The sequence below is a fragment of the Schistocerca nitens genome, chromosome 7 (genome assembly GCF_023898315.1).
Source record: "Schistocerca nitens isolate TAMUIC-IGC-003100 chromosome 7, iqSchNite1.1, whole genome shotgun sequence".
NCBI classification, from domain to species: domain Eukaryota; kingdom Metazoa; phylum Arthropoda; class Insecta; order Orthoptera; family Acrididae; genus Schistocerca; species Schistocerca nitens.
Window position 1 is genome coordinate 79,197,747 of NC_064620.1, and position 72,089 is coordinate 79,269,835.

Sequence of the window (72,089 nt, forward strand, 5' to 3'; positions counted from 1 at the left end):
AATAAATGCATATTCACTCTTCCTCCTCAACTTTCCGAATTGGAAAAAGAATTTGCTAAACCGCAGAAGAGTTTTTATCACTAACTTAGGTCTCGAACTAATAAGATCTCAAGTAGATAAACGGGCACAAAATTTGTATGGACTTCAGAAGCCAGTAATAATGGCAATGGAAAGCATCACACAACGGAAGCTCAGCTGCTCTGTAGAACCATCATCCTCAACAGCAGAACCAGGAACACGTGGACGGTGCCACCTATGCTGCCAAGAAGCTGCATCTAAAAAGATCAAGTACAACAAGCTGGGAAAGTCAACTGTTACCTGCTCTCAGTGCCACAAACACGTCTGTGGGAAACACTGCAGGAAGACAGTGTTGTGTGAAAAATGCGTTGCAGAATGAGACAGTAAATTTTGTTTGCTTCATGTAGTGTATCGAATTAAAAACGTCGTTTTTATAAGAAAACACTATTTTGAAACATTATTCCAAAAAATATATAAACTGAATCTCGTGATTTGTTCATTTTATTCCTATTATAATAACATCTTTTATTATCCAGTATACAAAAACAATGTCTAAGCATTTTGAATTGTTATTAGAGGTATCAGAAGTAAATAAACTTGATTTATGATAAAATAAATTGTGGTATTCTTTATGGGCCTTTGAGGCCCCCCCGTTGGTATTACATGTAACACAAAATACGTTGGTAATGCTAGGGTTAAGCTATACGCCTAGCAAAAATTCTAGTGGCTCAGCGCGAGAATTAGTTCTCTGTCTGTTTGGTCGCATAGGGCTCGGGGTTACCCTCCTACGAAAATGTCAGATCGTTCCCATTTTGAGGATTAAGTATATCACACGGACTACCTGGCAGAGGTTGTCTGAAATTTTGATCGCTTAGGATCGTGTACAGAAATGTCAACCATGAAACTCAGCACCGTGTGGTCACGTTTGGATTTCCCGTGTCAGTAGGCGGCTTGCGTACGGCGGACGTGCGTGTTGGCAGGGCAAACGACACACGCATTAGCAGCTAATGCGGCGCGCTGCGACAGATGAGATAATGCACGCCGCACCGTAGCCCTCAGCTTTCCGCCCGTTCGTACACACAGACAGACACACACACGCACACACACACACACACACACACACACACACACACACACACACACACACACACACACCTAGACACGCGTGTGTGTACGGCTGCAACACGAGATGGAAAAAAAAAAACCGTTAGTCGAGCCGCTTACTTTGATCAGGTGTAATTAAAATTACTAATGCATGAACTGCGAAATAACGCAAAAAAGGCGACGCGAGATATCATAGCGAGGTGCAAAAATACGAGCAACTGCTACTGCCTCCACAAAGGGAATGGCGCAGTTGGTCCCCCATCACAGGCCGGCCGCGATTATCTTCGCACGGCCGTCATCGTTTATTTCGTGGAAATGCACAGCGGGGCAGGCCGGTGCTTAATTCATTGGAGCCCCGTGGCCATACGTCCGGCTCTCACTCTGCACTGCAAGTCTCTCCTGATTCCTGTGGGCGAGGCAAAACTGTCAGCTGTCGGCTGATGGCTGTCAATTTAAAACCAATGGTACCCACACTGAACACTTGAGTGTTGCTACATACGTTCAAAATCTCGACAGTGGTGAGGTGCGGGGGATCGCCACAGGCTATCACAGAAGTTTCACAATGACCAGATGGGCCATAGTCTACAGCAGTAAATTGCTCAGCAAACCAATTATGCAAAAGAAAGGAGAAAAATAAAAGAATCTGTTGATCTACCTACTATCAACCACCAGTGTGGTGTGGGGGACAACGTTTCGTATGCGTACCTCTGCTCACGGCAGGCCGTATAGCTCAGTAACTGCTTGGACCATCACAGGCGACCACTCGACGCGAAGAAAAACACCTTGGACCGTCATCCGGCGCTGATTGCAGTCCGGCCCGCGAAAGTTACTCGCAGAGTAACTCCAAACTATTTGTAGACTGGTATTCCCTATCTCAGTACTGTATTTTGTTTCTCTATTCCTTCTCGTGTCAACGGCCTTGCCGCGGTGGTAACACGGGTTCCCGTCAGATCTCCGAAGTTAAGCACTGTCAGGCTGGGCTAGTAGTTGGATGGGTGTCATACCGTCTGCTGAGCGCTGTTGGCAAACGGGGTGTACTAAGACCTCGTGAAGCAAACTGAGGAGCTACTTGATTGAGAAGTAGCGGCTCCGGTCTCATAAACTGACATACGGCCGGGAGAGCGGTGTTCTGACCACAGCGCTCCTCCATTTCCGCATCCAGTGACTCCTGTGGGATGAGGATGACACGGTGGCCGGTCTGTATCGTTGGGCCTTCGTGGCCTGTTCGGGTGGAGTTAGTTATTCTCTCTCGTACTAACATTAGTGAGTAATTACTGCCCTTTGCAGACGTATTAGAACACCGCAGTTGTTAAAAATGAAGGTCGTTTATGACGAATTAGTTGCAACCAGTTGATTCTATACGCGTTTATTTTTCCATGATGAAATTTCAAGATGCCCTCTTCAAATTTTATATTTACATGTCGAAGCCGTTGTTTGTTTACTAATGACGTTGCAGAATTTGTCAAAGGAACGCTCTAGGACAGCTGTTGTACAACGTAGTAACTTAAGATACAATGTTCACTTCGCATAAGTAAACGTAAACATCTGAAGATGGGGTGAATACACACTCATTTATTTGCGTGGCATACCGGACAGTGGGTAGTACTACTCACATCGACCGATGACCTCAGCAGTTTGGTCCCATAAGACCTTCCACTCACATCGGTCAGTTACGCCATTTACACTAACGTCGCGGCCGCTAGGAGCGCTACTGTCGCGTCAGATGACGAGGCGGTGCGCGAGCTTAAGCAGGCATGTGAAATACGTCCGCATGTCACAAACGGTTGCCCATGACTAGCACACACTATCAGATCCAAAATATCCGACAGTCCCCTTGTACCGAGGAACTGACCTCTAGTCATTATGAGAGGCAGACCAGGAACTACAGAAGTGGGCTGGGAGTATTGTATTGTCAGTGTAGAAGCAGTAACAGCAGAAAGGGTCCCTCAGGACACCTCAGTGGCTTTCACCGTGGACTAGGCACTGGATGTCACGTAAGTAACAGATCCATCAGGGACGTTTCAGCCCTCTAATGCTATCGACTTTCGATTATGTTCCTGTGGAGTAGAAATGCGAAGGGATAAACACAGGTCTGCCTCATGTCAGAGAGTGCAAGAGAGATGGAACAAATGTTAGATGATCTAAATACAAAATTAGAAGAATATGGAATGAAGATTAACAAGAATAAAACGAAAAGCTTGGTAATTGGGGGAAAGAGGAGAAAATGCAGTATGAAAATAGGGGAAGAGGAAATTGAGCAAGTGAATAACTTCAATTGCTTGGGAAGTGTAATAGTGGATGATATGTATTGCTCAACAGAAATTAGGAAAAGAATTGCAATGGCAAAAGAAAGATTCAAGAGGAAACAGAAATTACTTTGTGGACCACCAAAAAAAGATCTGAGGAAAATACTTGCCAAATGTTACATCTGGAGCGTTGCACTGTATGGTGCGGAGACCTGGACATTGAAGAAGAAATATGACAGAAATTTCGAGGCACTAGAGATGTGGATAAGGAGAAGAATGGAAAAAGTAAAATGGGAAGACCGAGTAAGGAATGAATAAGTATGAAGAAGAGTTGGAGAAGAAAGAAACATTCTGAAAGTCATCAGAAAAAGAAAACGGGACTGGATTGGACATTGTTTGAGGAGGGACTGTTTGTTGAAGAAAGGAATAGAAGAAATGGTGGAGGGAAAAAGTGGAAGAGGAAAAGGAAGATATCAAATGATGGACAATACGAAAGGAGACAAATATTCAGAAATGAAAAGACTGCCTATGGACAGACAAAAGTGGAAGATGCTTAACCCATAACAAGACCTGTCTAAGGCAGACTGCCATACTAACACTGTCTCTTGGAGACAGAGAGGGTCCGTCCACCATTGCGGAGGGTAGTTATGAAGAGAAAGGAATCACTCGTGATTTCTAAAGTGCTGCCAGCAGTGCTGCTCTCACAGTGACTGGATGTGGGTACTTAAACAGAATGGCGTACAATGGTCGAGCACCTCCTCATAAGCTTCCCGTTTTTGTAATCAGTGGTAAGCAACGCTTGATGTGTTGTAAACGATGACGTATTTGTGGGAAGACTGTTCGACGCAGAAAAAAAAGCAGCCAACAGACCGATGTGTTTACACATTAAGGTACCACATATAAAGATATCTGCATTTACCCGTTACACAGTGTACTAGAGTTGCCCAGAAAGTAATGCACCGCATTTTTTTTTCCTTAATCGGAAAGAATACTACTAATTCGAAACGTTACGTATGTATTAAGTCTCCTGAGTGAGCGCGCCAAGTTTCCGTCACTTCCGACAGATGGCGCAGCTGCAGGACAGTTTCAAAATGGCGTCTGTAGTTGATGTACGTCATTGAATTTCTCACTGCATAGAAAGGAACTGTGGGGCATATTCACAAACGGTTGCGCAAAGCCCATGGTAATCTGCTGTCGACAGAAGTACAGTTAGTCGCTTGGCACGAATGGTGAGGTCACCAGAAGGCGGTCCGGCGGAGCTCCACGATCTGCAGCGGTCGGGTAGACCATCCACGGCTGTCACACCTGACACACCTAATCTAGCCCCCTCGGACTTCTGCGTGTCTGCGCCACTAAAGGGTGCCATTCGTGGAAAATATTTTGAGGACTATGAGGAAGCGATTCACACAGTGAAGCACTGACTCCGGCAGCAGGGCAAGGATTAGTACAGACGGGCACACACACCGTTGTTTCGCGCTGGAGGAAGGTCGTAGAACGGGATGGAGATTACGTAGAAAAGTAGGGTGTGTAGATAAAACTTCGTTCTTTCGTTTATGTAATTCTCATTGTGTTCTATAAATAATTGTTGAAGAAAAAACTGCGGGTATTACTTTTTGGGCAACCCTCGTATATTGTGAAAAGTAATGATAAAACTCCCTTGGGGTACGACGAAATCTACTCTTACGTCTGAATATTTCTCTGCCTTGGGAATGAGAACCTATGTTCCATTTCCTAGAAATTCTTCACTCCATGCACACTGTTGATCTGACAGTCGATACGCTCGTATTTTCTTCATTATACAGCACTTCGGTACAGGATCCAATCCTTTCTAGAAGTCAAGAAACACGACATCTACCTCTACGGCTGTATCTCCTGCTTTATGGGTACGTGGACGAACAGAGCGAGCCGGTTTGACACGATCGTTGTTTTCGGAGCCCATGAATTTCGTACAGGGAGATGTTTGTCGCCAGAAAAGTTGTAATTTTTTTTTGTAATCAATCTACTGACTGGTTTAATGCGGCCCGCCCCGAATTCCTTTCTTGTGCTAACCTCTTCATCTCAGAGTAGCACTTGCATTCTACGTCCTCAATTATTTGCTTCACGTATTCCGATCTCTGTCTTCCTCTACAGTTTTTGCCCTCTACAGCTCCCTCTAGTACCATGTAAGTAATTCCCTCATATCTTAGCAGATGTCTTATCATCCTGTCCCTTCTCCTTATCAGTGTTTCCCACATATTCCTTTCCTCTCCGATTCTGCGTAGAACCTCCTCATTCCTTACCTTATCAGTCCATCTAATTTTCAACATTCGTCTATAGCACCACATCTCCAATGCTTCGATTCTCTTCTGTTCCGGTTTTCCCACAGTCCATGTTTCACTACCATACAATGCTGTAGTCCAGACGTACATCCTCAGATATTTCTTCCTCAAATTACGGCCGGTATTTGATATTAGTAGACTTCTCTTGGCCAGAAATGCCTTTTTTGCCATAGCGAGTCTGCTTTTGATGTCCTCCTTGCTCCGTCCGTCATTGGTTATTTTACTGCCTAGGTAACAGAATTCCTTAACTTCATTAACTTCGTGACCATCAATCCTGATGTTAAGTTTCTCGCTGTTCTCATTTCTACTACTTCTCATTACCTTCGTCTTTCTCCGATTTACTCTCAAACCATACTGTGTAATCATTAGACTGTTCATTCCGTTCAGCAGATCATTTAATTCTTCTTCACTTTCACTCAGGATAGCAATGTCATCAGTGAATCGTAACATTGATATCGTTTCACCTTTTATTTTAATTCTGAACCTTTCTTTTATTTCCATCATTGCTTCCTGGATGTACAGATTGAAGAGGAGGGGCGAAAGGCTACAGCCTTGTCTTATACCCTTCTTAATACGAGCACTTCGTTCTTGATCGTCCACTCTTATTATTACCTCTTGGTTGTTGTACATACTGTATATGACCCGTCTCTCCCTATAGCTTACTCGAACTTTTTTCAGAATCTCGTACAGCTCGCACCATTTTATATTGTCGAACGCTTTTTCCAGGTCGACAATCCTATGACAGTGTCTTGATTTTCCTTTAGCCTTGCTTCCATTATTAGCCGTAACGTCAGAATTGCCTCTCTCGTCCCTTTACTTTTCCTAAAGCCAAACTGATCGTCACCTAGCGCATTCTCAGTTTTCTTTTCCATTCTTCTATATATTATTCTTGTAAGCAGCTTCGATGCATGAGCTGTTAAGCTGATTCTGCGATAATTCTCGCACTTGTCAGCTCTTGCCGTCTTCGGAATTGTGTGGATGATGCTTTTCCGAAAGTCAGATGGTATGTCGCCAGACTCATATATTCTACACACCAACGTGAATAGTCGTTTTGTTGCCACTTCCCCCAATGATTTTAGAAATTCTGATGGAATGTTATTTATCCCTTCTACCTTATTTGACCGAAAGTCCTCCAAAGCTCTTTTAAATTCCGATTCTACTACTGGATCCCCTATCTCTTCTAAATCGACTCTTGTTTCTTCTTCTATCACATCAGACAAATCTTCACCGTCATAGAGGCTTTCAATGTATTCTTTCCACCTATCTGCTCTCTCCTCTGCATTTAACAGTGGAATTCGCGCTGCGCTCTTAATGTTACCACCGTTGCTTTTAATGTCACCAAAGGTTGTTTTGACTTTCCTGTATGCTGAGTCTGTCCTTCCGACAATCATATCTTTTTCGTTGTCTTCACATTTTTCCTGCAGCCATTTCGTCTTAGCTTCCCTGCACTTCCTGTTTATTTCATTCCTCAGCGACTTGTATTTCTGTATTCCTGATTTTCCCGGAACATGTTTGTACTTCCTCCTTCCATCAATCAACTGAAGTATTCCTTCTGTTACCCATGGTTTCTACGCAGCTACCTTCTTTGTACCTATGTTTTCCTTCCCAACTTCAGTGATGGCCCTTTTTAGAGAAGTCCATTCCTCTTCAACTGTACTCCCTACTGTGCTATTCCTTATTGTTGTATCTATAGCGTTAGAGAACTTCAACGTATCTCGTCATTCCTTAGTACTTCCGTATCCCATTTGCGTATTGATTCTTCCTGACTAATGTCTTGAACTTCGGCCTACTCTTCATTACTACTATATTGTGATCTGAGTCTAAATCTGCTCCTGGGTACGCCTTACAATCCAGTATCTGATTTCGGAATCTCTGTCTGACCATGAAGTAATCTAATTGAAATCTTCCCGTATCTCCCGGCCTTTTCCGAGTATACCTCCTCCTCTTGTGATTCTTGAACAGGGTATTCGCTATTACTAGCTGAAACTTGTTACAGAACTCAATTAGTCTTTCTCCTCTTTCATTCCTTGTCCCAAGCCCACATTCTCCAGTAAACTTTTCTTCTACTCCTTCCCCTACAACTGCATTCCAGTCGCCCATGACTATTAGATTTTCGTCCCCCTTTACAAACTGCATTACCCTTTCAATATCCTCATACACTTTCTCTAACTGTTCATCTTCAGCCTGCGACGTCGGCATGTAAACCTGAACTATCGTTGTCGGTGTTGGTCTGCTGTCGATTCTGATTAGAACAACCCGGTCACTGAACTGTTCACAGTAACACACCCTCTGCCCTACCTTCCTGTTCATAACGAATCCTACACCTGTCATACCATTTTCTGCTGCTGTTGATATTACCCGATACTCATCTGGCCAGAAATCCTTGTCTTCCTTCCACTTCACTTCACTGACCCCTACTATATCTAGATTGAGCCTTTGCATTTCCCTTTTCAGATTTTCTAGTTTCCCTACCACGTTCAAGCTTCTGACATTCCACGCCCCGACTCGTAGAACGTTATCCTTTCGTTGATTATTCAATCTTTTTCTCGTGGTAACCTCCCCCTTGGCAGTCCCCTCCCGGACATCCGAATCGGGGACTATTCCGGAATCTTTTGCCAATGGAGAGATCATCATGATACTTCTTCAATTATAGGCCACATGTCCTGTGGATACACGTTACGTGTCTTTAATGCAGTGGTTTCCATTGCCATCTGCATCCTCATGTCGTTGATCATCGCTGATTCTTCCGCCTTTAGTGGCAATTTCCTACCCCTAGGACAAGAGAGTGCCCTGAACCTCTATCCGCTCCTCCGCCCTCTTTGACAAGGCTCAAATGGTTCAAATGGCTCTGAGCACTATGGGACTCAACTGCTGAGGTCATAAGTCCCCTAACCTAAGGACATCGCACAAATCCATGCCCGAGGCAGGATTCGAACCCGCGACCGTAGCAGTCGCGCGGTTCCGGAATCTTTGACAAGGCCGTTGGCAGAATGAGACTGACTTCTTAAGCCGGAAGTCTTCGGCCGCCAATGCTGATTATGTATCAAAATTTAGGCAGTGACGGGCATCGAACCCGGGACCGATTATGAATCAAAGACGCTACCCCTAGACCACGGTTCCTTGAGCATAACAGATGTTGCAAAATTCCACTATAGACCGACGTGAGGCATGTAATCCTGTAATTCTGTGCGTCTGCTGGACGACCCTTCTTAAAATTTGAAACGACCCGTGGTTTTTTCCAACATTTGGTACGTTTCACTCCTCTAGAAACCTGCGGTAGAATGCTGATAGAAAAGGGGCGGGGGAGGCTGATTTGGAAAAATGTGAGGAAGCTTAAACCTTGGAGGCCATATGTAGATTTGGATCCTTTGCCCTAAGGTATGAAAGACTACTATCTTAACCGCCACAATACCTCGCGCAAAAATGCATCAGTCAACAGAGAGACGCGCGGAGTGGCAGCGTGGTTTGAGCCGTCGTGTCAAGGATTTCGCTGCCCCTCCCGCCGGAAGTTCGAGACATCCCTAGAGCATGGGTGTATGTTTAGTTACTTTCAGTAGTGTGTAAGTCTAGGGACCGACGACTTCAGCAGTTTCGTCTCTTAGGAATTCACACTTTTGAACATTTCCAACAGGGAAATGTAATACTGGATGCCAAATGCCTACAGATGTATTCCGGCTTATCTTTCATAAGCAATGGTTTACTGAAAAATGTGAGCGGGAAAAGAGAGAAGGGCTCAATGATGTCCATAACTTTTGAAATATCTGCTTTCAAGCGTTGCTTTTATTCTGGAGCAGTTACGTGTTATGACTCTTGTGTGACAGAAATTTCCTGCGACGATCCCCTTAGCAGACGTTTCATCTGACTTTATGGACACTTGTGGAACTACGGTTGATGGAAATTGTCGTAGTAGTCGTAAAACCATGGTGCAACCTAAAAGCGGACGTCCATCGTTCTAAAGCTGCAGAGTTAACAGCTGTTCCATCGAGAGCAACTGGAGTTTTATGGGTGGACTGTCGCAGTACGGAGCGGCCGCAAGTCGGTATCCAATGCAGACTCGGAATTTACCCGACATCCCATCTGTACATTTGTTCCACTAAGTGAAATTTTGCTATTTGCGTCTGTGGGTAGCACCGAAAGACTAATATTAACGAAGCAGTGTCTTCTAGCAGCTGTCTGCTGAAAAATGTTATTAAAATAAAACTTCATTCCTTGCGGATTTTACAACAGCAACTGCAGTCAGTTATTATTCATTTCTGAAAAAACAAAAACATAGAAAAAATCATATTTCCTATGATGGTCATCTAATGACTGTTCACTTGCCCTTTTGATTGAAAAGAATTGGTGCAGTCTTGTGTCTTACATCGTGAGAAACGCAAATATTCAAGCAGTTAATAAATGTGCTCAAAATGTATTGAACGGGAAACATACAAATGAACTTTCCCATAGGATACAATTCATACGTCACATTCTGCTCTTGGTAAACAACGTAGCAGCTGCATCGATGTGGAGAGCGTTGTAATGCCGTTTAGATTGTAACTGACATGCTCCATAAGCTTTGAATAGTAATGGTTTCATCGTCTCCAGATACCCGAGATGCCGCCAGCCAGATATGCGACGAATTCGTCCGACGTGTTGAGTAGATGCAGCTGTTACGACTCATCTGTACTCATTTTGCTAACGAACAATTCTGGGTTGTTGCTGAAACTAAAATAATAAGATATACACATTAGACGTAATACTAAAGGTATACGAGGGTTGTCCAGAAAGTAAGGTCCGATCGGTCGCGAAATGGACACTACAGTGAAGGCCTCATAAAGCTTTGCACAGATGTGTTGGGTAGTGCCTCTAGTATGACCGTAGATCGCAATAAGACGCTCTTTTCAGTTGTGAGCGCACTGTGAGCGAGTAAAGGTGCCTAGAACAACGATGTCTCCCACCAAGTAGGAGGGCGTGCTGAGAGGCTTCGCCTTAAAAATTGCAGCCCACCTAACACAACTGCCACGCACTTCCTTTTTCATGGCAATCCTTAGCCGCACTGTGCAGGGGCAGTGAAGATGCTCCTGCACCCTTTTCGATAGGAAGTATTCGATCACCCACAACACAGCCCTAATCGGCTCGTCCTGAGTATCTTCACTGTTCACATGGAACGCTGGATACGAAAACAACACTTGGGCGCAGGCTACGCGCTACAGACCAGCGTAGAGAATTATCGGAAAGCACAGGTGGCTGCCTTCTATGACAATGGTGTTGGAAATAGGGTATAACGCTCCGATAAATGTCTAAGCCGGAGCGGAGACTCTGTAGATAAGTATCTGTAGAGTGTAACTAACTCTTGCAAATAAAATGTTTCTGATTCTCACTGTGGTGTCCATTTAGCGACCGATCGTGACCGATTGGAACTTACTTTCTGGAAGGTCCTAGTATGAGTCAAGTTTGTTTTCCTATATAGTACTTCCGATCTGTATAATAAATCTTGTCATAAGATTTGTCACAAGCCGTTAAGGTAAGGAAATACATAGACGGAAGATGATCCTGAACTGAGGGCCGGATAAACGAATATTACATTTACCAGCCTCTTTCATTGTGTAAGGGACAACATGAGTGACAGAGAGTGCATTAAAATTATTTGCGCCGTTGTAATGCATGGATTTGCGCCGCCGATCGCCATTACGAACATTTGCTATGGGGCTAACTCATTTCTGTAAGGTGTAATTCCTGTTCATGAACAGAAATCTTTCAGTTCACTTCCAATCATTAATTTCTTACCTCAAATTGTTCAGTTTCCGATTATGCAGTTTTTTTTTATAATTTTGTTCCTAAGTCATACCATACGCTATATCAACATTCGTAGAGAGAGGTGAGGATATCAATTACACACTGGTAAACCTCTTCCGAAAACGCACAACTGGTACAACTAGCAAGAGTTGCTACATCTGCAACAGTTGTCGGAAAGACAAACGTATACTAGTTTTTTTTTCATTCTAAGATTTTTTAAGGGTCTAAGTCAGGGACGCAGCCTCTCTCCTCCGCTATTACATCTACATATCGGAAAATTAATGAAGCAGATAACATAAGGGTTGAAGAATAGGATTAAATTTCAGGATGAAAGGATATGAGTGATAAGGTTCGTTGAGGAGACATGTGAAGACCGTTGAAAATTAGGTGGACCAGTAAGGTAAGGAATGAGATGGTTCTCTACAGACTCTGCGAAGGAAGGAGCACAATGAACACACTGACAAGAAGAAGGGACAGGACACGTGTTAAGACATGAGGGAATAACTACCATGGTACTAGAAGGAGCTGTAGAGGGTAAAAACTGTATGGGAAGACAGAGGTGGAGTACATCCAACAAATAACACAGGACCTTGAGTGAAAGTGCTACTCTCACAGTGACGAGTTTTTCACAGGAGAGGAATGGTGGCGGGTCGCTTCAACCTAGTGAGAAGACTAATGACAGTTTACAGTTTGTGTGTCTCTGTGGATAAAGGCCAAATTACAAATTCAAACTACCGGGATCGATTCATATGTAGTCGTATGACTTTCTTCCAGTCAGTTTTCAATTCACCTGTGTCAATTATTGCCGGCCGGAGTGGCCGAGCGGTTAAAGGCGCTACAGTCTGGAACCGCACGACCGCTACGGTCGCAGGTTCAAATCCTGCCTCAGGCATGGATGTGTGTGATGTCCTTAGGTTAGTTAGGTTTAAGTAGTTCTAAGTTCTAGGGGACTTATGACCACAGCAGTTGAGTCCCATAGTGCTCAGAGCCATTTGAACCATTTTAGTCAATTATTTGGTAATGGAAAGAGTGTCAACTGGCGCCTTTTTTTGGGATCAACTTTGAACTCTTTGTCCTGTTCTAACTGGATGGGTAAGTAATTTCAGAGGCCAGGAGAGGGTAGGACGTACCACTTCCATTATGATCATGGCTGATAAAGCATCGTCATCTTCTAATTATTCCTTAGATTGGTAACTGTTTCGTCCTAAGCTGTTACATAGGTGATCTGCTAACAAATAACGAGGATGGTCTGCATGTATTTAGAAACTTCCAGAAGAAACGTTTTTTTACTGTCACTTCTCGATTCGTGCCCCTCTGGCAACAACTAGTACTGTGAGAAAAGACGAATCTGCCCATGGCTGGGAGTCCCCGTTAAACTGTCGGTCGCGTTATCAGTGGCTGAGTTAAGTCAGTGCAAAGCTCGAAAACAGCAGACGGCATATAGTAGTGCCTGAGGTGACCGAAACCAACATTCGACTTGAAGATACAGCTGTGGTAGAGGAGAGATGCCTAAGTTACCGCATTTGAGGTGTTGTATATTATATCCTAAACAGTAAACTACAAAATTACTTAAACAATTTCATCCTCAGTTATAGGATGTATTTCCGAGTAGCAAAACATAGAAAAAGTTATATTTTAAATTTTTCACGAAATTAATATTTATTGTCATAATAAACAAGGTATACTAGAAGAGTTTGTCAAAAGCTAAAAAATTTAATAATTAGCAATGTGGTTTCACTTTGGAATCAATAGAAAATACAGTTTTTAACCATCTTTCATTTCATGTGATATATTTGAAAGCGCATAGAGAGCTGCATAAAACCAGTCTTCGGACTGAAGACCACAACAACAGTAATAACATATTTGAAAGAAATGTCGCATTTTTCCTAGACAGTCATACGTATCGAAACTCCCATGAACTCGCGAAGCCTAAAAAAATAATTGTTCTGGGTAGCCTGTATCTAGATGCTTTGAAGACACGACTACGCACACGAAATTAAAGACAAAACAGATATACTTTTTTGTGACTTTGAAGGTCAGTTCTCTATTGAAAGTTGGGAAACACAAAGAGTTGACGATGATGGTGGAGAAACATGACATAACCATCTTTGCCATTTAAGAAACCATATACCTAGATGAGGACACAATGGACATTGAAGGTTACAGGATCTATAAAGGCAAAAGGGCAGTCAAAATAGGTAAGAACATGCCTGTACTTGGCACAGCTTTTGTTGTTCGTGGGAAGGTTGTCAGTTCAATGTTGGACTTCTTCAGCCCTTCTGAGAGACTTTCTATCCTTAAACTCAGCTGTGGCAACAAAGGATACACACTGATCAATACGCATGCACCAGTCAATGAAGACAACAGACGCAATATCGAGAAAGTTGAAGAGTTTTAGGGCCTTCTTGAAGAACAGTTATAGAAAATACCATCTAAGAACATAAAGATCCTACTAGGTGAGTAGGGGAGTAGAACCGAAATTCAGATAAACAATTGGAAAGTATCCTGCTTACAAGATGACTTAGAGCAACCGTATAAGACTTGTCGAAAGGTGTCGTTCCTTCATTCTTCATATAATGTCAACATTTTATAAACACAAGCCAAGTAAACAGAAGACTTGTCGATCACCAGGCAATGTGAGTGGAGAGAGACGGATTGATCATGTAGCAATCTCTAGGAGAACAATTAAGGAAATAATGAATTTTAAGGTACAAGAGGCGCGCAGTTTGACTCGGATCATTACCTCTCCAAGATCAAAATGAATATCATCACCTTCAATGAGGCCTTGAAAACCGGAAATAAAATTCATAAATATGATATTGCGAAGCTCAAAATCAATCACAGCATATTGGAACAATACCACCTGCAACTGACATTTGAATCCCATAAATGGACGGACATCGCCTCCAAGATCGAACAAGCAGGTAATACTGCAATCCTGACAGCTAACAAGAGAAAGCATAGGTGGTGGAATGACGTTTGTGATGAGGTGGTGGCCCAAAGAACAAATGCATGGAAAAAGCGGAAATCGACCAGGAGACCTGAAGATTTTGATGTATTTCGTGAAGTTCGAAAATATGCAGCGAGAAGTCTACGAAGGGCTAAGCGATAGTATGAGAAACGGCAGTTAGAACAGATCGATCAGGATTTCTGGAAAGACAATGCCAGAGATTTTTATCAGACTTTGAATCCAATCTGAAAGCATACCAAGTCCCTAGTCTTTGTTTTAGAGACGAAAATAGAAATCTCGGCCTGGCCAACAAAGAAAACTGCACGATTATCTCTCGTTAATTTGAAAACCTACTTAATTGGGATTCGAAAGAAAGAGTCCCTGTATATGCCCCGATCCACAAACTACCCTACTCATCTCCACCCAGTAAAGAGGAGATCAAAGAGGATAATAAGGCAGCTGGAGAGGATCTAATAGTGGTGAATCTGGCAAATAATGAAACTCTAGATGTTCTAGTCATACTTTTTGAGATCTGGAGAACTGGGATGATATCAACTGAATGGCAGTCAGTTTTAATCCATCCTCTACACAAAAAAGGCGATAAAAGAATGTCAATAACTGTAGGGGCACCTCATTAGTATCTGTTCCATATAAGATTCTCTCCAAAGCGATGCAGAACAGAATTGGTCATCTTAACCAACTGATTGGGGAATACAAAACTGGTTTCAGAAAGGGCCTTTCTTGCGCGGAACAGATCTTTAACCTGAAGAACATCATCAGGTACAAAAAAAACTGGAGGAAATAACTATGTGGTCGTGTTTGTTGATTTACAGAAGGCATATGACTCCATCTACCGACAGACATTAATAAATATTTAGGGGTGGATGGTACATCAAGAAAGTTCATCAAACAAACTCTCATTAACACAGTGTCAAAAATGAAAACCCTGTAAAGGGTTCAGAACGGGCGTAAGACAAGGAGATGGACTTTCCCCACTCCTTTTGAACACAGTCTTGGAAAAGGTCATTCGAGAGTGGAGAAAGTTGTTAGTCCAAGAAGAAACAAATGAAGAGCGTTTCAGACTTGGTCCAAAGAACAAAGGGGTGTACATTGACTGCTTGTCCTTTGCGGATGACTTGGCCATTTTTGCAAACAACATAGTCAGCAGTCAACAACAACAATGGGCTGTCAGAAATTGCTGAAAAAGTTGAGCTCCAGGTCTATATTCAAAAGACAAAATACATGACGAACGTCTGTGATGGATCTGAATGGATGATCAACAATCTGGAAAAAAATCGGACGACTTTAGAATTTCAGGTATGTCGGTGAAGTCATCCAGGAGAATGGATTAGAAGAAGAAGCAATTAATGTCAGGATGAGAAACTAATACCAAGCATACCAACATCAAAGAATACCTATAACAAGGTCTATGGGTGTAGGGGCCACGTTCAGACATTATAATACAGTTATAAAACCTGAGGGCTTATATGCGTCCGAAACTTTGACCGTGAACAGACAAGCTAACGTAGAGCGGCTGGAAATGCGAGAGCGTAGGATGTTAAGAAAAATCCTAGGTAATAGATGGGTTGATGAACAATGGCGAATGAGAGCAAATGAGGACTTGCACAGCAAGGCAGAACCTGTCACAGCATCTATTAAGAAGAGACGATTGTTATTTTGCGGTCATCTCATGAGGATGGACGGTGATCGACTAACAAAAAGAATATGGAGTTTCATCCGATCTAAGAAAACAAGGCCAAGATGGTTCGAAGAATGTTAAAAAGATCTTAGGCGGATTGGTGTCTCAGACAGAGAAATTCCCGAAAGGGATAAATTTCGAAGACTAGTGAACAATTACCAATGTTTTAAAATAGCATCAACGTTCAAAAGACGGAGAGAACCATTATCTGAAGAGCATAGGCAGGCACTTCTTGGTGGGCTCAGAAGATACTGATAGGAAGTCAAAGCTGGAGCAACAATAAGATCTGGACACTAGGGTGAAGTTGGTTGTTACCACGCAGTCCATAGAGGCTCAACTCGATAACAAAAGAAGTTGTTCTAAGTAAGATCCAACAACGGGCCTAAAATTTTATATATTTATATCAAACGTACATACTGCCCCACTTGTTTCATTTCGAGACCACTCATAAAAGCAGTCAATGATCTCCTCAGCAACCTTTTTGTATCCGACTTGTTTAAACCGAACATCCTTTCTTCTAACACAAGTATATGCCCTCCATATTTGTTTTCAGGTTCGTTGGAAAACACTTTACTACGCTAAAAACTTCTATACTCCATTTGCATTTTGTTTTTATCTTCAGCTTGCATCTAAAAAATGGCTCTGAGCACTATGGGACTCAACTTATGAGGCCATTATTCCCCTAGAACTTAGGACTAGTTAAACCTAACTAACCTATGGACATCACACACATCCATGCCCGAGGCAGGATTCGAACCTGCGACCGTAGCGGTCTCGTGGTTCCAGACTGCAGCGCCTAGAACCGCACGGCCACTTCGGCCGGCAGCTTGCCTCTAAAATATTTGTTCATACACATTCAGTTAAACCATAATCCAATTTTAGATGTAATGTTACAGCTAAATAGTAGTTATTTTTTACTCCACTTTCTGTAACATTCGAATACAAAATAATTATGTAATTAGTAACTCACGGTCACGAACGTGTTAGAAAATTCACTACGTCATTTCTAAACATTATGTTACAATAATAATGCTAAAAGAACTTTTAAAACTCGTTACACGAACATGTTTCTTAAATTGGAATCGTAAAGTGTCGGAAACTTAAAGTGACACATTATAGGCAATGTCGCCATTTTCTCTTTGTCCGTTTCCTACAAACGAGCCGCAACTAATACACATTCATAAATGTCAACTAAAGTTACTTCATGCATGTTCCTCCACACTTAAAGCATTATTTGGCCATTTATGTTACACTCCTGGAAATTGAAATAAGAACACCGTGAATTCATTGTCCCAGGAAGGGGAAACTTTATTGACACATTCCTGGGGTCAGATACATCACATGATCACACTGACAGAACCACAGGCACATAGACACAGGCAACAGAGCATGCACAATGTCGGCACTAGTACAGTGTATATCCACCTTTCGCAGCAATGCAGGCTGCTATTCTCCCATGGAGACGATCGTAGAGATGCTGGATGTAGTCCTGTGGAACGGCTTGCCATGCCATTTCCACCTGCGCCTCAGTTGGACCAGCGTTCGTGCTGGACGTGCAGACCGCGTGAGACGACGCTTCATCCAGTCCCAAACATGCTCAATGGGGGACAGATCCGGAGATCTTGCTGGCCAGGGTAGTTGACTTACACCTTCTAGAGCACGTTGGGTGGCACGGGATACATGCGGACGTGCATTGTCCTGTTGGAACAGCAAGTTCACTTGCCGGTCTAGGAATGGTATAACGATGGGTTCGATGACGGTTTGGATGTACCGTGCACTATTCAGTGTCCCCTCGACGATCACCAGTGGTGTACGGCCAGTGTAGGAGATCGCTCCCCACACCATGATGCCGGGTGTTGGCCCTGTGTGCCTCGGTCGTATGCAGTCCTGATTGTGGCGCTCACCTGCACGGCGCCAAACACGCATACGACCATCATTGGCACCAAGGCAGAAGCGACTCTCATCGCTGAAGACGACACGTCTCCATTCGTCCCTCCATTCACGCCTGTCGCAACACCACTGGACGCGGGCTGCACGATGTTGGGGCGTGAGCGGAAGACGGCCTAACGGTGTGCGGGACCGTAGCCCAGCTTCATGGAGACGGTTGCGAATGGTCCTCGCCGATACCCCAGGAGCAACAGTGTCCCTAATTTGCTGGGAAGTGGCGGTGCGGTCCCCTACGGCACTGCGTAGGATCCTACGGTCTTGGCGTGCATCCGTGCGTCGCTGCGGTCCGGTCCCAGGTCGACGGGCACGTGCACCTTCCGCCGACCACTGGCGACAACATCGATGTGCTGTGGAGACCTCATGGCCCACGTGTTGAGCAATTCGGCGGTACGTCCACCCGGCCTCCCGCATGCCCACTATACGCCCTCGCTCAAAATCCGTCAACTGCACATACGGTTCACGTCCACGCTGTCGCGGCATGCTACCAGTGTTAAAGACTGCGATGGAGCTCCGTATACCACGGCAAACTGGCTGACACTGACGGCGGCGGTGCACAAATGCTGCGCAGCTAGCGCCATTCGACGGCCAACACCGCGGTTCCTGGTGTGTCCGCTGTGCCGTGCGTGTGATCATTGCTTGTACAGCCCTCTCGCAGTGTCCGGAGCAAGTATGGTGTCAATGTGTTCTTTTTTCCATTTCCAGGAGTGTATATCAGTAAATCTCGTCGTCACGAGATGAGAAAATAGATGAATTCTACAACAAAAAAGGCTTTGTTTTCAGCCTATCACTTCCTCAAAAGATAGAACACACAGCTGACAAAAAATGGTTGAAATGAGCAGTATGGGACTTAACATCTGAGGTCATCAGTGCCCTAGAACTTAGAACTACTTAAACCTAACTAACTTAAGGACATCACACACATCCATGCCCGAGGTAGGATTCGAACCTGCGACCATAGCGGTCGCGCGGTTCCAGACTGAAGCGCCTAGAAACGCTCGGCCACACCGCATAGCTGACAACACGGCCTGTAAGAAGTACGTAGTTTGCCTTGACCTCATTCAGTGTCAGGTAGTACATGACGTACAAATATTATAATAGGGCTATAAATCACGAGCCGAACCCATATATGGTACTCTCTCCTATATTACGACTTCACGAAAGGTGATGAAAACTGCAGAAATCAATTCTGAGAAACACAAGTATAGAAAAGGAACGGCATATAAATGTACCAATGGTAACGAGTGTGAAAATATGAGGAAACAGACTCATTCTAGACTTTAGTATGTCTAACAAAGACAGGATCATCGCTGCTTAAAGCGAGACAGCGGTAGTCAGTAAGGAGTAGTGTGATTAACTCTCAGAACAATGGAAGGCAGCTCGTAAGCGTAACGGCTTGCTTTTTAGCCGCGCAACTGCTTCTTCTGAATGCTTCAGTGTTGAAAGAGGAGAAGTAACAAAAGCTGTGAAGAGCCTCAAAATTTCCTCCTAGAAACGAGGTGCTTGCAAATTAGAGTTCTCCGTGACTGACTTTGTCTTCATCCAGCGACTCAGATCCTGTGCCGAGTATGTACAGTCAGTTGCTTAACACTGCAGAGTTCTCAAGAGAAAAGGAGACAGAATGATAGGCGTCAGAAAGCAGGCCTTAAGAAGCAAATATTGCATGGGGGCTTAATTATATGAAATGCAAATATTTTTAGTTTTTCGGTTTAGTAGCTGTCTGTCCGATTACGAAGTCTCGTAACGGTTGGCCCTGACTGTTATTATTACGCTATCTGACTGCATAGAACAACAACAAAGAATGAAATGGAAATTTTCATTAACACAATTAATTAATTAAGTCCCCAGCAACTATAAAACCTACGAAACCAAAGCACAAGTGTAACTGTTCTGTGTGTGGAAGTATGACTCAACGTACGCATCTGGCACGGTTCTTCTTCAATAACACAAGAATTTATAAATATCATTTATACTGAATTAATTAAAGAAAATAAGAATACCATAATTACTCAAGAAAACCAGAATTACACTCTAATACAAGAACACAAGCCAGATGCTTTGTTGACTGAACCTGTAATGACGCATTATTTAAAACATGGAAATAATGAAAAATAAATCAAGTTTCGTTACCTTCATATATTGACCAAAATCACTCTCATAATTACAATATATCTCCACACCGACTCGCTATTACCACATCTCAACAAGAACTTTTCAGCATCACATCTCAGCAAGCACTCCCTACTAGCACATCTGAACACCAACTGACTACTACGAGTCCTGGGCAAGCACTGACTACTACGACATCTCAATAATCACTCTGCCAGTGGAGGCGGGCGAACAATGCTCTCTAGCGATCTCTGGCGCTGTGGCTCAGTGTAGCCACCTTTCATATGCCCTTCCTCCACGGCTAGAATTTGATGGTATTTTTGCCAGCATTGGTGGTGAAAATACCACCAAATTCGTCAAAAAAATACAGACAAAAATAAAAGATAATATTAATACGTAAATACCATATAACTAGATAAAATTTTGGCTTTGCACTGACCTTTCAATAACCTATTATATAGAATACAGTAAGCAATACAAATTCTTTCATGCATGTGACTTTACATAATAGTTTACACAAGTATTATGTGGTTAAACAGTTCAATCAATAGCGTCAGCAATGACGAATATGTGCAGGTAAGAGTCTCATAACTTTCCACAAACAGTAATACACAAAAAAAATCAGTTTATACAAATATTCACATAAACGCTTTCCATAGCTCAAGAATAAGCAGTTGACAGTTCCAGCAGTAGCACCCAGCAATGGTCAACAGGTGCAAATACCAACAAGTAACATTTTTTCAATAGAAACAGTCCATCAGTGGCACCCAGTACTGTTGAATAGGTGCAGACACCAACAAGTAACACCATTTCAGTAGAAGCAGTCCATTAGTGGCACCCAGCAATGTTGAGCAGGTGCAGACATCAACAGGTGACATCTTTTCAGTAGAAGCAGTCCATCAGTGGCACCCAGCAATGTTGAGCAGGTGCAGACACCAACAAGTAACACCATTTCAGTAGAAGCAGTCCATTAGTGGCACCCAGCAATGTTGATCAGGTGCACACAGCAACAGGTGACTTCATTTCAGTAGAAGCAGTCCATCAGTGGCACCCAGAAATGTTGAGTAGGTACAGACACCAACAAGTAACACCATTTCAGTAGAAGCAGTCCATTAGTGGCACCAGCAATGTTGATCAGGTGCACACAGCGACAGGTGACTTCATTTCAGTAGAAGCAGTCCATCAGTGGCACCCAGCAATGTTGAGCAGGTGCACACAGCAACAGGTGACTTCATTTCAGTAGAAGCAATCCATCAGTGGCACCCAGCAATGTTGAGCAGGTGCAGACATCAACAAGTAACACCATTTCAGTAGAAGCAGTCCATTAGTGGCACCCAGCAATGTTGATCAGGTGCACACAGCAACAGGTGACTTCATTTCAGTAGAAGCAGTCCATCAGTGGCACCCAGAAATGTTGAGTAGGTACAGACACCAACAAGTAACACCATTTCAGTAGAAGCAGTCCATTAGTGGCACCAGCAATGTTGATCAGGTGCACACAGCAACAGGTCACATTTCTCAGCAGAAGCAGTTCCATAAAATCTAGTATCACTGATCACACTGTTCATCAGAGTTTATAAGCAGAAATTAAACATGTCCTAGTGGCACCAATCATGTAGAGAAGGTACAAGTAACAGTCCATAATTTTTTTTACAATCACTGATCACACAGTTCATCAGCAGAAATTAAACATATCCTTGTAGCACCAATCATGTAGAAAAGGTGCAAGTAACAGTCCATACTATTCACCATAACTACTGAGACAGTTCAGTCATGAACAATAGTTTGAAAACACATACAATGCTTTTACACTAAACATACAAATCATAACAAACACACAAATGATATCAGATAATTGTCCTATTAACTATTACAATACACAAATAACAGTAAACCTATAATATTTATGGGTGTCAGTGCAAGCCACTACATACAAATAAAATAATATTTAGGAGATAGGTGGATAGGATTAGGAAAGGAAAACACACAAAACACACTCACTCATCTTTCATCCACATTAAGTACTACTGTGTAATTAAATAGTGTTAACTGTGTAAATGTAATTCTGTCAAAATTTTATGTTCGACATGTGTATCAAGTAGTAGTGGCAGCAATGTATAACAGTCAATAATAGTTAGTCAACGTCATAGTCATCATGTCTAGACCAATGTTTGCCAAGCCAGATCAAATTGTACTGGTGCTGAACAACTGTCAGAGAGCCAAGATATGCAAATACTTCCTCTCTTCAAAAAAAAGTGTATACTGCTTAGTGATTTGACAAAGTGTGTGTGTAGACAATCTTCCTTCTACTTGAGTGTTCTAGTCTGCCATCTTTATCCTCCTTGTTCCATATGGACCAACAAAAAAAAATATGCTCCTCATTTACTTTACCTCTTATCCACCAAAACTCCAATAATCATCAACTTAATCTCAATACTTCACTAATACCTTTTCAATACGTCGATCATCAATATAATTTATCTTACCTTTTGTCCACGAAAACTCCAATAATCGTCTACTTCACCTAATCTCAATACCTCAATAATACGTCGATACATATAAACCTCAGCACCAATATCATTTCACTTCCATAACAACTCTTTCCTCTAGTCAGTCTCCTCGAACAAGTACAGACAAAATCCTAGTGCAACTTCAATTCATCATCCCATACAATCCGAAGACACAGTGTCCACACACAACCTCTGTGTAATCCATCTGACCCAAATTTTCTACTCATTATAAATTATAAGATACATTTTGGTTCCTTGTCCATCATTAAATAAAAGAAATACATACATGACCTCTAACAGACTTAGTTCGAATAACTCTCAGTAATTAAGTACGATTACGGAGTGTGAATAATCATAATATTTCACAGTGTGTACACCACTTCAAGAATTATGGCAAACAGAAGCAAACATGTGGAAAATTTTTTGTGTCAAGTGTCACTTCCTATTTCAATTGCTCACGAAAAATGCAGTGTAATGACTGTCAATAGTCTATACCTAGTTTCGGTATGTCATGTCGTTAGCTTCCTTCCTGGTAACATAAATTTATACAGCTTCCCTAAAACCTCAGCTCATGTGACTTCTATGAAGTTTCTTGTACTAATGTCGTTCGTCGGATTATAGCAGTTCTTTTTCCTATCTTAAAAATATAAGGCACTGAGCGTAAGCAAAACAAGCAATAGCGAGTAAATATACCAGTAGCGAACAGAATGTCAACAAGTGGATGCAGCACAATTCTTACAACGAGGCTCTGCCAAGCGAACAATCTATAATTAATACCACAGTGTAACCTAAACTCTGTGTTCGTACACAGTATATCAGCATTTCTATATACTAAATTGAAGAGTAGTTATGACAACAAACAGAAATGTGTAAATATGCAATCCATACGCACAGCAGCAAACATGCCTTACACAATAAACAGGTCATTAGCATCACATCGACATAAGCAAATAAATCTTCATATGTAATCTTAATAAGTAAACATGAAGGCGCAAGCAGATAAATCACTAAGTATAACTTACATATCTAACCACATCAGCACAATTAATCAGGTGACAATTATAATTTAAATAACTAAGCACAGCAGGCACATAATAAAAAAAATATGACGTCAGTGAAAAAGCATAGCAGCCAAGCGATGCATAATATACGCAAGTAATAACACTGTTCATTAATCAATAATTGTCAAAATCAGTAAATGGACACAAGCACGTCGCTTCACAAGTAAATTCATAGAACATGAAATTTAGCACAAAGTATGAGTCACGTAATCGCGAGCAGCAAATTACGTCTAAAGTACGTACCTAAGTGAAATTATGTTACCTGAAAAATAAACTCAATTAATAGTTACCCTTTTTAGTTTATTAGTTTCATCTTCGAAATGACCTTCTTCCTGAAAATTTTCTCCAAAGCAAGTCGTCTTAACGTCGGACACGCACAGAATTTACCTGAAGGTCTTAAATACTTTATACAACCGTATCCTGAAAAATACTGAACGTTAATAACATAATTTATGAAGTCCTTATAGCTTTATACAGAATTTATTCGGAGAAATTAAACTGTGTATTTATTTACGTCTGTCAGTGCATTCGCACTGAGCGCTCGATCAGCTGTAGGCGCGTGACGTAGGAAGTGATTGTTTGCGGTCAACGACTGCCTTGTGCGGCGCGCAGACTGACTGTTGCTTTGAGTATGTGCCGCCGACAAAGACAGCGCGGTATCCTTGTATTCTCTCCATGTTTACGTAAACTGTTGGTTTCTCACAAGTATGTCATTCCACAAAAATTTTTACGTTCGATATATGATGTATTCCCTTAGAGCGCCGAGATTTAAGAGTTTCTACTTCAACAGTGTTATCATGAATAATTTTGCGAACTCTAAATGGACCGTTATAAAGCAGAAAAAATTTGCGACACAAGCCTTTTCCTTTATGAGACAAACGGTGGGACTTAATTAACACCTTCTGGCCAACTGACAAGATTTTTAAACGACCAGGACGTTTCGCTGATTTCTCTCTTCTAGCAGCCGCAGACGCAATATTTCGTAGAGCCAGGTTGACAACTTCAGAATGCCGCAGTTTCCGTGAAGGCGGAAAAGGAACGATTTCAGAAATGCGATTTGTTGGTACTTTATTTTTTAATATCAACAGAGGCGGTAAAGAAGTTGAGTCATTAGGAAGTTCATTCAGAATGTTTTGAAAAATATGAAGATACTGATCCCAAGTTCTCTGATTCTGATGACAATAAAGACGGCACAATTTATTGATTTCCTTCATCCATCTCTCTGAAGCATTAGATTGAGGGTGAAAAAGTGAAATGAAAATTGGTTTAATTTTACGACGCCGTAGAGTACGAAGCCAAATTTTAGAGCGAAACTGTGATCCATTATCTGATATAACCTTATCAACGTGACCCACTTCTTTAAGAAAATGTTTGATGAAAGCATTAGATACGGAACGAGCTGTTGCTTTGCGTAAAGGTGTAAAACACACATATTTTGATGTCAACTCCACTGCTACGAAAATGTACGCAAAACCATTAGTAGAACGAACCACTGGACCGAACAAATCGACTGCAGCCATCTCCTTTAATTTCGCTGGAATGATAGGAAACAACGGTGCTCTGTGAGAAACAGTTGGCGGCTTAGCCATTTGACATAATTTGCATTTGGCAAGAACAGATCGAATACGTTTTTCCATATTACTGAAGTAGCAATTTTCTCGTAATTTATGAAAGCATTTTCTGGGACCAAAGTGCGCATAACTGAAATGTGTGTACCAAATCAATTTATTGACCCACTCATCAGGAATACAAACTAACCAAACAGAGTTGTCGACCGATTTTCGTTTGAAAAGAATATCATTGCGAACTAAATAATACTGTCTGATCGCTACGCTTTCCTTTCTCCTCCACTTCTCCTTAATGTCCTTCCAGATTGGATCCTTATTTTGCTCCTTAGCGATGTCCTGGAGCGAAGATGAAATAAAGTTCTCAAACGCAACACCTTGAATGTACATCAAACAACAATGGTTATCTTTGCAGTCCTCTTCAGCACTTTGTTTCAAACCCATAGGTGCACGTGATAAAGCATCAGCAACAATATTTGAAGATCCCTGTATGTAAACAATACTAAAATCAAATTCCTGTAGATACAGCGCCCATCGTGACAATCTGCCATGAGTTAATTTTGTCGACATAAGAAATTCCAAAGCTCGATGATCAGTGTAAACCTTAGTATGTCTACCAAACAAAAATGTGCGAAATTTTGTGAAAGCCCAAACAACAGCCAAAGCTTCAAGTTCCGTAATCGAATAATTCTTTTCGGATTTAGAGAGAACACGACTTCCAAATGCAATAGTCTTCTGTACTACAACGCCGTTTTCTTCTATCTCTTGAAATAAATGTGCACCTAGGCCTTTGTATGATGAGTCCGTCGCCAAACAAAAATCTCTAGATAAATCCGGATGTGAAAGAAGTGGAGCAGCAACTAAAGCGTCACGAAGTTGTTCAAATTCTGATTGAGCTTCCTCATCCCAACACCAATTAGAATTCTTTCCAGATAGTTCACATAAACGAGGTGTGGCCAAATTGTCCAATCTAACAAAGCGTCTAAGAAAATTACAGACACCAAGGAAACTACGAACATCACGTTTTGTGGAAGGAACAGCATAATTACGAATAGCGTCTAGTTTTTCTGGATCAGGAAGAATACCTTCTGTAGAAATAATGTGACCGAGAAATTTCACCTGAGAACGACCAAATTCTGATTTTTCCAAGTTCACTGTCATGCCAACTCGTGCAAAAATACGTAATAATGAATCCAAAATTTTGTTGTGCTCACTCCAAGAACGTTTAGCAATAAGAATGTCGTCAACATAAGAAGTAATATTGTCACGAAGATAAACAGGTAAAATTTCATTTAAACTGCGAATAAATGCTGCAGAAGATACAGTAAGTCCAAACGGTAATTTCCGAAACTGGTAACAGTTACCAAAGGCTAAAAAGGCAGTATATTTTCTACAATCAGGGTGGAGTTCTATTTGCCAAAAACTTGCGCGCATATCAATCGTGGATAAAACTTTAATTCCATGGAAATGTTGAAGAAGTTCATCTAAATTTTGTGGACGGTCAGTTTCAGGAATAATAATATTATTTATCTGTCTGGAATCCAGAACCAAACGAATTGACCCATCCTTTTTAAGAACAACGTGTAATGGGCTGGTATAAGGGCTGACTGCTGGCTCAATAATGCCCTGATCTAACATGTATTGAAGTTCATTCTTAACCTTGTCTCTGTAAGCCAAAGGAATAGCGTACGTTTTTCCGCGAAATGGTGTGTTTTCTTTTACTTTAAATAAATATTGTAAGCCTTGTATAGTTCCTGTGTGATGACTAAACACTGTAGCATGTGAAGTCAAAATATGGTGCAGCTCTTCTCTTGCAACGTCATCTGGCACTTCAGCTTTTTTAACCTTTTCATTAATTAATTCTTCGCTACTAATTATATCCTCCATCGCGTCTCTGTATCTATTGTCATTGTCATGAATAAACACACTGTCGTCATAATGCTCAACGAAAGCATCAGAAGTAAGAAACCTTAAACATTTTGTATCTGATTCAGATCTTGCTAAACACTCGAAAAATTTCAAACATTTCGGCATTCCGGCAACAGTCAAATTCACACTTCCTTCTTTAAAGTTCAAAATTGCCTTATGTGTGTTAAGAAACTCCATACCTAATATAATCTGTGTACTGAGTAATGGAACAATAATAAAATTAGCCGAAAATTCGTATCCTTGACAAATGAAATTTAGGTTGGTCTGTTGTTTAACTTCCACACCTTTTCCAGAAATCGCTCCTCGAATTGTAGTTTTAGAAATAGGTAACACAGGACAGGCAATAGTTCTTTCACATATACGAAAAACTGATTCACTAATGACGTTCAATGGGCTCCCAGAATCTAAAACTGCAGTGAACTTATTCTTACCCACACATACTTCAATAACAGGATGTAAAAATGCGTCTACATTATTTTCCTTTTCATCTAGCAAAATGTCTCTCATGTCTTCCAGGCGTACGTAGTGTAAAGTCGTAGTGTCATTACTTTCTGAACCGTCTATATTGCTGCCAGAAGCCGAAGCTGCTAGTCATTGTCGATTGTTTGCGTCACGTCTTTGATTATTCCCGACATTTCGCGGATCAATTTCTACTATTTCCACTTGTCTCTCTGAATTTCTGTCACGCGGAGGATGCCAATTAGGTCCTTCCTGTCTGTTAGATGCAAATTCTTGGTTGTGCCTGTCATTAAAATTTCTGTTTTCCTGTCTGTCTGCATAACTACTTCTTGTATAATTTCGACTGTCACTTCTGAAATTATTGTTAGACCTACTACCCTGGTTATTTCTGTAGTAAGAGTTTCTATTATTGTATGAATAATTTCTGTCTTGATGATACCGATTACTGTTTCCGTATGATTGATCATTCCGGTAAGAATTACCGTTATTATAATTGTCTGTGTAATCTCTGTTAGAACGTCTGTTATTGTCATAAGGCTGGTATCTATTGTCCTGTCTGTTACGTCTGTCATTCTCAAAGTTACCCATATAACGTCCGTTCCGATCACTATCCCTTTTCTCTGAAAATGTATTGTAGTTACTGCTACTGAAAAAATTACAAGAAGTCCCGTCGTCGTTGTCATACTCAAGTTCTTGTAGCAAAGTCTTAAAAGTCTCAATGTCGTCTTTACATCTTCCGGCTAAAGCAATTTGTCTTATGGATTGTGGCAGCTTAGTTAAACAAATGCGAATTAATTCAGTCGGACTGTAAGGGTTGGAAAGGAACTGATTCTTTCGAATCATGTCTTCAAAATATTCTGCTGGCGTGCGGAATTCAGACTGTTTGAAATTACGCTGCATAATAAGACTGTGTTTGACTCTGTCTTGCATGTTTTCGGACCAATATGCCGATAGAAATGCATGATAAAAATCATTCAGATTATTACAATCTCTAATGAGTGCACGCATCCGCGTCGCCGGTTCGTTTTCTAAATATCCACACATAAATTCCAGTTTGTGACTTAGTGGCCAATTTGGTGGGAGTGCATACATAAATTGATCTAACCATGCACATGGATGTATGTCATTTTTAGAATTGCGGAAGATCTTAAATTTCCGAACAGTCAAAAAGTGTTTATAGTCAAAGTTTTCGCCTCGTGGCGACAAAGACCTACCGCGTCTGTCCCAGTTTGAATGTCGATTATTGTCAAGTTCGCGCGCCTGGCGCTCTCTTGTTGCATCCCGTAAATGAAACAAATTACTTTCTTCAAACCCCTCTGCTACCTGTGATTCTAAATTTCTTTTGCTGTCTTTTCCTACAATTTCACCTTCGATTTGTTTGACTTGCTTTCGTAATGCCTCTACTTCCCTTTTAACGCGTTCATTAAACTTTCCCTGATTTTCAACATGCTTATTTATGTTCTGGTACTCTTCGGTTTCTGCAAATGGTAATGGAGCTGTATCATCTGAATCTCTATCCCCATTTAAACTAAGACTTGTCAATTTATCTGAAATCTCCTCAACTCTTTCCGATAAATCACCTATTTGTTCTTTCTGTTTATTTACGTCTTCCGTAAGTGTCGCGACTCGGGTTTCAGTATTGTCACATTTAGTAGTTAACTGTTCACACTGTTGCGTTAAGTTATTTATTCTGTCATTTGGAACGGATTCTTCGATTCTCTCAAATATTTCTTCCTTATCGTGTGCACGTTGTAAATTTAACTCTGAAAATTTTTGTACTATCACGCGATCTCTTTCTTCCTGTTCTCTATCCTGTTCCCTTTGTCTAATCTCTACTGCAATTAATCTATTATTGTGAGAATTCAAAATCGGTTGTACTTCTTCTCTGATTTCTTTCTTTAACTCATCTTTCATATTTTTGAAACATGTCCCTATTCGTGAGTCTAACCGTGTTTCCATTGTTCCCATCTCAGTTTTAATTGTTCCCATCTCAGTTTTAATTGTTCCTATCTCTGACACACAAAACACACTCACTCATCTTTCATCCACATTAGTGCTACTGTGTAATTGAATAGTGTTAACTGTGTAAATGCAATTCTGTCAAAATTTTATGTTCATCATGTGTATCAAGTAGTAGTGGCAGCAATGTATAACAGTCAATAATAGTTAAGTCAACGTCATAGTCATCATGTCAAGACCAATGTTTGCCAAGCCAGATCAAAATGTACGGTTGCTGAACAACTGTCAGTGAGCCAAGATATGCACATGCTTCCTCTCTAAAAAAAAAAGTATATACTGCTTAGTGATTTAACAAGTGTGTGTATAGACAATCTTCCTTCCACTTTAGTGTTCTAGTCTGCCACTTCATCCTCCTTGTTCCATATAAACCAACAAAAACAATATGCTCCTCATTTACTTTACCTCTTATCCACCAAAACTCCAATAATCATCAACTTCACCTAAACTCAATACCTCAATAATACGTCGATACATATAAACCTCAGCACCAATATCATTTCACTTCCATAACAACTCTTTCCTAGCGCCAGAGATCGCTAGAGAGCATTGTTCGCCCGCCTCCACTGGCAAAGTGATTATTGGGATGTCGTAGTGGGCAGTGCTTGTCGAGGACTCGTGGTAGTCAGTTCGTGTTCAGATGTGCTAGTAGGGAGTGCTTGCTGAGATGTGATGCTGAAAGGTTCTTGTTGAGATGTGGTAATAGCGAGTCGGTGTGGAGATATATTGTAATTATGAGAGTGATTTTGGTCAATATATGAAGGTAACGAAACTTGATTTATTTTTCATTATTTCCATGTTTTAACCTACGAAACCAAAGCACAAGTGTAACTGTTCTGTGTGTGGAAGTATGACTCAACGTACGCATCTGGCACGGTTCTTCTTCAATAACACAAGAATTTATAAATATCATTTATACTGAATTAATTAAAGAAAATAAGAATACCATAATTACTCAAGAAAACCAGAATTACACTCTAATACAAGAACACAAGCCAGATGCTTTGTTGACTGAACCTGTAATGACGCATTATTTAAAACATGGAAATAATGAAAAATAAATCAAGTTTCGTTACCTTCATATATTGACCAAAATCACTCTCATAATTACAATATATCTCCACACCGACTCGCTATTACCACATCTCAACAAGAACTTTTCAGCATCACATCTCAGCAAGCACTCCCTACTAGCACATCTGAACACCAACTGACTACTACGAGTCCTGGGCAAGCACTGACTACTACGACATCTCAATAATCACTCTGCCAGTGGAGGCGGGCGAACAATGCTCTCTAGCGATCTCTGGCGCTGTGGCTCAGTGTAGCCACCTTTCAATATAGAAACAAGTTTTATTCGATTATTAGTTTCCGCTGCTTACGTCAGCGGGCACTGTCGAGCTCAAAAATGGTTCAAATGGCCCTAGGCACTACGGGACTTAACATCTGAGCCATCAGTCCCCTAGAGTTAGAACTACTTAAACCTAAATAACCTAAGGACATTACACACATCCATGCCCGAGGCAGGATTCGAGCCTGCGACCGTAGCAGTCTCGCGGTTGCGGACTGAAGCTCCTAAAACCGGTCGGCCACAACGGCCGCCCGCCAGCTACACTGCCTCAAGAGAAATACACAGTTTCTAACTGTAATACTTGCCTTAGTGTTTGAAAATTCTAACTTTATAACTCGTAATTAGTAGATCATGACAGCATTAAAAATTTTAAAATTTGGTAAATTATGCCAAATACTGCAAATATTTTTTTTTCTGTCGTAACTGATAGATAGGCGATATGCAACCGGTATTGGGATTCAGGTTCTAGGTTATGGGATGATCACCACATAACATTGATTCTGCTCTAAGATTTTTGTTCGTGGCATTTTGTCCACCAAAATTAAATATATCAATACACATTCTTTACTGTTAAGGGAACGTGTCGCCAAATTTTATTCGTATGATGATGATGATGTTTGGTTTGTGGGGCGCTCAACTGCGTGGTTATCAGCGCCCGTACAATTTCCCAACCTTTGCTCAGTCCAATTTCGCCACTTTCTTGGATGATGATGAAATGATGAGGACAACACAAACACCCAGTCATCTCGAGGCAGGAATTTTATTCGTATACAGCAAGGTTATAATTAAACTTTTGCTACTTGAGCCAGTGTAGACGTAAATCTACGAGGGTTGCCCAGAAAGTAATGCAACGCATTCTTTTTTCTCAGCCAAAAACAATGTTACGAATGCGAAACGTTACGGATGTATTATTTAAGGCCTCTTGAGAGAGCGCGCCAAGTTTCCGTCACTTCCGATACATAGCGTAGCTGCAGGACAGTTTCAAATTGGAGTCTGTAGGTGCTGTACGTTACAAGCAACTTCTCGTCATTGAATGTCTCACTGCCGAGAAAGAAACTGTGGGGAATATTCACAAACGCTTGTGCAAAGTCTATGGAGCATCTTCGACAACAGAAGTACAGTTAGTCGCTGGGCACGGAGGGTGATGTCATCAGAAGGCGGTTCGGCGGAGCTCCACGATTTGCAGCGGTCAGGGAGACCATCCACTGCTGTCACACCTGACACACCTGACCTTGCCCCTTCGGACTTGGGCGTTTAAAGACTGCCATTCGTTCAAAATGTTCAAATCTACATCTACATCTAAATCTATACTCCGCGAGCCACCTTACGGTGTGTGGCGGAGGGTACTTATTGTACCACTATCTGATCCCCCCTTCCCTGTTCCATTCACGAATAGTGCGTGGGAAGAACGACTGCTTGTAAGTCTCCGTGTTTGCTCTAATTTCTCGGATCTTTTCGTTGTGATCATTACGCGAGATATATGTGGGCGGTAGTAATATGTTGCCCATCTCTTCCCGGAATGTGCTCTCTCGTAATTTCGCTAATAAACCTCTCCGTATTGCGTAACGCCTTTCTTGAAGTGTCCGCCACTGGAGCTTGTTCAGCATCTCCGTAACGCTCTCGCGCTGACTAAATGTCCCCATGACGAATCGCGCTGCTTTTCGCTGGATCATGTCTATCTCTTCTATTAATCCAACCTGGTAAGGGTCCCATACTGATGAGCAATACTCAAGATTCGGACGAACAAGCGTTTTGTAAGCTACTTCTTTCGTCGATGAGTCACATTTTCTTAGAATTCTTCCTATGAATCTCAACCTGGCGCCTGCTTTTCTCACTATTTGTTTTATGTGATCATTCCACTTCAGATCGCTCCGGATAGTAACTCCTAAGTATTTTACGGTCGTTACCGCTTCCAATGATTTACCACCTATGGCATAATCGTACTGGAATGGATTTCTGCCCCTATGTATGCGCATTATATTACATTTATCTACGTTTAGGGAAAGCTGCCAGCTGTCGCACCATTCATTAATCCTCTGCAGGTCTTCCTGGAGTACGTACGAGTCTTCTGATGTTGCTACTTTCTTGTAGACAACCGTGTCATCTGCAAATAGCCTCACGGAGCTACCGATGTTGTCAACTAAGTCATTTATGTATATTGTAAACAATAAAGGTCCTATCACGCTTCCTTGCGGTACTCCCGAAATTACCTCTACATCTGCAGATTTTGAACCGTTAAGAATGACATGTTGTGTTCTTTCTTCTAGGAAATCCTGAATCCAATCACAAACCTGGTCCGATATTCCGTAAGCTCGTATTTTTTTCACTAAGCGTAAGTGCGGAACCGTATCAAATGCCTTCCTGAAGTCCAGGAATACGGCATCAATCTGCTCGCCAGTGTCTACGGCACTGTGAATTTCTTGGACAAATAGGGCGAGCTGAGTTTCACATGATCTCTGTTTGCGGAATCCATGTTGGTTATGATGAAGGAGATTTGTATTATCTAAGAACGTCATAATACGAGAACATAAAACATGTTCCATTATTCTACAACAGATTGACGTAAGCGAAATAGGCCTATAATTATTCGCATCTGATTTATGACCCTTCTTGAAAATGGGAACGACCTGCGCTTTCTTCCAGTCGCTAGGTACTTTACGTTCTTCCAGAGATCTACGATAAATTGCTGATAGAAAGGGGGCAAGTTCTCTAGCATAATCACTGTAGAATCTTACGGGTATCTCGTCTGGTCCGGATGCTTTTCCGCTACTAAGTGATAGCAGTTGTTTTTCAATTCCGATATCGTTTATTTCAATATTTTCCATTTTGGCGTCCGTGCGACGGCTGAAGTCAGGGACCGTGTTACGATTTTCCGCAGTGAAACAGTTTCGGAACACTGAATTCAGTATTTCTGCCTTTCTTCGGTCGTCCTCTGTTTCGGTGCCATCGTGGTCAACGAGTGACTGAATAGGGGATTTAGATCCGCTTACCGATTTTGCATATGACCAAAACTTTTTAGGGTTCTTGTTTAGATTGTTTGCCAATGTTTTATGTTTGAATTCGTTGAATGCTTCTCTCATTGCTCTCTTTACGCTCTTTTTCGCTTCGTTCAGCTTTTCCTTATCAGCTATGATTCGACTACTCTTAAACCTATGATGAAGCTTTCTTTGTTTCCGTAGTACCTTTCGTACATGATTGTTATACCACGGTGGATCTTTCCCCTCGATTTGGACCTTAGTCGGTACGAACTTATCTAAGGCGTACTGGACGATGTTTCTGAATTTTTTTCCATTTTTGTTCCACATCCTCTTCCTCAGAAATGAACGTTTGATGGTGGTCACTCAGATATTCTGCGATTTGTGCCCTATCACTCTTGTTAAGCAAATATATTTTCCTTCCTTTCTTGGCATTTCTTATTACACTTGTAGTCATTGATGCAACCACTGACTTATGATCACTGATACCCTCTTCTACATTCACGGAGTCGAAAAGTTCCGGTCTATTTGTTGCTATGAGGACTAAAACGTTAGCTTCACGAGTTGGTTCTCTAACTATCTGCTCGAAGTAATTCTCGGACAAGGCAGTCAGGATAATGTCACAAGAGTCTCTGTCCCTGGCTCCAGTTCTGATTGTGTTACTATCCCATTCTATACCTGGTAGATTGAAGTCTCCCCCTATTACAATAGTATGATCACGAAACTTCTTCACGACGTTCTGCAGGTTCTCTCTGAGGCGCTCAACTACTACGGTTGCTGATGCAGGTGGTCTATAGAAGCATCCGACTATCATATCTGACCCACCTTTGATACTTAACTTAACCCAGATTATTTCACATTCGCATTCGCTAATAACTTCACTGTATATTATTGAATTCTTTACTGCTATAAATACTCCTCCACCATTGGCGTTTATCCTATCCTTGCGGTATATATTCCATTCTGTGTCTAGGATTTCGTTACTGTTCACTTCAGGTTTTAACCAACTTTCCGTTCCTAATACTATATGCGCACTATTTCCTTCAATAAGCGATACTCATTCAGGAACCTTGCCCTGGATACTCCTGCAGTTTACCAATATTACGTTAACTTTTCCTGTTTTTGGTCTCTGAGGACGGACGTTCTTTATCAACGATGCTGATGTTCTCTCTGGTAAGCCGTCAGGTATTTTATCGTTTCGCCCAAGGGGGGTTCCCTCTAACCTAAAAAACCCCCGTGTGCACGCCACACGTACTCTGCTACCCTAGTAGCTGCTTCCGGTGTGTAGTGCACGCCTGACCTGTCTAGGGGGGCCCTGCAGTTCTCCACCCAATAACGGAGGTCGATGAATTTGCAACCATTATAGTCGCAGAGTCGTCTGAGCCTCTGGTTTAGACCCTCCACACGGCTCCAAACCAGAGGACCGCGATCGACTCTGGGCACTATGCTGCAGATATTAAGCTCAGCTTGCACTCCGCGTGCGATGCTGGTTGTCTTCACCAAATCAGCCAGCCGCCGGAAGGAACCAAGGATGGCCTCAGAACCCAAGCGGCAGGCGTCATTCGTTCCGACATGTGCTACTATCTGCAGCCGGTCACACCCAGTGCGTTCAATAGCTGCCGGAAGGGCCTCCTCCACATTACGGACGAGACCCCCCGGCAAGCACACCGAGTGCACACTGGCATTCTTCCCCGACCTACCCGCTATTTTCCTGAGGGGCTCCATAACCCGCCTAACGTTGGAGCTCCCTATAACTAATAGGCCCGCCCTCTGTGACTGCCGGAGAATCGGCCACTGGCCCAACAGGCGAGGCATCCTGTGGTGGCTCGGAAACGATGTCATCTCCACTAGGAAGCACCCCGTACCTGTTGGAAAGGGGTAAGGCAGCTGCCACGCGGCCAGATCCCACCTTCGCCTTTCGGCCAGGCACACGCGAGCCCACCACTGTCCGCCATTCACCCTGGAGTGATGGCTGACCGGTAAGATGCTCACTGCCGGAAGACGCAGCGACATCAGGGGTTCCATGTGATTCCAAGGCCACCGAAGTAGGCATAGGTCTCACCACAGTTGCCCCAACGCCACTACGAGCCGACGCCTGCGCCTCGAGCTCGATGAGCCTAACAGACAAAGCCTCCACCTGCCCCCGAAGAGTGGCCAATTCTCCTTGCGTCCGCTCACAACAACCACAGTCCCTACACATGACTATGTTTACCCTACTCTATACGGTGACAAATTCCCAAGATAATCTTCTGATGAGCTACTCTGATAATCAAGAAACACTCACTGAAATACGAGACGCGAAAACTACGCAAGGTTTTCCCAGAAAAACTATTTAAAAGCTAAGCGCAGCAAATAAGTACAAAATAAATTTCTCTCCTAACGATCAAGAACTGTTAGTTTCTATGCAGAGCAGATAAACACAAATAGAATCCCTTCCTTAGTGGAAGGTCGTAAACAAAATGCAAAATAAACGCTTTATACAAACAGTACTCGCTGCTGCTGGTGCTCTCGCTCTGGCTGTCACAAGACAACACAATGTGCTGTCACAAGACAACACAATGTGTGTGAAATCTTATGGGACTTAGCTGCTAAAGTCATCAGTTCCTAAGCTTACACACTACTTAACTGCAGTTATCCTAAGGACAAACACACACACACCCATGCGCGAGGGAGGACTCGAACCTGCGCCGGGACCAGTCGCACAGTCCACGACTGCAGCGTCTCAGACCGCTCGGCTAATCCCGCGCGGCTGCTGCCATTCGTGGAAGACCTTTTGAGGATGATGAGGAGGTGATTCACACATTGGACCACTGGCTCCACCAGCGGACAAGGATTGGTATCTGCAGTGCATACACACCGTTGTGTCGTGCAAGAGGAAGGCCATAGAAGGGGATGCAGATTACGTGCAAAATTATGGTGTGTAGATAACACACCATTCTTTCTCGTGTTTAATTTTGGTTAGTTTCAGTAAAGAACTGTTGAAGAAAAAAAAATGCGGAGCATTAGTTTTTGGGCAACCCTCGCGTTTACCGTAGAAGTAACAAGATTTATTGGAATGATATTCAGTCTGTGCGATGTAGGATTTGCGTCAGAGTGATGACTCGCTGTTAGACGCTGGTACTGGCACGGCGAACTAAAGCTGAAACACAAGCATCAGTGTGAATTACATTTGCAGTGAACATGGGTCTGGATAAAGTGAGCGGGGCCTTACTCGTAAAACTGTTATATTCGAAACAACAGCAACAGTGCAATAGTGTTGCAGTTCTTCGCTAGTATCGACTTATTGAAGCAATACGGAGAAGTCGTCTTTCCGCATCTGGATTGAAGAACATTATTCGGAAGTTACAACTTACTGACGATTTGGGAATTGCTTCTGAGAGAATCCAAGGGTCAGCGGTGCAAATTATTGAAGTAATAACTCTTGCCATGGCTGAAAACACTGGACGCAATGTGCGATCTTCAGGCAGTGGACGAGCTGTGTCACGACAGCTGACCATTCCATGGTCCACTGTTGATTACATCAGAAGTAGAAACACCTCTAGGGCGGTTTCAGGTGAACGTGGCATCAAATGGCCGCCACGTTGAGCAATGGATGAAACTCGGAACGTGAACATGGTACGCTGTTTACAGATGTTACCTTCTCATGTGGGAATTACAAAGTTTCTCCTTCAATTGTTCAATTGTCATTTCTCCTCCTCGAGTTCTTACAAATGATTCCACAAACATTCATTGTATTGCTATCACACGTGTATCATTCTAGCCCCCTCAGGCAGCGAAAATTTATTTACACCCATTTTGCATCAACTATGTCTATAAAATTTCTCGTCGTCTGTAAAAAGGTCGACATACCACTTCAGTAGCACAGAATGTATGCCTACAATTGGTTTTTCAGACATTGTATTTTTATGCAACCGTGGCCTAGGGATAGCATCTTTGGTTTGTTATCAAAACACCATCGGTCCCTGGTTCTAACCACACCACTGCTTAAATTTTGAATAAAAATCATCAGCAAAAGTGGCCGATGATTTCCGGCATAAGGAGTCACCCTCATTCTGCCAACGGCCTCCTAGGCGGAGGAGCGGTCAGAGGTTCAGGGCACTCTTTTCCCTTGTGGTGGGGAAACTGTTTCTAAAGGCAGTACAATCAGCAATGATTAGCTGCTTGAGGATGCAGAAAGTAATGAAACCCACTACGTTAAATACACGTAACGTGTATCCCCAGGACATGTAGCCTGTAACTGAAAAAATGGCGTGATGATCTCTCCTTTGCCAAAAGATTCCGGACTAGTCCCCCATTCGGATCTCCGGAAGGGCACTGCCAAGGGGAAGGTGAGCATGAGAAAAAAATTGAATAACAAACGAAAGGTTAACATCCTACGAGACAGAGAATAGAATATCACAAGTTGTAACGTGGTAGGGAAGTTATAAAATCTAAAACGGGAAATGTTAATGCTTAGTCTAGCTATACTGGCAGCAAGTGGAGCGAATTGGAAAGAAGAAAAGGATTTTCGGTCATAGGAGCGTTGGCTAACATCAGCAGCAGCAGAAAATGGTGTAGCGGGAGTAGAAATCGTTACGAACAGGAAGGTGTGGCTGAGAGTGAGTTACTGTGAACAGCTCATAGCAGCGTTGTTCTCATCAGAATCGGCACCAAACCAACACCGAGAACGATAATTCAGGTACATATTCGACGTCGCAAGCAGTAGATGAATAGATGAGGAAAATATACACTTAAGAGCCAAAGAAACGTGTATAGGCATGCGTACTCAAATACAGAGACATGTAAACAGGCAGAATACGGCCCTGCGGACGGCAACGCCTCTATAAGACAACAAGTGTTTGGCGCAATTGTGAGATCGGTTACTGATGCTACAATGGCAGGTTATCAAGATTTAAGTGAGTTTGAACATGGTGTTATAGTCGATTTAAACATGGTGTTATAGTCGACGCACGAGTGAACACAGCATCTCCGAGGTAGCGATGCAGTGGGATTTCTCGTGCGCCATATCACGAGTGTACCGTGACTATCAGGAATCTGGTAGAACATCAAATCTCCGACATCGCTGCGGCCGGAAAATGATAGTGCAAGAAGGGGACAGGCGACAACTGAAGAGAATCGTTCAATGTGTGACAAGGGCAATCCTTCCGCAAATAGCTACAGATTTCCGTGCTGAGCCATCAACAAGTGTCAACATGCGAACCAATCAACGAAACATCATCGATATGGGCTTTCGAAGCTCAAGGTCCACTCGTGAACCCTTGATGACGGCACTACACAGCCTTACGCCACGCCTGAGCCTTTCAGTTCCGACATTGCACTACTGATGACTGGAAACATGTTGCCTGGTCGGACGAGTCTCGTTTCAAATTGTATCGAGCGATTGGACGTGTACGGGTATGGAGATAACGTCATGAATACATGGGTCCTGATTGTCAGCCGTGGACTTTTCAAGCCGGTGGAGGCTCTGTAATGGTTTGGGGCGTGTGCTCTTGGAGTGATATGGGACCCCTATCAGGTCTAAATATGACTCTAGCAAGTTACACTTATGTAACTATCCCGTCTAATCATCTGGATCTATTCATGTCCATTGTGCATTCCGACCGTCTTGGGCTATTCCACAGGGCAATGCGACACCCCACGCGTCCAGAACTGCTACAGAGTGACTCCAGGAATACTCTTCTGAGTATAAACAATTCCGCAGGCTACCAAACTTCCCAGACATGAACATTATTCAGCATATCTGGGATGACTTGCTAAGTGCTGCTCAGAAGAGATCGCCATCCCGTCGTACTCTTACGGATTTATGGAGATCCGTGCAGGAGTAATCATGTCAATTCCGTCCAACTCTACTGTGGACGGGAAATAGGTTGTAGGAGTAGCAGTAGAAGCAAGTTTTATGGGAAATGTGGGCCTGGTAGTAGGAATGAGAGAGGAGAAAGGCTGAGTTCTGCTACAATTTTCAGGTCGTGATAGCGATTACTGTATTCAAAAACCACAAGGGGATGAGGTATACCTGGAATAGTCTGGGAAATAAAGGAAGTTATATTATATCAGGTTAGGAATTTTTTTGGAAATTTGTGGTAAGTTCTATGGGACCAAACTGCTGAGGTCATCGGTTCCTACTCTGACACGCTACTTAATCTAACTTAAACTCTTACATTAAGGACAACACACACACACACCCAGGCCCAAGGGAGGACTCGAACCTCCGACGGCGGGGGGGGGGGGGGGGGGGGTTAGCTGCGAGAACCGTGGCAAGGCGCTCAACACCGCACGCCTACCCCGCCCGGCTGTATCAGGTTAGGTAGAGAGTGCGAAATCACTTACTCGATTGTGATATCCGCGGACAGATACAGTTACAGAAACAGGTCACAGTTTGTTGCTGATGAAGAGTACGCTGAAGTTTACGAGAGTAGTCAGGAAGAATCTGTTCGCAAAGAGGTGGGATACGAAAGTACTAACAACGAAGTGATACCCGCGAAGTTCTCTGAGACTATAGATACTGCAGTAATGAATAGCTCAGTAGGTAATGTAGCTGAAGAGGAAAAGACATCTCTAAAAAGGGCAGTCACAGAAGTTGGAGAGAAGAAACCATGCGAAGAAACCATGGGTAGCGGAGGAAATACTTCAGTTAATCGACTAGAGAAGGAAGTACAAAAAAATTCCAGGAAATACATGAATACAAAAATGCAAACCACCTAGGAAAGAAATAAATAGGAAGTGCAGGTTATCTAAGGAAATGTGTCCACTGAAAAAGAAAAAGAAATCGAAAAAAGAAACGATTTTCGGAAGAACTGACTTAAAATATAGAAAAGTGAAACAACCTTCGGTGAAATTAAAAGCAAGGACCCTAATATTAAGAGTGTAATGGGAATTAGACCGATAAACGCAGAAGAGCTAGCGAATAGGTAGAAAGAATACATCAAATTCCTCTATCAGGGAGAGGACGCAATGCAATAATAAACAGGAGTCGATAGTGAAGAGATAGCGGATCTAGTATTACAATAAAAAATGGTTCAAATGGCTCTGAGCACTATGGGACTTAACATCTGGGTCATTAGTCCCCTAGAACTTAGAACTACATAAACCTAACTAACCTAAGGATATCACACAGATCCATGCCCGAGGCAGTATGTGAACCTGCGACCGTAGCGGTCGAGCGGTTCCAGACTGAAGGGCGTGGAACCTCTCTGCCACAACGGCCGGCTAGTATTACAATAAAATGAGGCAGAAGGGATGGATGACATTCCATCAGAAATTCTAAAATCGTTTGGGCAAATGGCAACAAAACGTATATTCACGTTGGTGTGTAAAATGTTTGATACAGGCGAAATACCATCTCCGACTTTCTCAAAAACATCATCCTGGCTGGATAATCTCAATTTCCGCGACTTACTTAAGACGTGGACTTGCGTTTCCAAACCAGAGATAAAGCTACTCTAGCAGAAGGACAAGTGATTATGGATTTGGGACATGCAAGTGTTTATCGATATCCGTGTGAATAGCCTACATAGGATATAGAGGTGTCGATAGCAGCCTGGTTTCGTGGGATAAAACACAAAGGAAGCAAGAAATGATTTTTTTGGTGTAACAATGTATTTTTTGTATACGTGACGGTCCAGATTGTTAGCTTAACGGCCAGCATTTAGTAAATTAAGTTAGCAGAGCGCGTTACCTTTGGTCACAAAACCTTTTTCTGTAGTTTTTACTACGCACGGTGTACACTAACAACTGTAGTTGTTTTATACATTCATTGCGATGCTATAAATGATAGTTTTGCCTTTTTGTCCAGAAACGTGTATATGTTTGCGACGTTCAAATTTTAACCCACGAAAAAAAGCTTGACATGTAATGTGATAATAATTACAGTGCGTAGCTGGAAGATCTAGAATCAAAATAAAAGTTCGTAAAACTGAATATTCAACGAAAGTTACGTATTTGTTACACAATTTCCCGGTTCAACATGTGGCACACGTGACCAAGAATCTCCAGGTGTCAACACTTCAAGGAGTTTAACATTTTAACTACCACATCATTGTACACATATTCGCTACTGAAATTCACAATTTGAGAAGCTTAATGGTACCCACACCTATAACACTAGAGGAAAAACTTAACACTCTTACCCATTATTAAAGCTGTCAGTGACTTAGACAGGAGTTGGAAATGAAAAAAAAGTGTGACAAGTAACAAAGCAAGTTTTAAATCTAACCACAAATCATTTCCCCTGAACAACTCCTGTTTCATGAACGAATTTCTATTTAAAAATACTTAGCACAAGAAGAAAAGAATAACGTCAACTGCATTTTAGTGTAGTGGCATGAGTAGGACGAAAAAAATATCGAGTTCAGTGAGTTCATTAATGTTACCGCTACTCATTTTAACCCATAAATTGACTCGCTCTACGTCATTTCAGTAAAAGTCTAATACAAATGACGGATGGAACATGTAACCAACTAACGAAATATGAGAAACATTCGTCACGGAGCATTTGGACGCACAAGTACAATTATTGATCCTACATAAACTCAGTGTGAAATCTAGTACCCAGAGAGTGTCTGAAGAAGTAAGAACAAAAAACTAAAAAAATTACCTGGCATGAAACATCTAAATAGTTTCAAACCAAATCAAAGTAATCCAGTAGAGTTTGTATGACAAATAAGGTGTCGACGCTAATGAATTCCTCATTGTATTAAGCTAAATGGGTTAACTGATTCCCTAGCTAACGTACAAGCAACGCCTGGTTGCCTGAGTTTACAAATTATAGAAAATTAGCAAATCGCACAGTTTCGGATGGCTAGCGTTAAGTGTCTACGGCCGATTGACTTATCTGGCACAGAGGTAATATATTGTACACACAAACCATCTGAGTGAATCGATCTGTTGGTGAAAACTGCACCTACAGCAGTACCTGAGATTAACCATCACATACAAAGAAAGAAGGCAGGGGACTTTCATGTATATTATGCATAGGTTCAACTGAATAATAATTATATTGTTCAAACAAATTTCGGGCTTGCAGCCGGTCGTCGTTCAATACTTGGCACGATACTTCAACTGGGCACCTGCCAGTCATCTTCAGGTGAGCTGTCACAGACTGGCGAAAAATCTTTTTTTTCTTCTTTATTGTGATTTCATTCCCCTGTCGGCGGCACAATCCGCCGCTCTGCAGCCAAGTGACGTGGCAACTAAAATAAGAATAAAATGTTACATACATAAGGCGATAAAAAAGGGGAACATAAAACAGAGTAAAGGGAAAAAATGGGGGTAAAAATAGACTGACAGGGAGACGTTCATGGGGGACAGTTAAAAAAGTCACCAGAAAGTTAAAAAACATATTTGGCGATTCTTAAAACACAGAGAAGACACTGAATGGACATGCACCGGTTAAAAGTCGGCCATAGTATTAAAAACACTCCAGAACAACACACTAAAAACCCACTTGTAGCACACATAACGAAGAATAAAACTGCCAGGTGGGACCTGCCGAGGGAAAGGTCAGAGGATGGAAAAGGTGGGGAGAGCAAGGGGCAGCAGGGGAAGTGGCGGGATGAAGAGAGTAGGGGCGTCAGCGGGTACACAAAGAGGCAGGAGACACGTGGGGTGCGAGATGAAGAGGGAAGACAGGGCAGGAGGGAAAGCAGAGACACTGAAAGGGAGCACAAGAGAGGGAGGCGGAGTAGGAGGGGGAAGCCGCACAGGAGGAGAGAGGGGGAGGAGAGGGAGCCCTGAGGAGGAGGCAGTAAGATGGGTTTAGATGTCAGGGCGAAGCTCATCATCCAGGAGGGGTCGACGGTGGAAGTTGCATTGGGAAAGGAGATGGAGGGTGTGGAGATAGAGAGAGGGTGGGACCCAATGGTAAAGGTGCGGCAACAGGTTGAGGGTGCAGAGGAAGGGAGACACCAGGGGGTGAGGGGGATCAAGGCAGTGAACAATATATAGTGTGTGGATGTGTTCAAGGAAAAGGAGAAGGTGGGGGAAGGGGATGAGATCGTAGAGGATGCGCGTGGGGACGGAAGGCGGATGCGGAAGGCGAGGCAGAGCGCATGGTGTTCGAGGATTTGGAGGGATTTATAGAACCGGGGAGGGGTGGAAATCCAAGCTACGCTGGCATAACAGAGGATGGGGCGGATCAAGGATTTGTGGGTGTGAAGGATGGTGGAAGGATGCAGACCCCCACATCCAGCCGGACATGAGTTTCAGGAGGCGGAGGCGGTTATGAGCTTCGTAAGGAGATGGGGAGTCCAGGTGAGGTGGCGGTCGAGTGTGACGCCAACGTATTTGAGGGTAGGAGTGAGGTGGATAGGACGGCCATAAATGGTGAGGTAGAAATCATGGAGGCGGAAGGAGTGGGTGGTGCAGCCTATGATGATCGCCTGGGTCTTGGAGGGATTGATACGGAGGAACCACTGGTTGCACCAAGCGGTGAATTGGTCAAGGTGGGTTTGGAGGGTACGTTGGGACCGTTGAAGGGTAGGATAAAGGGCTAGGAAGGCGGTGTCATCAGCAAACTGGAGAAGATGAACAGGTGGGGGAGGTTTGGGCATATCAGCAGTATACAGGAGATAGAGGAGATGGGAAAGGATAGAACCTTGGGGCACGCCGGCAGAGGGATAGAAAGTACGGGAGTTGGAATTGTGGATAGTCACATAGGAGGGACGATTGGAGAGGAAGGAAGCAACGAAATGGACGAAGTTGATTGGGAGAGCATGGGTATGGAGTTTGAAGAGGAGCCCAGGATGCCAGACGCGATCATAGGCGTTCTGGAGATCAAGGGAAACAAAGATAGCGGAGCGACGGGAGTTAAGTTGGGTGGAAAGAAGATTGGTAAGGTTAAGGAGCTGGTCGTCGGCGGAGAAGGAAGGCCGGAAGCCACATTTGGTAAGGGGAAGGAGTTGGTGCACACATAACGAAGAATAAATACGGTGAATACAGTGAGAGAGGATGGCCTTAAAGACCTTATTGAACACGGAGGGGAGGCAGATGGGACGATAGGAAGAGGTATCAGAGGGGGGTTTGTTAGGTTTAGGGAACAGCAGGACACAGGAAGTATTCCACAGGTTGGGGTAAAATCCAGTGGAGAGGAAGACATTGTACAGGGTAGCAAGGACAGACAGGAAGGATGGGGGGGATTCCTTGAGGTGGCGGTAGGTGACGCCATCATGACCAGGGTCGGTGTTGCGTTTGGAGCGGAGGACGAGTGTGATGTCTTGTGCAGTGATGGGAGTGTTGAAGTCTGAGGGGGGTAACCGATCCTAGTACTGGAAGCTAGCGGCGAGTGGGGGGACAGAGGTGTCAGTGCGGTCAAGGATGGTGGGGAAGCGAAAACGTCCTCCGTTCCGCAATATATATCGTACTGTAACTATTCTGCGCATGCGTCGAAAACTTGATAGATGAACCACACTGCCCGCCGTTGGCGCCCTCGCTGGTGGCATAGCGGAACTCAGTCGCCCTCTGCGTTGCTGTTTGCCACGGCCGTCGACGCACTCTGTTGTCTTCGATTTGAGCAAATCGTGGAGATGATGGGATTCCGTGCACTTTCCAGCTGGTAGCCGCTGTCACGGTCTAACAGATTTTCCGCCAGTCGTATTTCTACGGATTCTTTAATAATGGAGTCCCAGAAAGACGTTGCTGTGGACAAAATCATTGTTTTCTCATACTCCATTGAATGTCGAGTAGAAATACAATGTTCAGCAATAGCGGACTTGCTTGGCTGCAAAAGGCGGGTGTAACGTTGATGTTCAGTGCAGCGTTCTTTCACGGTGCGTGTGGTTTGACTTTTGTACGCCATACCACATTGGCACGGTATCTTGTAAATTCCGGCTTTTCGTAGTAACAGATTGTCCTTAACTGATCCCACAAGGTCCGCAATCTTCGATGGTGGGCGGAAAACCACTTTTACCTGCAATTTTTGGAGGATTCTTGCTATTTTAAACGAAGTGTTGCTAACGAAAGGAAGAAAAGCTGAAGATTGTTCCGGCATGTTCTCCTCTTTATTCACTTCCTGCTTCCTAGTTTTAACTGTTAGTGCCCTGTTAATCTGCTGGATGGAATACCCATTTTCAAGAATACTGTCTTTAGATGGGCGAGTTCTTGAGGTAAGCTATCTAGATCTGAGACAGTATGAGCTCTATGAACGAGTGTTTTAAGCAAACTCATGGTTTTCGATGGGTGATGGCAACTCGATGCTTGCAGGTACAAATCAGTATGAGTGGGTTTCCGGTAAATTGAATGCCCTAGAGAACTATCATTCTTCCTTCGAACCAGGACATCCAAGAAAGGCAAACGACAATCTTTCTCCATTTCCATGGTGAACCGGATGTTGCTATGAACGGAGTTGAGGTGATGTAGAAACTCCATTAATGTATCTTCTCCATGAGGCCACACTATGAAACTGTCATCCACATACCGCCAAAAAACTGTTGGTTTCAGGGCAGCTGATTCAAGCGCTCTCTCTTAAAAATCCTCCATAGAAAGGTTAGTCACCAAAGAAGACAGGGGGCTACCCATTGCGACACCGTCAGTCTGTTCAAATTATTCTTGATTAAACATAAAATAAGTTGAGGAAAGAGCGTGCCTGAACAAAGCAGTGATATCAACAGGAAACATGTTACCAATCAGATCTGCAAGAGGAACTTTTGTAAAAAGTGAGACCACATTAAAACTTACTAGAAGGTCTACACTGCTAAGACGAAGAGCCCCCAGTCTATTGATAAAATCAGCTGAGTTTAGAGTGTGATGTGATCACTTGCCTACGAAAGGTCTCAGTAAGGAAGCGAGATGTTTAGCTAAATTATATGTAGAAGCTCCGATGTTGCTTGTGGTGTCACAGCCAGACACCACACGTGCTAGGTGGTAGCTTAAATCGGCCGCGGTCCTGTAGTACATGTCGGACCCGCGTGTCGCCACTGTGTGATCGCAAACCTAGCGCCACCACAAGGCAGGTCTCGAGAGACTGACTTGAACTCAGCCCAGTTGTACGGACGACAGAGCTAGCGACTAGACGTACGAAGCCTTTCTCTCTCATTAGCCGAGAGACAGAATAGCCTTCAGCTAAGTTAATGGCTACGAACTAGCAAGGCGCCATTAGCCTTACAGTGATTGTAATTAGAGTCTCACTTGTGTTCACCATAGAGATGTACAAGAAGACATTAAAGATAAGTATATGAGAAGCTCCGTTCTTTTCTTCATAGCATTAATTACGTATCCTGTTCCAGTACTTCACGCCCGTCTGCGTTAGTCTCGCGTGCCCTTTAAGCCACCTCTATCTACGAGGTGTTGGCCCAGCTGCCGACACATCATTGCTCACTATTGGACGCAGAGGAAGACCTTCTTTATGAATCTTTGGAAGGCCATGCAGTCTTGGAGGTACACAACCATGTGGTCTTAACCTGCTTGGTCTGCTGGGAAGAATAAAATGTGCAAAGTAAACCAGCTACCTATGCGACACATTCCAGACCATAGCACACCAGTCTAAACCAAGGCCTTCATGGTCACAAGCTACGGCTAAAAGGCATTTTATGAGTGCAAAGCACATCAAGCAAATTGGTGTCTAGTTTGCCAGTAACTACTTGCCACATTCAGACTTCCTGGCAGATTAAAACTTTGTGCCGGTGTAACACGCTGGGGGGTACAGACGGGGGTGGGTGTACCTGGAACTGGTTGTCGCTTCTGGTTTTCTTGACCGTGCGCCCTGTCCACACCACGTACCTGATAATCCCGCGGCGGTCGTACTGTTCTGTTCCACACTGGTGCTGTCATGCCTGAATTTATCTATCGAAATATACAGGCGGCTTTAGGGGAGCCACTCAACGTTAAAACACAACACTGTTCTTCTTCTGGTATGAACAACTATATTCTGAGACGATAAAGGAAAATCGCAGGTTGCACTGTTTACATTCTAAGTCATAAGTGTTTATCCCAAATAATGGATGGTAAACTGTCCACAATATCATTATGACGAGCGTACGCATAACCGACACGACGCGGGTGATTGTTGATGATGTGGAAGCCGAATGATCACACGAAAGTTCTTACGCTCGGCACGCATACACAGATATTTGGTACCAGTCCTCCTAGACACTAGTAATGATATGACACTGTTCGTAAAGTTAATTTTGTCACTTGTAGGAGCGTGCGCGTAACCGTCGCGATGCGGTTGATTGTTGATGATGAGGAACGCGATGATCGAAAGCACGTTCTCATGTTCGCTACAAGACACTGACACTTAAATGCTCTCTTTTGTGGGAAATAGTATTACTGATTCACATCCGTTCATTCTGGGAGACCGAACACGGCGCGGATGATTGATACTGTGCGCCACGACACGCAGCGAGAAGATACACAAATACGTTATCAGCAGCACTGATCATTTTTAAATTACTTCTTGACGCACTTTCCTCTGAATCATTTGCATATTTTATCAGTTTACTGCAATAGCACTTGTAGCAACACTTCAACTTCCGTACTTACAATGCCTCTCACATACAGAGCTACCCACAACACAACATAACAGTTCCGTGTCCCGCGTTCGACTCGACAGACGCTACTGCCCGTAAAGATACTGCACAACTAAACCAGCGATATGACAATACGCTTACACCGGACCGAGACTAGAAATCGGGACCCTTAACAGAAGAAATATTCCATTTAATTGATGAAAGGAGAAAATATAAAAATGCAGTAAATGAAGCAGGCAAAAGGGAATACAAACGTCTCAAAAATGAGATCGACAGAAAGAGCAAAATGGCTAAGCAGGGATGGCTAGAGGACAAATGTAAGGATGTAGAGGCTTGTCTCACTGGGGGTAAGATAGATACTGCCTACAGGAAAATTAAAGAGACCTTTGGAGAGAAGAGAACCACTTGTATGAATATCAAGAGCTCAGATGGCAACCCAGTTCTAAGCAAAGAAGGGAAGGCAGAAAGGTGGAAGGAGTATATAGAGGGTTTATACAAGGGCGATGTACTTGAGGACAGTATCATGGAAATGGAAGAGGATGTAGATGAAGATGAAATGGGAGATAAGATACTCGTGAAGAGTTTGACAGAGCACTGAAAGACCTGAGTCGAAACAAGGCCCCGGGAGTAGACAACATTCCATTAGAAATGGCTCTGATCACTATGGGACTTAACAGCTATGGTCATCAGTCCCCTAGAACTTAGAACTACTTAAACCTAACTAACCTAAAGACATCACACAACACCCAGCCATCACGAGGCAGAGAAAATCCCTGACCCCGCCGGGAATCGAACCCGGGAACCCGGGCGTGGGAAGCGAGAACGCTACCGCACGACCACGAGATGCGGGCATTCCATTAGAACTACTGATGGCCTTGGGAGAGCCAGTCATGACAAAACTGTACCATCTGGTGAGCAAGATGTATGAGACAGGCGAAATACCCACAGACTTCAAGAAGAATATAATAATTCCAATACCAAAGAAAGCAGGTGTTGACAGATGTGAAAATTAGCGAACTATCAGTTTAATAAGTCACAGTTGCAAAATACTAACGCGAATTCTTTACAGACGAATGGAAAAACTGGTAGAAGCGGACCTCGGGGAAGATCAGTTTGGATTCCGTAGAAATGTTGGAACACGTGAGGCAATACTAACCTTACGACTTATCTTAGAAGAAAGATTAAGAAAAGGCAAACCTACGTTTCTAGCATTTGTAGACTTAGAGAAAGCTTTTGACAACGTTAACTGGAATACTCTCTTTCAAATTCTGAAGGTGGCAGGGGTCAAATACAGGGAGCGAAAGGCTATTTACAATTTGTACAGAAACCAGATGGCAGTTATAAGAGTCGAGGGGCATGAAAGGGAAGCAGTGGTTGGGAAAGGAGTGAGACAGGGTTGTAGCCTCTCCCCGATGTTATTCAATCTGAATATTGAGCAAGCAGTAAAGGAAACAAAAGAAAAATTCGGAGTAGGTATTAAAATTCATGGAGAAGAAGTAAAAACTTTGAGGTTCGCCGATGACATTGTAATTCTGTCAGAGACAGCAAAGGACTTGGAAGAGCAGTTGAACGGAATAGACAGTGTCTTGAGAGGAGGATATAAGATGAACATCAACAAAAGCAAAACGAGGATAATGGAATGTAATCAAATTAAATCGGGTGATGCTGAGGGGATTAGATTAGGAAATGAGACACTTAAAGTAGTAAAGGAGTTTTGCTATTTAGGGAGTAAAATAACTGATGATGGTCGAAGTAGAGAGGATATAAAATGTAGACTGGCAATGGCAAGGAATTCGTTTCTGAAGAAGAGAAATTTGTTAACATCGAGTATAGATTTAAGTGTCAGGAAGTCGTTTCTGAAAGTATTTGTATCTTTGTATGGAGTGTAGCCATGTATGGAAGTGAAACATGGACGATAACCAGTTTGGACAAGAAGAGAATAGAAGCGTTCGACATGTAGTGCTACAGAAGAATGCTGAAGATAAGGTGGGTAGATTACGTAACTAATGAGGAGGTATTGAATAGGATTGTGGAGGAGTTCGTGGCACAACTTGACTAGAAGAAGGGATCGGTTGGTAGGACATGTTTTGAGGCATCAAGGGATCACAAATTTAGCATTGGAGGGCAGCGTGGAGGGTAAAAATCGTAGAGGGAGACCAAGAGATGAATACACTAAGCAGATTCAGAAGGATGTAGGTTGCAGTAGGTACTGGGAGATGAAGAAGCTTGCACAGGATAGAGTAGCATGGAGAGCTGCATCAAACTAGTCTCAGGACTGAAGACCACAACAACAACAACAACCTTTCACGGACAACTGCTCTATCGACTGAGCTACCCAAGCACGACTTACGACCCCTCTCCACAGCTTCCGCCAGTACCTCGTCTCCTACCTGCCACATTGTTAGATTGATGTTTATTGTGCTTCAGTTCATGCACTGTGGAATGATGTGAACGATGATCGAAATATTTGGAGGGGATGAAACAGATTCCTCTAATCGTCGTTAGATTTGCTAGTCAATCCTGTAATTACCAGAGACCGAAGTTCACTCGTTTTGGTGCATATCTCGCGTTGGGATGCCCGTAACTCACCATTCGAACTCGCTGGAAGCGACGAAAGCACACACGCCTGTTTGGCGGAGATACGGGTGTGAGATAAGAGTGAAAGCGGCTCCCGCATCGGAGTCGCCCCGAGGGCCCATGACGTGTGGCGGATCAGGGGCTTTTAGCGTCTGTGTCGCGGCTGCGTACCTCAGCGGATGCCCACGGGGCTGTCGCCGCAGGCAGGTGAAAGGGCTGGCCTGCAGTAATGTGTGGGTGACGAGGAATCGATTATGAAGTGGCAACTGGTGCAAGTGAAATTAATTCACAAGCAGTTTGACGAAGAATAAATGTATTGCCCTCAAGGACTATGTCACTGTATTGATAACTGAGGTGTCAGCTAGTTCATCATTGTAGTAGTATATGATAACAAATACAGATCAAATGAAATACTCACGTCGGTAGAGGGCATCCACACAGTCACACCAAGACGCAGTGTACCCCTTCTACATCTACATCCATACTCTGCAAGCCACCTGACGGTGTGTGGCGGAGGGTACCTTGAGTACCTCTATCGGTTCTCCCTTCTATTCCACTCTCGTGTTGTTCTGGAAGTAAAGATTGTCGGTATGCCTCTGTGTGGGCTCCAATCTCTCTGATTTTATCCTCATGGTCTCTTGGTGAGATGTACGTAAGAGGGAGCAGTATACTGCTTGACTCCTCGGTAAAGGTATTTTCTCGAAACTTCAACAAAAGCCCATACCGAGCTACTGAGCGTATCTCTTGTAGAGTCTTCCACTGAAGTTTATCTATCATCTCTCTAACGCTTTCGCGATTACTAAATGATCCTGTAACGAAGCGCGCTGCTCTCCGTTGGATCTTCTCTATCTCTTCTATCAACCTTATATGGTACGGATCCCACATCGGTGAACAGTACTCAAGCAGTGGGCGTGTACTGTAACCTGCTTCCTTTGTTTTCGGACTGCATTTCCTTAGAATTCTTCCAATGAATCTCAGTCTGGCACCTGCTTTACCGACGATTAACTTTATATGGCCATTCCATTTTAAATCACTCCTAACTCCTACTCCCACATAATTTATGGAATTAACTGCTTCTAATTGGTGACCTGCTATATTGTAACTAAATGTATTCTATGTATTCACAGCACATTACACTTGTCTACATTGAGATTCAATTGCCATTCCCTGAATCATGCGTCAATTCGTTGCAGATCCTCCAGCATTTCGTACAGTTTTCCATTGTTACAACCTCTTGATATACTACAGCATCATCCGCAAAAAGCCTCAGTGAAATTCCGATGTTACCCCCAAGGTCATATATATATATATATATATATATATATATATATATATATATATATATATATATATATATATTGTGAATAGCAACGGTCCTACGACACTCCACTGCGGCACACCTGAAATCACTCTTACTTCGGAAGACTTCTCTCCATTGAGAATGACATGCTGCTTTCTGTTATCTAGGAACTCTTCAATACAATCACATAAATGGTCTGATAGTCCATATGCTCTTACTTTGTTCATTAAACGACTGTGGGGAATTGTATCAAACGCCTTGCGGAAGTAAAGAAACGCGGCATCTACCTGGGAATCCGTGTCTATGGCCCTCTGAGTCTCGTGGACGAATAGCGCGAGCTGGGTTTCACACTATCGTCTTTTTCGAAACCCATGCTGATTCCTACAGAGTAGATTTCTGGTTTCCAGAAAAGTGATTATACTCGAACATAACACATGATCCAAAATTCTACAACTGATCGACGTTAGAGATATAGGTCTATAGTTCTGCACATCTGTTCGACGTTCCTTCTTGAATACAGGGATGACTTGTGCCCTTTTCCAATCTTTTGGAACGCTACGCTCTTCTAGAGACCTACGGTACACCGCTGCAAGAAGGGCGGCAAGTTCCTTCGCGTACTCTGTGTAAAATCGAACTGGTATCCCATCAGGTCCAGCGGCCTTTCCTCTTTTGAGCGGTTTTAATCGTTTATGTATCCCTCTGTCCTCTATTCCGATATCTACCATTCTGTCATCTGCGCGGCAATCTAGAGAAGGTCCTACAGTTCACTCTTCCTCTGAGAAAAAGCTTTGGAAAAAGACATTTAGTAGTTTGGCCTTTAGTCTGTCATCCTCTGTTTCAGTACGATTTTGGTCACAGAGTGTCTGGACATTTTGGTTTGATCCACCTACCGCTTTGACATAAGACCAAAATTTCTTACGGTTTTCTGCCAAGTCAGTACATAAGACTTTACTTTCGAATTCGTTGAACGCCTCTCACATAGCCCTCCTCACACTATATTTCGCTTAATGTAATTTTTGTTTGTCTGCAAAGCCTTGGCTATGTTTATGTTTGCTGTGAAGTTCCCTTTGCTTTCGTAGCAGTTTTGTAACTCGGTTGTTGTACCACGGTGGCTCTTTTCCATCTCTTACGATCTTGCTTGGCACATACTCATCTAATGCATATTGTATGATGGTTTTGAACTTTGTCCACTGATCCTCAACACTATCTGTAGTTGAGATAGAACTTTAGTGTTGAGCCGTCAAGTACACTGAAATCTGCTTTTTGTCACTTTTGCTAAACATAAACATAAAAATCCTCCAATATTTCTATTTACGGCTGATATCACCGATGTTGTGACCGCTTTATGATCGCTGATTCCCTGTTCTGCGTTAACTGTTTCAAATAGTTTGGGTCTGTTTGTCACCAGAAGGTCTAATATGTTATCTCCACTAGTCGGTTCTCTGTTTAACTGCTCAAGGTAGTTTTCAGATAACGCACTTAAAAAATTTAACTGGATTCTTTGTCCCTGCCACCCGTTATAAACGTTTGAGTCTCCCAGTCTATATCTGGTAAATTAAAATCTCCACCCAAAACTGTAACATGGTCGGGAAATATACTCGAAGTATTTTCCAAATTTTCCTTCAGGTGTTCTGCCACAACAGCTGCTGAGCCAGGGGCCTATAGAGAGCCGGCCGAAGTGGACGTGCGGTTCTAGGCGCTACAGTCTGGAACCGAGAGACCGCTACGTTCGCAGGTTCGAATCCTGCCTCGTGCATGGATGTGTGTGATGTCCTTAGGTTAGTTAGGTTTAATTAGTTCTAAGTTCTAGGCGACTGATGACCTCGGAAGTTAAGTCGCATAGTGCTCAGAGCCCTTTGAACCAATGTTTTGAAGCCTATACAGACATCCAATTACCATGTTTAAGCCTGATTTAACAGTGATCTTCACCCAAATTATTTCACATTTCCGATCTCCGTCAATTTCCTACGATAGTATTGTACTTTTTAATCTTATAAACACGCCTCCCCCTTCACTTTCCAGCCTGTCTCTGCAGTATACCTTCCAATCTGAGTTTAGCATTTCATTACCGTTTATTTCCTCTGGCGCCACCGCAGGAGACTTCTCTCGTATCCAAAAATCCTAAAAGGTGCCGAATGGCATCCAACGATACATTGTCCGAAGAATCTTACAGCGGAAGGCAACAAGAATTGCAGATAATACTTCTTTAAGTTAATACGATTGTTGCATAGGCCAACGACTGCAATGTTCCCTCAATGATCATAAATCGTAAAGTGACTGCCAGTAAAGTCAGCAAGTAAACCTAAGTTACTCACTGAAAGCTTCTGCTGCTACGAAATGTTTTGCAAAATATATGTACTTACATCTTGATTTTATGGTCTGCATCACTTTGTATCTTGCCGATAATGATTATGAGCAACTTCGAACAACATTCAAATTAAATGACGAAACGAATCCCGATTTTGAAATCTATATAGTAAAATTCGTTAGATGACAGTGATGGTAACTAGTAGAACATGAAGAATATGCGTATATGCACGCGCAGACTGACATTCGACGCTATTCTTTAACTATATTCAGTTTAAAACCGGAAACGACATAGAGATTTAATTGAGTTAACGAGTAAATTCTACTAGAATCTACCTCAGATCGTAGAACAGCATTACGTAGCGTTCCTCTGCACCAGTTCGCTGTTCAATCGACGAATCCAGAATCCTCTTCGCGATTTCCCTCACCCGTCCTCGACAGTCGCTGACAGAGTTTAGGCAGCTATTTTACGCGCGTCAGTTTTCGTAAAGAAACTGTATGTTTTACGAGCCAAATGGAACCGGGGAATGCCATTGGAGAGCGCTGAGTTCGCAAACAGAAGACGACTACTCGTTTCACGTGCAACAGCAAGTTGTTTCAGAGCGTGAAGCAACCATGACATGCACCAAGTCAGACGTGCTTCTCGATGAGAGGATGGCCTAAGACATAACTCAAAGTTCCCCCTGTCTCACGTCCTAGCCCAGCAGATGGGTAAGTGACAACAGATCTTTGAGAGAGGCAAGTACCTATCGACGCACACGCGATTACACAGCGCGATAGATCGCTGTAAACAGACACCTCCCAAATTGTGCCATAAATTCTTTTCCCGAATCGACTTAGTGCCTCCTCATTATATTCGTGATATATTTATTTAATCTGCAGCATTCTTTTCTAATATCGCATTTCAATAACCACTGATCCCTTCTTGTGAGAACTGCTTGTATTCCACGTTCCACTTCCATACAAGGCTACACTTCAGACAAACACCTTCAGAAAAGACTTCCTAACACAAATTTATATTAGATGTTAAAAAGTTTCTCATTTTTTTTAAAAATTGCCTTTCCTACTATAGCCAGTCAGCATTTTATGTCCGCTCTACTTCGCTCATTGTCACTTATTTTGCTGCTCTTAACTACTTTTAATGTCTCATTTCCTAATGTAATTGCTTCTGTATCGCCTGATTTACTTCGAATACTTTCCGTTACACTCGTCTTACTTCTGTTGATTGCCAAGTTATAATTTTTTTTCAAAACTCTGTTCCTTACATAGACCTCCTCTTCAAACTCCTATTGACGGCTACCATCCTAGTACTGACTCGATCACAATATAACAAATGATAATGACACATCTGCAGTAGCGTGAATAATGTTTCCAAAACACTTTCTGTAAAAATGTTCAAATGTGTGTGAAATCCTATGGGACTTAGCTGCTAAGGTCATCAGTCCTTAAGCTTACACACTACTTAACCTAAATTATCCTAAGGACAAACACACACACCCATGCCCGAGGGACGACTCGAATCTCCGCCGGGACCAGCCGCACAGGCCACGACTGCAGCGCCTCCGAACGCTCGGCTAATCCCGCGCGGCTTTCTGTAAAAGCACGGGTCACTTTCTTTCGTAAGTGAGCGCGACACTGACTTTCGGCAGTGTTCAACCAACCATAACATTACAGAAAAAATCCTAGCCGAGCATTTGAAAGGTCGACTACTGAAGAGGAATGAGAAGATGCATAAATGTCCACAATATTTTACGTGCAATGACAACGACCATAAAAACCAGATGATTTATACTGAAAACCCAAAGAAACTGGTAGAGGCATCTGTATTCAAAATTCAGAGATGTGTAAACAGGCAGAATACGGCGTTGTGAATGGCGTCGCCTGTGTAAGGCAATAAGTTTCTGGCGCAGTTGTTAGATAGGTTACTGCTGCTACAATGGAAGGTTATCAAGATGTAAGTGAGTTTCAAAGTGGTGTTATAGTCGGCGAACGAGCAATGAGGCACAGCATCTCAGAGGTAGTGATGAAGAGGGGATTCTCCCGTACGACCATTTCACTAGTGAACAGTGACTATCAGGAATCCGATAAAACATCAAATCTCCGACATCGCTGCGGCCGGAAGAAGATCATACAAGAAATGGGACCAACGACGACTACGCGACAGTAGTGCAACCCTTCCGAAAATTGCTACAGATGTCAATGCTGGGCCATCAACAAGCGTCAGCGTGTGAACCTTTCAACGAAACGTCATCGATATGGGCTCTCAGAGCCGAAGGCCGAAACGTGTACCCTCGATGCTTGTACAGCGCAAAGCTTTAGGCCTCGCCTAGTCCCGTCAACACCGATGTTTGACTGTTGATGACTGGAAACATGTTGCGTGGTCGGACGAGTCTCGTTTCAAATTGTATCGAACGGATAGATGTGTACGGGTTTCGAGACAACCTCATGAATCTATGGACCCTGCATGTCAGCAGGGGACTATTCAAGCTAGTGGAGGCTCTGTAATGGTGTGGGGCGTGTGCAGCTGGAGTGATATGGGAGCTCTGATACATCTAGATACGACTCTGATAGGTGAGTAAGTATCCAGTCTGATCACCTGCATCCATTCATGCCCATTGTGAATTGCGAGCAACTTGGGCAATACCAGCAGGACAATGTGACATACCACACGCCCAGTATTGCTACATAGTGGCTGCACGAACACTCTTCTCAGTTTAAACACTTCCACTGGCCACCAAACTCCCCAGACATGAACATCATTGAACATATCTGCGATGACTTGCAACGTCCTGTTCAGAAGAAATGCTCCATTCGGGTAAGTCTTCATGGTACGTTGTCTTTTTTTGCCTTACGGTCTAACACACCCCCTTATTGCCAGTGTGTCTAGCGTATAGATATTACAATACTGTTTTAAGTGCTCAGATAATATTTAATTTGCATCTAAACCTACATAACTTAAAGAAAGACGGTCACACGTTTGTAGCATTTGAAGACCTAGAGAAAGCTTTTGACGATGCTGTCTGGAACAGTCTCTTTGATATTCTAAGGGTATCAGGATTCAAATACAGGAAGCGAAGCGCTATTTACAACCTACACAGAAACCAGAAGACAGTAACAGGAGTCGAGAGGTATGAAAAGCAATCAGTGGTTGAGAAGGGAGTGAGACAGGATTGTAGCCTATCCCCGATGTTATTCAGTCTGTACGTTTGCAAACAATGAAGGAAACAAAAGAAAAACTTAAAGTAGGAGTTTCGGCCCAGGGAGAAGAAACAAAAATTTTGAGCTGTGTCAATAACATTATAATTCTCTCAGAGACAACAAAGGACTTGGAAGAGTAGTCGAACGGAACGGACAGTGTCTTAATAGAAGGATATAAAATGAACATCAACAAAAGCAAAACGAGGATAGTGGAATGTAGTATAATTAAATCCAGTGTTACTGAGGGAATTAGATTAGGAAACGAGACACTTAAAGCATGAGAGGAGTTTTTCTATTTGGGCAGCAAAACAAGTGGTAATGGCCGAACCAGAGAGGATATAAAATGTATACTGGCAATGTCAAGGAAACCTTTTCTGAAGAAGAGAAATTTGTTGACGTCGAGTATAGATTTAAGTGTCATGAAGTGTTTCCTGAAAGTATTTGTATGGAGTGTACCCATGTATGGAAGTGAAACGTGGACAATAAACAGTTTAGACGAGAAGAGAATAAAATCTTTTGAAATGTGGTACTACAAAAGACAGCCGAAGATTAGATGGGTGTCCGTCCCTGGTAGTTGGTCAGCGCGACAGAATGTCAATCCTAAAGGCCCTGATTCGATTGCCGGCTAGGTCAGAGATTTTCACCGCTCAGCGACTGGGTGTTGTGTTGTCCAAAGCATCATCATTTCATCCCCATCGACGCGCAAGTCACCAAAGTGGCGTCAAATCCAAAGACTTGCATCCGGCGAACAGTCTACCCGACAGGGGGCCCTAGTCACACATTTTACATTAGATGGGTAGGCCACGTAATTAATGAGGAGATATTGAATAGAATTGGATAGAAAAGAAATCTATGGCACGACCTCAGTAGAAGAAGGGCTCGTTAGATAGGACTCATTCTGATACGTCAAGGGATCACCAATTTAGTGCTGGAATGAAATGCAAGGGGTGGCGCTGGTGGGGGAATACAGTAAGCAGAGTCAGATGGAAGTGGGTTGCTCTAGTTACTCTGAGATGAAGAAGCTGACCAGGATAGAATTGCACGGATAGCTGCATCAAACCAGTCTTTGGACTGAAGACAACAACATCAAGAGAGAATCCTTTTCTCATATTTAGTTTAAGAAATTTATACGACACTTAAACTAATCTTAATTAAAAATAAATAAGAATAATCGCATTTGTGGAAAGAAATAAGATTAGATATTTCAGTGTTAATTTTATGTTATAGTGTTAAGTATTATGTTGTAGTGACACAAAGTGCCTCGCTTGGTAGTGGTTGGGGCTGCGCACAAGGGAAACTTTTTCAAGGACATTCGAGCCTCTGTGGTATGTCCATTGCATGTTATAATCTGTATGCTCTCCAAAACAGTCACTGCCAAAGCTGCACCTCATTCTTATCATTCGAAGCCAAGGTTCACGTTTCATTCACCCATATCTCTAAAGCACGTTAATAACCTAGCACCTCGTTCTCCCGTCATCCATCCATCATCCTCCACCTCCTGCTCCTCCTCGTCTTCCCTCCCTCATTTCTACCTTCTCTTTCTTCAGAATAGGAATCTTCAGAACAGTAAGCATCTTAATCGAACAGGTCCACAGTCAAAATATTCGTCTCAACATTAACAAATAAATAAAAAGTCGGGTATGTAGTCAAGTATATAAAAGTGGGAGCGTTTCAGATTATTCTTAACTGTACATTTCACTAATGTGATTTGAAATAAGGCATTCTTCATCGACATACAATTATAGTTGGCCGTGTCTTCAAAATACCCTTGATATTTTGGCGAAAGTGTCGTCCGAAATCGTACTGAACACTTACTCAGAAAATTATTTTGAACAATTTGTTCAGATGCCCACTTGAAGTGTAAATTGTTGTGAAAATATACTTGAACTCTTATCAACAAACAATCCTGACCAAATAGGGAGTATCATGACAGATCCAGCGATTACTGACCACGGAGTTGTTGCACCCAGACCGTAACATCCAAACCCACCAAAATTAAAATAAAGTACATCTATTTAAAAATCAGATAAAAATTAGCTTGACACCTTCCTAAGAGTCAGTTTGCAGTCCTTCCAATCTCACGTGTAAGTGTACACCAAATGTGGTTTAAAATCAAAAAGAAATAGTATCGACAGAAATTGAGAGGGATATACCGAATTAATAAATAAGAGATGGTACTGATTCCACGTGGTACACAAAGCAGGTTATAACACTGTTACAGAAGCAACAAAATAGCATGCCTAATTTAAAAGAACACCAAATTCCCAAGACTGGCGAAGTTTTACAGAAGCTCGAAATTTGGCATGAGCTTCAATGCGAGATGGTTCTAATAGTTTCCGCAACGAAACGCACTCTCTAAATCTGGCAGAAGACCCAAAGATATTCTGGTTGTATGTAAAGTACTCCAGCGACAATATGTTATTGATGACAGTGGTACTAAATCAGAGTAAAAAAACACAGTTTTCATAAATCCTCACACAAAAGAAGACGAAGTAAATATTACAGAATTCGAATGAAGAATAACTGCCAACATGAACAACTTAGAAGCAGGTATTCTCAGCGCAGCGAAGCAGCTTAAAACAACAAAGGCAAGCCCTCTGTTGAACTTAGTACACCAGTCAGATTCCTTTCAGAGAATGTTGATGAAATAGCTCAGTACTTGGCAATGTTATACAACTACTCACTCGCAGAAAGATCGGTACCAAAAGAATGGAAAGTAGCAAAATCACACAAATACCCAAAAAGGAAATAGGAGTAACCCGCTGAACTACATACCCATATCACTAACGTCGGTTTGCAGCTGGGTTCTGGAATATATAATGTGCTCAAACATTATGAATTTCCTTGAAGAAACCTATTTATTGACAAATGGCCAACAAATGGTCACAAAACGTCGTTCTTGTGAAACGAAACTAGGTGTTTATGTAATTAATGAGTGCTGTCGACAGGGGACGTCAATCATTCCATCATCAATCCCAACCATTTCCATATTTTTAGATTTGCTTTTGACACTATTCCTCACAAGCGACTTCTCATCAAATAGCGTGCCCTTGGAGTATGTCTCAGTTGAGCGACTAGGTTCGTGATTTGCTGTCAGAAAATTCACAGTTCGTATTAACTGACGGAAAGCCATAGAGTAAAACAGAAGTAACGTCTGGCATTCCCCAAGGAAGTGTTAAAAGCCCTCCGCTGTTCCTGATGCACATTAACAATATCGTAGACAATCTGAGCAGCACTCTTAGACTGTTTGCTGATGGTACTGTCATTTACCGTCTTGTAATATCATCTGATGATCAAAATGAAATGCAAAATTATGTAGACAAAATATCTGTATAGTGCTAAAAGTGGCATCTGACTCCGTATAATGAGCAGTGTGACGTAATCCACATGAGTACTAAAAGGAATCAACTAAATTTCGTTTATACGCTAAATCACATAAATCTAATAGCAGGAAACTCAATTAAATACTTAAGGATTACAGCTGCGATTAACTGAAATTGTAAATCGGAACGAACACCTAGGTAATGTTGTCGGGAAAGCAAACGAAAAACTGATTTCTTGGCAAACACTTAGACATTTAATATTAAAAGACATTCCAAGGTTCCAGAAAGCTATTTATTCGCTCAAAAACTAAACGTTTCACCCGGATAGGGCACCGTCAAGTTATCTCGTGCAATGTAGTTCATCAGCCATAACGGTGTTGAGTATACTGTGTATACCCGAGCTAGCCGGCCGTGGTGGCCAAGCGGTTAAAGGCGCTACAGTCTGGAACCGCGAGGCCGCTACGGTCGCAGGTTCGAATCCTGCCTCGGGCATGGATGTGTGTGATGTCCTTAGGTTAGTTAGGTTTAATTAGTTCTAAGTTCTAGGCGACTCATGACCGCAGAAGTTAAGTCGCATAGTGCTCAGAGCCATATACCCGAGCTTTCCTTCAAGACGTATATACTGTGTATACTACGTGTGAGGGCGGATCGGCCACCAGCAATTTACCATGGGGCTGTGTTTACAGTTTTTGACGTGGCCTTACTCGGGAGCTGCTATGAATTACGACCCACTTTGCACGAGAAAACCTGATGGTGCTCGACTTGGTTGAACCGCTCGTTTTTGAGCCAATGAAAACTTCCTACAACCTAGGACTGGCCTTTAAGATTAATCACAGCAGCAGTTTGCTGTACCACTGTGCCTCAATGGATTGGAATAAATTTCACATATAAAATGTAACAGGTATACTAGGGAGACTGCTTTCACTACGCTTGTCTGACCTCTTCTGGAGTATTGCTCTACGGTGTCGAATCCGCATCAGATGCGATTGACAGAGGACATCGAGAAATTTTAAAGAATGGCAACTATTTGTGTATTATCGCGAAACAGGGGAGAGAGTGATACAGATATGATATACGAATTGGGATTGCAGGAGCTTTTTGCTGCGGCAGGACCTGCTCATGAAATTTAAATCACCCAATTGCTTCTCAGAGTGTGAAAATATTTTGTTGGCGCCTACCTACATATGAAGAAATAGCCATCACAATAAAATAAGAAAAGTCAGCGCCCGCAGGGAATATTTAAGTAGTCGTTTCTCGTGAACGCTGTCCGAGAGTGGAACGCTAGAGAGGCAGCCTGTAGGTGATTCGAAGAACCCTCTGCAAGGCACTAAGTTCTAAATTGTAGTCATGTAGATGTAGATTTAGACACAAAGTTTGATAATTTCTTGATTTGATAATGGAGATCTGTGGAACATAGTAAAGATTTATGTCTCTGCATAGAGTAACCAATCCAGTGGAATTAAGGATCAACAGTTTGACAACTGAAGCAATCGTTGTGACAGTAAATGATGACTCGCAACTGACAAGGCAGTCTTATATATACGAATAGTTCAGAGAAAGATGTACAGGGTGAACCAGATCTGCATCACATTTTCAGTAGCTATTCAGGGATATGTTCCGAATATTTTTCTGTGGCGGAATTTCGGTCCCTCACTGTCGTTAGAGTTATTGCACATCGTTTGGTTTCTTGCCACTGTTAGGTTTGTATATGTGTCGCACCGAAAATAGTGTTCAACAGTGCAAACGCCGACGGTAAACGCTGTGAGTCTTGTTTCGTTCCTTCAAGGCACCTGGTGTCGACAACCGTAATGCCCTCCTTACCTGTTCGCAGTCGCGTTCTCGCTTCCCGAGCACGGGATCCCGGGTTCGATTCCTGGCGGGGTCAGGGATTTTCACCTGCCTCGAGATGACTGGATATTTGTGTTGTCCTCACCATTTCATCGTCATTTATAAAAGTGGCGAGAGTGGACTGAGCAAAGGTTTCGAATTTGTACGGGCGCTGGTAACCGCGCAGTTGAGCGCCTCAAAAACCAAACATCATTATCATCACCCTCCTTACCTCTTTGGCCCCTACTGCTCGGTACTGTCTCGGGCTTGTTTTTACGGCAGTTAACAGTAATACCACAGCAGTACTACGGATAAGTTTAATGGCGAAGACTTGGCTGGTGTGAGGCTCGTGTGTGGGTTCATTGACTACAATGGAAAAGCTACTCAAGGGCACTTTACTCAGCTGTTCCATCACCGACAACAACCACATCACAACGCTATAGCACCTGCACATTGTCGCCTGCGAGAAAATGGAACCGTCCGTGTTAGGATGGAAGAATCTGGCTGTATGATATGTGAAAGAACACCCGGAATGAAAGATAATGTAATTGACGCGGTTTGTGAAAGTCCTGCCTCTAATAGTCGGCGCATTGCACAAGTTCTGAACCTAAGCGAATCAACTGCTTTGAGAATGTAACATGACCAACTATTGCACCTGTATCGTCCACAGAAGGTGCAATCATTACTGCCAGCAGACTTTCCATTTCGAGGCAATTGCAAATTAGTTCCAACAGGAAAAACAAAGAATCCCTAGTTTTCCTACCTTCGCGATGTTTACAGACGAAAGCCATGTTACAAGTAGGGCACGCTCAACAGTAGTGATAATCATATACGGAATGACGAAAATCCACCTGTACTAGTCTGATGATGCTCGGCGGACGTTTGCTGCAAATATATGGACTGGCATTGTCAACGATTTTGTGACTGGACCTTCGCTACTTTTGATGCACTGAACGGAGTCGTATACAAAACATTCCTCCGATATGTGATCCCACAGTTTCTAGAGAGTGTGCTGTTGAGAATTCAACACGTTATGTCGTTCCAACATGAAGGGGCTCCGGCACACTTTGCACTCGACGTTAGGAATCACAATCAGGATGACAGTGGTTGGTCGCGTAGGTTCTATTCCAAAGTCAGATTCGTCAGCAGATATGACAGAAATGGAAGCAGTACATCAAACGCTTGGAATACTTGATCATGTAAGACAGTCGATGGTGCATCGGCCTATACTCAACCGTGAAAATGGTAGTCAAAACTTTGAACAATGCCTGTAAGGAAACAGTTCTGCATTTCTTACGTGACACACTGCCCTGAAAGAACAAAATGAACACATTGTGATAAAAGTCTACGTGGTTCGTCTGAGGGTTGTTGCATTGCTCTGTGTTGTGTGTCATACATTCTGGTATTGCATATTACAGGTTTCTTCACTGTAGTGAAGGTGTTTCCACAGAACAAAAGTTAGCTCCACAAAGAACAGAATAAATGGTAATATCATCATTACGCTGTAATAACCCGACGGAGACCATGGACTCTTACACCTAAATAGTCAGGAATTGTCCCTCAATGTCCTCCGAAAATTTGTTGGTGGAGCTATGGTTCACCCTGTTGTTGTTGTTGTTGTTGTTGTTGTTGTGGTCTTCAGTCCTGAGACTGGTTTGATGCAGCTCACCATGCTACTCTATCCCGTGCAAGCTTCTTCATCTCCCAGTACCTACTGCAACCTACATCCTTCTGAATCTGCTTAGTGTATTCATCTCTTGGTGTCCATCTACGATTTTTACCCTCCACGCTGCCCTCCAATGCTAAATTTGTGATCCCTTGATGCCTCAAAACATGTCCTACCAACCGATCCCTTCTTCTAGTCAAGTTGTGCCACAAACTTCTCTTCTCCCCAATCCTATTCAATACCTCCTCATTAGTTACGTGATCTACCCACCTTATCTTCAGCATTCTTCTGTAGCACCACATTTCGAAAGCTTCTATTCTCTTCTTGTCCAAACTGGTTATCGTCCATGTTTCACTTCCATACATGGCTACACTCCATACAAATACTTTCAGAAACGACTTCCTGACAGTTAAATCTATACTCGATGTTAACAAATTTCTCTTCTTCAGAAACGATTTCCTTGCCATTGCCAGTCTACATTTTATATCCTCTCTGCTTCGACCATCATCAGTTATTTTACTCCCTAAATAGCAAAACTCCTTTACTACTTTAAGTGTCTCATTTCCTAATCTAATCCCCTCAGCATCACCCGATTTAATTTGACTACATTCCATTATCCTCGTTTTGCTTTTGTTGATGTTCATCTTATATCCTCCTTTCAAGACACTGTCCATTCCGTTCAACTGCTCTTCCAAGTCCTTTGCTGTCTCCGACAGAATTACAATGTCATCGGCGAACCTCAAAGTTTTTACTTCTTCTCCATGAATTTTAATACCTACTCCGAATTTTTCTTTTGTTTCCTTTACTGCTTGCTCAATATACAGATTGAATAACATCGGGGAGAGGCTACAACCCTGTCTCACTCCCTTCCCAACCACTGCTTCCCTTTCATGCCCCTCGACTCTTATAACTGCCATCTGGTTTCTGTACAAATTGTAAATAGCCTTTCGCTCCCTGTATTTTACCCCTGCCACCTTCAGAATTTGAAAGAGAGTATTCCAGTTAACATTGTCAAAAGCTTTCTCTAAGTCTACAAATGCTAGAAACGTAGGTTTGCCTTTTCTTAATCTTTCTTCTAAGATACGTCGTAAGGTTAGTATTGCCTCACGTGTTCCAACATTTCTACGGAATCCAAACTGATCTTCCCCGAGGTTCGCTTCTACCAGTTTTTCCATTCGTCTGTAAAGAATTCGCGTTAGTATTTTGCAGCTGTGACTTATTAAACTGATAGTTCGGTAATTTTCACATCTGTCAACACCTGCTTTATTTGGGATTGGAATTATTATATTCTTCTTGAAGTCTGTGGGTATTTCACCTGTCTCATACATCTTGCTCACCAGATGGTAGAGTTTTGTCACGACTGGCTCTCCCAAGGCCATCGGTAGTTCTAATGGAACAGTTCACCCTGTAGGTATTAATAATACTGTCGTGTCCCACTGACGAGTCCTGAGAGAGAGTGGAAGGACTGCAAGAATGCGCGTCAAAGAACTTACTTGGCAGGAGGTCTCGTGGTCGTGGGCTGTCTTCTGTGTACTTGCTCCACTGAAAAGAGGGCTGCAGGATGAGTTAGAATATGTAACTCGGCTGGGATCTCAGGGTACACTGGATGCAATCATAAATCATTGCATGAGGATATGTACACTGGAAGCACCCGTGGCGCATACGTTTTATAAGCAGTTCTATATACAAAGTCCACTAACTGCCTTCTTAGTAGTGTAACTTCTCATAGCTCCCTGAGTCTAAGTCCCAATATAGGAGAGGCAGACGCACCGGACTAAGTGTTGACTACAAGGAAATGAGTCTATGTCCCCTCGTGGTTATGCAGCACTGCACTACAATCTCACAGTATTATAGCTCCAGGTAAACCATATCTGAGCGACCGACCAGCTGCTCCATTACTGCTATCACTGTCCCAACACTACGGCGGCTAGCCTTTTCATAGGCGGTAGTGCACCCAGCACCACTTATTCTAGAAGTTTCCAGTACTCTCGAGCATTGCGTGTGTGTCATGCGGCAGCATGTGATGCCTACATGACAAACAGGCCATACTCTACTATGTCCGCTGTGTTGCGGCTTGTAACAGCTGTCGAGCCTCGTGATGCGGCATAGTCCATTCTTGTTAGCAGAGTAAACATTACACATAACCTACGTCCGGTCACGTCCGCCTCGCTAGTAGCAAGAATTTCCAAGCCTACATCTTACTTGACTTTTAAACCTGTTTTCTATCATTCGCGACAATACGTATTATCCACAGTGCAGTCGCATTAATGTTACCATCAGCGTCAGCGTCCAGTAACCATCCACAGACGGAAGGTGGCGCCACTAGCAGCGGAGGACATAGAAAGCGTGTATAGGTGGCGTGTAACAGTCGGAACAGTCGTTGTACTATTTCGGAAACGGAGCGATGTATCTGACATCCAGAAGGGCATGATTTTTGGCTAATGGGCCAATGGTGAAAGCATTTCCGAAACGGGTGTGTATGTAAACTGTTGCCTACCGCCGTGGTTAAAGTACACCGCGCATGGCAAAATGGCGATAACCAAATCCGGCACCTAGGCCACTGTTGTGCACCATGGGGTATAGACACCGAGGGTAAACGTTGGCTGCTGCGATGTAACAGACGCGCAACTGTTGGGCAACTGACAGCCCGAATGAACTCAGGTGCTTCCAACAATACCTCCCCAAAGTGCGTTCAGCAAATGTTGCAGCAAGCCCAGTTCATGCACCCACTTTAAACGCTGATCATCGGCAACGAAGGCTGCAATTTGCAGTCCAAAACCACAATTGCACGTCCACTGAGTAGCGACAGATTGGCTTTACACATTAATCACGGTTTATGCTCCATCAGACTGAAAGCAAATACTCTGTAACAATCTTCGGCAGGGTCCAGGCCATAGAAGATGGGGTTATGGTCTGGGGAATGTTGTCATTGCATTCCCTGGATAATTTCGTCATTTTTGAAGGTGCAGTGAATAGACGCGGGAAGGCATCTCTCCTTAGGGACCATGTGCGCCCTTATAAGCTGTTTGGTCTTCCACGGGACGACGGCATCTATCAGCTCGATAATACGACTTGTTACATAGCACACAGTTTACGTGCGTGGTTCGGAGAGCAACAGGGTGTGTTAACCGCACTCGCCTGGCCACCAAACTCCCTGGATTTAAACCCAATCCGAAGTCTGTTGAATCACCTCGATCGGCATGTTCGTGCCATGGATCCTCAGCCGAGAAATCCAGCGCATTTGGCCATGGTACTGGAATCTACATGGCTCCACAAACCTGTCGGTATCTTGCAGAACCTCATTGACTCCCTCCCTGCACATCTCGCAGCGAGCCGCACTGCGGAAGGTGGTTATTCTGGCTTTTGACAGGTAGTCACATTATTGTGCCCGGACAGTGTATAGCTCACACTTCAGTGCAATGTTGGTACGCAGTAGGAAGGCGAATTAGGAGAGAAGCGAATTACTTAAAGACTCCTTCCACAAGGTGAGGTTCAACAGCTGTTCGTCTTGTTTTTCCTGTGATGTCTGTCTGTTTGACATGAGCTTCGACCGTCAACGTTTTAAGATAAATTATGTCCGGTCTTTGTACAATATTAGTAAATAATTTCAATATTGTTCAGCTTCAAAGCAGTACGGGTACTTTTAATTACTCTGTTGTATCCTACATCCTGGACTATGGTTAATAACCGAACACGATAGATGAATAGTGGGACAAATAACAGCTGATGTTTAAAATGCATTTTATGAAATAGCTTAAAGAATTTGTCACTGACCACTGATTAGCGAAACTATAGTTGAAAACTCAAAGTGCGTTGAATTATTTGAACCTATTCCTCTTCATCAATTCTAAACAGCTTTAACTACATCACCACTTTGTTCGATAAGTCTGGAAATAGGATTAAGGACGGACATGTCGAATATATCTATCAGAATAAGCACTGAGAGACATACGCCGATATAATTTACTGCCCAAAGTGTGGTAGTTATCAGGTACGTACACTACTGGCCATTAATATTGCTACACCACGAAGATGACATGAAACAGACGCGAAATTTAACCGACAGGAAGAAGATGCTGCGATATGCAAACGATTAGCTTTTCAGAGCATTCACACAAGGTTGGCGCCGGTGGCGACACCTACAACGTGCTGACATGAGGAAAGTTTCCAACCGATTTCTCATACAAAAGCAGCAGTTGACCGGCGTTGCATGGTGAAACGTTGTTGTGATGCCTCGTGTACGGAGGAGAAATGCGTGCCATCACGTTTCCGACTTTGATAAAGGTCGGATTGTAGCCTATCGCGATTTCTCTTTATCGTATCGCGACATTGCTGCTCGCGTTGGTCGAACTCCAGTGACTGTTAGCAGAATATGGAATCGGTGGGTTCAGGAGGGTAATACGGAACGCCGTGCTGGATCCCAATGGCCTCGTATCACTAGCGGTCGAGATGACAGGCATCTTATCCGCATGGCTATAACGGATCGTGCAGCCACGTCTCGATCCCTGACTCAACAGATGGTGACATTTGCGAGCCAACAACCATCTGCACGAACAGTTTGACGACCTTTGCAGCAGCATGGGCTATCAGCTCGGAGACCATGGCTGCGGTTACCCTTGACGCTGCATCACAGACAGGAGCGCCTGCGATGGTGTACTCAACGACGAACCTGGGTGCACGAATGGCAAAACGTCATTTTTTCGGTTGAATCCAGGTTCTCTTTACAGCATCCCCATGGTAGCATCCGTGTTTGGCAAAATCGTGGTGAACGCACATTGGAAGCGTGTATTCGTCATCGCCATACTGGCGTATCACCCGGCGTGATGGTATAGGGTGCCATTGGTTACACGTCTCGCTCACCTCTTGGTCGCACTGACAGCACTTTGAACAGTGGACGTTACATTTCAGATGTGTTACGACCCGTGGCTCTACGCTTCATTCGATCCCTGCGAAACCCTACTTTTCAGCAGGATGATGCAGGACCGCACGTTGCATGTCCTGGACGGGCCTTTCTGGATACAGAAAATGTTTGACAGCTGCCTGGCCAGCACATTCTCCAGATCTCTCACCAATTGAAGACGTGAGGTCAATGGTGGCCGAGGAACTGGCTCGTCACAATACGCCAGTCACTACTCTTGATGAACTGTGGAATCGTGTTGAAGCAGCATGGGCAGCTGTACCTGTACACGCCATCCAAGCTCTGTTTGACTCAATGCCCAGGCGTATCAAGGCCGTTATTACGGCCAGAGGCGGTTGTTCTGGGTACTGATTTCTCAGGATCTCTGCACCCAAATTGCTTGAAAATGTAATCACATGTCAGTTCTAGTATAGTATATTTGTCCAATGAATATCCGTTTCTCATCTGCATTTCTTCTTGGTGTAGCAATTGTAAAGGCCAGTAGTGTAAATACCCGGTGTGGATGTCAGTTAAAAGCCGGCCGTGGTGGTCTCGCGGTTCTAGGCGCGCAGTCCGGAACCGTGCGACTGCTACGGTCGCAGGTTCGAATCCTGCCTCGGGCATGGATGTGTGTGATGTCCTTAGGTTTGTTAGGTTTAAGTAGTTCTAAGTTCTAGGGGACTTATGACCGCAGCAGTTGAGTCCCATAGTGCTCAGAGTCATTTTGATGTCAGTTAAAAGAAATGAGACCTAAAGTACAAAAGCCAGTGCTGATACGCACATCGAAAAATACATACGTGCGAAACTTTGGCCATCTCTCGACCGTGGTCGCCTGTGTCGGCTCCCGCGAGAGAGCTGCTGGCGTCACGACGCAGGCGGCTTTTTGCGCGCGGTGTTAAACATTTATTGCACACGGCGCGGCCGCACCACAACACCAGGGGCTGATTGCGTGACGGCAATGCGTGTGCCAGGCCGCCGCCCTAGGGATGTTGTCGGGCAGCCGTCCCTGTGTTTACGTCCCTCCTCAGCAGGACGCATCGGGCCAGTATTGTTTTTGTGCCGTTTCATTGTGGACCACTGTGAAATTTCCTGCAGCGTCTGTCGATCCCGTCCGGCTGTTATTTCAGCCCATACCTCTCTTTTTTTTATCGGCATCGTTAACCGTTACCATCTGATGAAGACTCTGGAATCGATCACCAACATTTTTTATGGTGCCAACAATAGCCTGAAAAGCATCTGCACGTATGTCAGCACATCAAATGTTAATATTACGTTACGTACTGTTTTCTAATCATACCACTTAACGTGAATCAAATCAAACAACATGGCTCACACGCAGAGGAATATCATGGAAGCGCAAAGTCAAAGGTAAGTATTTTATTCTCTCTCTCTCTCTCTCTCTCTCTCTCTCTCTCTCTCTCGCCATATATATATATATATATATATATATATATATATATATATATATGGAGAGAGAGAGAGAGAGAGAGAGTATATATATATATATATATATATATATATATATATATATATACAGGGTGGTCAGAAAATGTGTGAAATGCTTGTCGGGTTGTTACAGGCATAAATGTTAAGGAAACGACTCGATACGTTGCGCCGTTTCCGAGTTATTTAGCATTGACGTTAGCCAATCAGATCGTCGCGCGCGTAAATTCAAGTTTCAGCTAACGACCCAAAGCACTCATTGGGCAGCCCCGCCCCTGGCAGGCCGCTTGAGTGTGAGCGCGCGTGCCCCGATTGGCTAACTTCAATGCTAAATAACTCGGAAATGGCGCAACGTATCGAATTTTTTTCTTAACATTTATGCCTCAGTACGACCTGCCCTGTAACATGCCTACAAGCATTGCACAAATTTTCTGACGACTATATATATATATATATATACGTTAACTCGGCTCTGACTCTCCGTGATCCCATGAACCAAAGCACGTCCATTTCTTCCGTCCTGCAATTTCTCTCGTAGGCTTTCCAGGTTGCATGCCATCCATCCATCCATCTCATCCTCTGACTTCGTCTTCTTCTTCTTCTTCTGCTTCCTAGTGTCGTCGATCTTCCCCAGCATTAGTGATTTTCCAGTGAAACATGTCTTCTCATAGTGTGTCCAAAGAAGTTCAGTTTTTGTTTTAGTATCAGATCTACCAGGGAGCACTCAGGTTTTATTTGCTCTAAGTTCAACCTATTCGTTCTCTTTGCAGTCCTTGGGAATCAAAGAAGCTACCTCTGACACCACAATTGAAAGGAGTCTATTGTTCGCCGTCCCACCTCTCTAATGGTCCATGTCTCACATCCATACATCATAACTGGAAAGACCATAGCCCTTATAATACGGATCTTTGTTGCTATTATTATGGACGGCCGGGGTGGCCGATCGGTTCTAGGTGCATCAGTCCGGAACCGCTTGATGCTACGGTCGCAGGTTTGAATCCTGCCTCGGGCATGGATGTGTGTGATGTCCTTTCGTTAGTTAGGTTTAAGTAGTTCTAAGTTC